This window comes from Pleurodeles waltl, chromosome 5 (assembly GCF_031143425.1).
Source record: "Pleurodeles waltl isolate 20211129_DDA chromosome 5, aPleWal1.hap1.20221129, whole genome shotgun sequence".
Classification (NCBI taxonomy): Eukaryota; Metazoa; Chordata; class Amphibia; order Caudata; family Salamandridae; genus Pleurodeles; species Pleurodeles waltl.
Window position 1 is genome coordinate 467,513,298 of NC_090444.1, and position 72,089 is coordinate 467,585,386.

The following is a 72,089-nucleotide window of genomic DNA, read 5'->3' on the forward strand; positions in this document are numbered from 1 at the left end:
TTTGTTTCACTTTCCCTCCTTTTCTTACTTTGTCACATATAAGAGGATCTCAAAATACATCACTTCAGGATGTGCGCTGTACGAAATGTTCTTTTGGGCTTGATTTATTAAACTATAATGCTGTCCATGTTTAATAGCATTCCAGGTCACCAACAGTGTGCATTTAAGAATTGACTTGCCTCGTTGTTCACTATTGACATTGTCATGGTGAGGAAGCATAAATGTATCTGAAAGCTATCACTTTACAAAAAAATGTTTCTCAATGCACTGACACAATCTGATGTAGTTAGGTGAAACGCTTCAGCATGTTCATGAAATACACTTTTTGAATTTTGAAGAGACTTTATCATAGTTTTACACGTTTATTGCATGACGTCTTGAAAAATGAATGTGTTCCTAAAGTTAAGTGGTGCAGGACATCTTGCTTCCTTTCTTTTACCTTGATTAACCTGTAAATGAAAGTTTGCCCTTTTATTTAACATTTTTCTGAATATCAGTGCTCAGTTAAATAAACAGCAGCCCAGTGCTGTTGTTGACTAGGGGGTTACATGTAATGGTCAAGAGGGCGGCAGACCTCTCCCCGTTCATTCTTTGAGCATCACTGCTTTAATCTAATGTGGAAATCCAGTATCTGTCAACATTCCTTGGGTGTATGCTCATTTTTTAAGTCAACAAGGTTGTTGACTGTGTGACGAGCAATTGCAGCAATTGATTTTCCTTTTACATAGGTTACAATTTACAATTTGAGGGTTAAACAAGTATATGAAATACTTTGAAGTAAGCTCACTCCCAGCGTGGGAGCATTCATAAGTCATCTAACATTCCTTTGCTCTTCACAAGATCCAGATGTTTATCCATTAATAATTGCACAACAAGAAAGCCTTTCATGTATCTCATGTTCCTGGGTGGCGTGGGGCACTGTAGAGAGCCTGGATTGTGGAAAGCAGTGGATGTGGTAGAGCAAGAGTGTGGGAAACAGAGAATGGCAAGAAGGCTTGAATAACACATTGCTTCATCTCAGACATCTTGCGTTCACACTTGGGGCCCACTACAGCTTCCTTAGCTCTCTCAAGAAGACAGTAAAGGTTACATTGCCAATCTCCTGATGGACCCTATGTACTGCAACCCCAGGGCAGCCACCTCTACTTTTATCTTGGCTGAAAACATAGGGAGAAGGTTTACTCAATCACAAATGTGGCGTATATCTAGTCCCCCTTATTACAAGTGTATTATATGCTATAGCACTTGCATATCTATATATGTATATATACACATATTATTATTATTAATATATATATATATATATATATATATATATATATATATATATATATATATAAATATATATATTTCATAAAGTAACTATAAGTCACACCCACACCGCTGATTACCCCACATATTACACCACTTATGAACTGTTCAGTAACATCATTGGTAACATCACTGCAACATGTGAAATGAAAGGTCCCTACTAAGTAGTTAGTAGTTATAGTTAGGGCTTTTTTTTAACCATAGAAGGAGCGTTTTTTGTTTTGCCAATAACTTTGGCACCACTTGATGAATTTTTACGAATTCTCCAAAACGTATATTTTGGTCAGTTCAGCTGCTGCCTTGAAAGTTTCAGGGTGATCCGTGAAGTGGGGGCTGAGAAAAAGCAGGGGGTCCGAATACACTTTTCTCCAATTCTATGTCACTGAGATTTTTCAAAAATTTTAACACGACTACAATTGAACCACTAAACAGAATTACACCAAATTTGTCAGAAAGGTAGATATTGGTCTTGAAAGTACTCTTTTGTGATTTGGTGTAAATCTGTTTAGTAGTGTTGGAGAAATTAGAATTAAAAAAATATAGATACATAGAACCGTGGATCCTCTACAGATCCGACTGTCCCCATGCAGATATCTGATTGGCTGTCAAACCTTCAACCAGGAAGTGTTGGCAGCCATCTTGGAACTCAGCTTCAGCTGAGTCCCAGAAAAAAAAGGAAAAGGGCCAGGGTGGAGACATCCTGACCCCTTAGTTCTGGTGCTAGTCTTAAAAGCATTTTTTTTAAGTCAGAAGAATCAGTGGATCTGGATCTGCTGATTTTTCGAACAATTTGGAAAAAATCTGGACAGTTTCCTGGCCTTTTCGTGAAGTCCCTGGGTGTGCCAAGTCCCGGGGGCATGGAAAAAAAGTTAGGAGTAGGACACATGGGCCCCCCCTCCTGGGCTTGCCAAAGCCCCGGGGCCCCCCACCTCCTTGGGGCTAGTTTAATATTCTATGCTGGTGGATCCATGCTGCTCCTCCTGCAGTCCCGGGGACCACCTCCTCCCCAGGACTTCAATCAAATGTGAGGCGGGGAGCTTCTCAGCCCCAACCACAGTCCCAGGGACCACCACCTCCTTGGGGCTAAAATAAAATAAACAGGGGGTTTATTTCATGACCCCCTGCCCCGGGGACCTCCTCCTCCCAGGGCAATGTAATACTGTAATGGGGAGGGGATGCTCGGCACCCCGCCCCCCAACTCCCACAGCCCAGGGGACCACCACTTCCCTGGGGCTAAATTGAAATAATCTGGGGGGGTCAATTTTGGACTGCCCACCCCAGAGACCGCCACCTCCCTGGGGCAATACCCATTGGAAGGGGGCCGTGCGGCACCCCTGGTGGAGCCAATAATAGCCCTTGGGACCACCAGTCCCCTGGGGCCGACTTGTGCTATGTCCCAGGGTGCCCTCCCCTGGACGTAGCGGCTTACTTTCTGACAGCAGGACTGCTGGCAGAAAGCAGACTTTTCATTTGTTTTCCTGCAAGCAAATATGTGTGCAGGAATACAGATGAAAAGATTGCTCTTGCAAGCAGGGAGCTACTATTTAAAGCAGCTCCCTGCTTGCAGGAACAATGCTGCCTCCTGCAGGAGTCAGGAGCTGGCTAGTACGCTGGGGGCTGTGAGGCTTCCTTTGTGGTCCTGTAATTATAATCAATATAAAAAATGTTTTTAAAAAATGTAGAAAGGCCTACTGGGACAGCTACTAGACTGTAACGCAGTAGGTTTGAAAAAAAATCTGGCACAGTGGTTAAAGTCTCAGACTGTCACATTGAAGGTTGTGGGTTTGAGAGAGCGTAGTTTAAATATTTCATACATTAGATGTGAATTGCTCATACTTAACAATGCTGCATTAATAATATTATTCATTGAAATGTATTTTAAACATGGAGAATTATCGTATGCATATACTAATATCAACTATAAGAAATGATTACTTGTATTGTGATTAATTGAATATGTTAACACATACGAAGATTGCATTTATTAGAATCCATAAGTCTTAAGTTAGCGTAAGCTGAAAAACTTAGCTGTGTAGCTCTCATATTAAAGCATATTTTTTCTGTTTCTCCAGTGTGCTGACTTGCAAAAGGCCATGACCCAGCATTTGTTATTTTTCTCCGTTTTATGTAACAATGATAGTTATATTCCCATCCGCATGCTAGCTGCTTTAGTATAAGTTTATACGCTTTGCAACAAATATGGAAACTTTCAAGGATATTCTACCACGGAAAAGAGAACTTTTGACCCGATGAGTGTGCCAGGGAATGAAGTAACCCCGGATGTGCCACCTACGAAAAACGTCAATTATGAAGACCAATCAAAATGTTATGAATTATCATGAAATGACAAGTGCATTATTTAATGTATAATTTGATAGGTTACAGATAGTGGGGTGTAATGCCTATCCAATAGAATTTTGGGGGAAGGTATCACGAAAAAGGGATAAAAACTCATGACACAGGAGACTCGAGAGATCTAGGTAGGGAATTATATTGATTGCATCCAGAAACTCTGACACTCTGTTTGGTGACTTGAGACTTAATAAACCATCCTCACCCTTAGTCGCCCCATTACACTTTCTTCCTTATGAGGGAAGTGTCCCCTGTCCTTAGACTAGATAGACTGACGACGATCCAACTGATGTCCTGAAGGCGAAGTCTGAACCTGTATGCTGACTCATTCTGAGGAGGGTAATTATGACAGTTGCTCTTGTAATTTGTCCAATTGCTTTTCCTTTCTAGGTACCAACTGCTGTATTTTTGATTAGAGACTTTAGTTAGATGTTTTCCAAATCGGTGTTCTAATTTGTTTTTGCATGAAGTCCAACATGCTGATGCTAATTAGTGGTTAGATTAGATATTCACCTTGACTGACAAACGGACATGACTGACGTTGTACTATGCTGAACTGTGCTTATATGATGTTCTATGCATTCTGACTTGTGTATCTCTTATGTTAGTGTCAAAATCTTATCACAGTTGCCATATCGTGACTATGCTCTTTTGCTTCTTGGTTTTAAGATTAATACATTTGCTGTTAGATTGTAATCAATAGGGAATAAAATTCACAAAACTTCAATAAAGGTGTGGTTATTCATGACTGAAAGGTCATGGTTGCGCCGACAGTTTTAACCAATGTCTAAACTGAAATATATTGTGGTGATATATGTTGATAATATTATTGATGTATTGCTTGACATATTGATCAGTTACCTCGTCTTACGGTGTCTCACCACTGGGTCAAAAGATTCATCGGCCTAAAACGGGTCCTAATGTGTATAAATTGACATAGAAGGACGCGTTATCAGTTCTGGTAGCAGAGCGACGGTTTGACCCTTGGGGGCCCTAAGACTGAGATTCATTGTTTAATTTGTTTTTCTGTGATAATGCAATTCGGAGGTATGATGGGTTTCTAAGCTTGCCATGGCTTTCCTGGGATCTCGGAGCCTGCCTAAATGAGTTGGGAATGTTCTCGGCGCCATAATATGTGTGGTTAGGGTCTTTTGCGCTTGCCTAAAGCTTATGCAATTTGCAGGTGTTTGTGAAAATCTGTGTGAATTAGGCCAAATTAAGTGTTGTTTAGAAGGAGTAGGCGTACTCCACCGTTTGAGAGTAGGGAAGTCGGCGTACTTCATGTGAATGTAGCGCTTGTTGCTCAAAATTATCCACGTGGTTGGTTGTTGTGTACGGACCTGTCGAGGTCTAAGACTCCAGAGTATGAAGATAAATGTGGTCCATGTTGTAATCTGTGCGGTTTAATAGGTCAATCGGGCGTGGTTGACAAATCGAGTTTGAGTTATAATGCATGTATGAAACCTTCGATGGAGATTTGACAAATTCTAAAGTGCACTAGAAGGAGTCATTGACAAGTCGAGAGTAGAATTTGCGGGTCGAATTCTGCTTGCATATGCGGGAACTGATAAGGAGAGAGTAGTGGCTGAGGCTTCAAGTGAAATCTCTGTAAAGTTCTGAAGCGAATGTGTTACCCTTCCTGTAGTAAACCGGCAGATTTGTGTTGTTATTTTAAGGTGCTCGCAATAATTTGCATTAGTTTGTGTGAGTTGTAAGGGTCAGTGAGGAGCGGACAAGCCGCAAGACTTTGTCAGCTGTGTGAGTGTGACGTCAGTGGTACCGCGCTGAGATAGGTCAGATGTCGAGAAGGGTCGCGCACGGATTGGCTGCCATCCGTGAGAGGCAATAGGTTGAGAAAGGGCGGGTGAAGAGTGTCCTGGGAACTAAGCCATTTCTGATCAAATATAAAATAAGAGAATCGCAAAAATGAATTTTGTCAAAGCATTCAAGAGCGCTCTAAAGGGAGATGTATATATTGTAGCAACTGATGGGGAACCTACACCACCTGAGGGAACACCAGCTTATACGGTTATGGAAGAGAAAGGTGTCGCCCCTTGTTTATGGATGAAGCAGTGGCGCAAATTAACAGAGAAAGAAGGGTGTTTAGCGTTCCCAGAACATGGGACGTTCAATCCAAAGGTACTAGAAAATCTGAGGTGGATTTTAAGTACACAAAAGCCACCTCCAAGACTGGCACAATATGAGGCTTTAGCGATTTGGGACTTAATGGCTCTTAAACTTAGACAAGAAAGGTTTCAGAGAAGACTGAGAAGGGCAGAAAAATCCTATGCAGAGGCCAGGTGGGACAACGAGAGCAAAATGTGGAGAAGGGGAATCGTAGATGGGTTGAAGTTATTCCCAGCAATAACTCAGGGGGAAGAAACACAGGGAAAGAAAGCCTCCTGTAAAACTGATAAAGACTCAGGCAAATCTAAAGAAAATAAAAGATCCTGGGAAGAGGACGATGATTCAGACGATGAGGAATTTATGGATAGACTGTTACATGATCGTCCGCCACCGTATGCGGTGAGCGACAGCGCTCCCAGCACTAGCTTAGATCCTGGGAACCAGACGCAGGAAAAGGGAGTTACTGATACGGTACAGACTAGCGATACAGTTTTGACACAGAATGGTGTCAGTGTACCCACTGCACCCGACATGCCGATACAGTTACAACCTCCACCACAGATAAAGAGAATCTATCCTGATGTCCCGGTGCTTGAAACTACCATGAATTTGATTGTGCCGCCAGACCCGATATACACAAAGCCAAAGTTAATACAGATTGAATCGACTCCGAAGTTAATGTCCCAACCCCCACAGCTGATACCAGGGTATAACCCTGTAGCGGGACCACTGTTAGTACCTGTTCCGGGTACATTGGAACAGACCTATGGTGCTGAGGCTCCAAGAGGTCTGGGTCCAGGTCAGACACCTGCCGCTATATCATTACCTATTACTGTTGGTCCCCCCGTACCATTGTATGCACAAGGTAAAGCAGGGGTGTGTGATCAGGGAGTTATGACTCAAGAAGCGAAAAAAGGAGGGCCTATAGGAACTCCACAGATAATGGCCCCTGGAGAGCAAGCAAGTGAGCCACTGAGACCTTTAATGGACCTTAGTCCAGTGGTGGCACCTCGCGAAGCAATGCGTCAAGCAGGTTTGGGAGTTCTAACTCCCCAAACCATGAGTACAAATACTTCGCATTCTCCAATGATACATGCAGGGAACATTTCACTGCAGGGATTTACGGTACAACAGTTAAACAAATGGTTAGAGAAAACCTATACTTTGCAAAAGACTACAGTGACCACAGTTGAACCAGAGAAAGAGAAACAAGACGAATACCTGAACATTGTACGACTAGGGGCGGAAGCTGCCGAGTTAATAGAAGGGACAATGGGAGTAAATAGATTGGAATCATACACAGAAGCAGAATTAAGATACCTATGTCCCAAAATTATGAAGGAGGTAGGCAAAGTACATCAGAGATTGGCAAATTTAGCAGACAAATACAATATCGATATCGGAAACACTAAACATTTGAAAAGAAGTTACAGATTAGATTTCGATTCAAAAGATTTTGAACACATGAGATCTGCAGGCATGAAAGCACATTTGAGAGAATTGTTGCAGAGTGCACACATTTGGGGTGCATTGGAGAAATGGAAAGGCCGATGGGCAAAGAAAAGAGATAAGGGAAAGAGTGATAGTCCAGGGTCTAATCAAGCTAGGACCTCACCTGATTTGGAGTCGGTAAAAATATTACCTATGAGAGAGACAGCTGGTGGTGTTTTAGTACATGTACCATGGACTAGAGGAGACATTCTATCTTTTACTAACGATTACCCTAGACTAAGAGAGAAGCCGATCGAATGGTATCAACAAACGGACAGATTTGTGAAACTTGCAAAGTGTCTTTGGGAAGACTTGAATACTTTGTTTGAGATCATTGTTCCGCCTGATTGTGGCTCGAGTGCAAGAGAGGGGTAGATTGGCCGACGAAGGAGCCGGCGAGAGATAAGGTAACCGGAGCACCCTCAGAAGAGGTGATGAAATATTATCATAAAGTGATTGAGTTTTTGAAACAGAAGGTGTCGCCGAAAGTGACTGATTGGCAGAAAATCGACCGGACCTCTCAAGAGGTTAAAGAGTCAATACATGCTTATTACGAGAGATTGTTGAAAGCGTTCAAGCATTACAGTGGTACTGAGACAATTGAACCAAAGGACATGAACCACCTTGTGTTTAGATTTGTTGAAGGATTGAGACCGGAGGTCAGTCAAATGATTAAGAATCATTTGATTTGTTGGCAAGCTAAACCGATTGATGAGGTATTGCAGTATGCAAAGTACTGTAGTGATGAGATCGAGTTGAAGCAGAAAAAGTTAAAGGAAAAGGTGATGGTGATGCAGATAAGGGCTGAACAGGCTGGAATACAGGGAAATGGAGTTCAGCAGATGATACAACAACAACAACCGCAATGAATGGTGTGTTTCAGGCACAGCCGAGAGGCCGAGGCCGAGGGTTTGTGAACCGCGGTTCGGACATGAATAATGTTGTTATTCAAAATGACGTTCAAGGAGTTAAAAAGATGTCGCCATGTCACGCGTGCGGGGGCGTGGGGCATTGGAAACGGGAATGTCCGAATATGGTGCAGGATGGTGCAGTTCAGCAAAGCACAAATGTTGGTACCTTACAAAATAAACGAGGTCCAAAGATGAGACATCAAAACCCGAATTTTCAGAATAATTTGGCACAAATGCAAGGGGTACAGCCCATGCAGCAGATGCAAATGCCGCGTTTTCAGTCAATACAAATGCAACCAGTGCAACAGCAGATTCCTATGGTGCCTAGACAGCAAATGCAATTACCAATGGCTCCAATGGGACAGCAACAGGTGATGCTTCCTCAGCAGGTCACAGGTCAGGTAACAAATCAAAATAACACTGTACAACAGTTCCCATTACGAGGTGAAAATGGCATGAATGAGGATTGGTCAGATGATAGCTCAGACAGTGAAGAGTGCAGGCTTGCAGCATCCCTAGAGGTGGATCTGAGAGGCCCATATGTAGAGGGAAAAGTAATGGGCTATAAGGTTTCATTTTTGGTCGACACAGGAGCTACACGCTCTACAGTTCGAAGTGCAGAAGTCCCAAGATTACCTCTCTCAGGGCGAACCATACGAGTGGTTGGAGTAGCAAATCAGTACCTGACTAACCCGATTACTGATCCGGTGCAAGTTGAAATTGGTAACTTCTAAGGCTGCATAGATTTGTTGTATGCGATTCAAGTCCAGTATCCTTACTAGGAAGGGACTTACTGTGTAAGACAAAATGTTCGATTACCTGTTCCAATGATGGAATTGAGGTACAGACAAACAGTGACGATGAGGGAGATGAGAGTCAATTTGTAGAGGAAGAAGCAGGAACAAATGAAGACTACCCTTTGATTACTTTATTCCCAATGCATACATTGATTGACTTACCTGTTGAACTGCAGGGAACAGTGACAGAGAAAGTGTGGGATGTGACCGGAAAGGAAGTGGGATTAATAAAAGGAGTAGAACCAGTCAAAGTTCAGATCAAACCAAATGCAGTGTTCCCACAAGTATCACAGTATCACATGACCCAAGATGTCCTCATTGAGGTGTCACAAATAATTGCAGATTTTCTCAGACAAGGAGTTCTGAAAGAAGTCTTGAGCAGTCCATGTAACTCACCCATCATGGGTTTAAAGAAGCCCTGTGGAAAAGTTCGAATTGTGCAAGACTTGCGAAAAATAAATGAAATCGTGATAAAATGTTGTCCTGTGGTACCCAACCCAGCGGTAATAATGTTTCAGGTTCCCTGTGATGCTGAATGGTTTACCGTAGTAGACCTATCGCAAGCTTTCTTTTCGATACTTCTTCATGAGGATAGCCAATTTTTGTTCAGTTTCAAATTCCTGGATAAAGTGTACAGTTGGTGCAGAATTCCTCAGGGGTTCTCAGAGTCACCATCCATCTTCAATCAGATACTGAAAAAGGATTTGGAACCTCTTGTGCTGCCTTTTAATTCAACTCTTGTGCAGTACATCGACGATTTGCTAATTGCATCCAAAACCAGAGACAGTTGTAAATACGACACCATTGCATTACTGAATCATCTGGGAAAGAATGGACACAAGGTGTCGCCCAGAAAGTTACAATATTGTCAGAAAGAAGTAAAATACTTGGGACATTTGATTGAGAAAGGGTCCAGAAGAATATCTGGAAAGAATAACAGCTGTTTTGCAGATGAATCCTCCAACAACAAAAAGAGATGTCAGGATGTTTTTGGGAATGGTGGGCTACTGTCGTCAGTGGATACCCAACTTCTCAATCATCTCAAAACCGTTAATAAAACTGACAGGAAAAGAAGTCAAGGATGAGCCATACACTATAACTTTGTCAAAAGAGGAGCTTGATCATTCGTAGAATTAAAAGAATGCATGTGCAGGGCACCAGCATTGGGAATGCCAGACTACGAAAAAACCTTTTCTGTTGTTTTGTCACGAACGTGATGCTTGTTCTTTGTCTGTCTTAACACAGGTCCACGGAGATGCAAATCGCCCTGTAGCATATTTTTCAGCTACTTTAGACCCTGTCGCAGCAGCCTTACCGGGTTGTTTGCGGGCAGTTGCAGCAGTTGGTCAGAGCCTTTTACAATGTGAAGGCATAGTCATGGGATACCCTCTGACAGTAATGGTTCCACATTCAGTTGAAATTCTCTTGACACGAACTAAGACACAACACATGACAAATGCACGTCTCACTAGATATGAGACGATCATACTGGGGTCGCCGAATGTCACTCTTAAAAGATGCACTGTGCTGAACCCGGCAACTTTACTTCCTAATGAAAATGTTGAAATCAAAGATGGGGAAGAATTTGAACATGATTGTCTTGAGGCGACTGAGTTGTGCACCAAGCCTCGTCCCGATATTCAGGACACTCAACTAAAAGAAAATGACTGCATTATGTTTGTCGATGGGTCCTGTCTAAGAGATTCAGCAGGAACATTGAGAGCCGGTTACGCGGTATGTACCATAACTGGCATTGTCGAAGCCTCCTGGCTCGAGAGAGTGTTCTCTGCACAAGTGGCAGAATTAATTGCCCTTACTAAAGCATGCCACGCAGCTGTAAATTTGAAAGTCACTATCCATACCGATAGCAGATACGGATTCGGAATTTTGCATGACTTTGGCCAACTTTGGTCACAGAGGGGTTTTATGACTTCCTCTGGTTCTCCTGTGAAAAACAGTGAACAAATAAGAGATTTGTTGCATGCGATTCAGTTACCTCAAGAAACTGCCGTGGTGAAGTGCAGTGCTCACATCAGGTCACAAAATTTTGTGTCTATGGGAAACGGCTATGCAGATCAAGTCGCAAGATTTTGTGCATTGAACTGTATATCGTTTAAGGAACAATGGGAATTGTTACCACAATCTGAAAACGACACACATTTAAATATGGCATTACGAGTGGTTGACACCTTAGATGAACTGAAAACATTACAAGGTCGTGCGAGCAAAGAGGAGAAACGCTCTTGGCAAAGAATGCAATGTGTACAAAGAGCTGATGACTTATGGGTTTCAGAAGAGGGAAAATTGGTTTTGCCAAATAGCCTTTTGTCACAGTTTGCCCGGCTATACCATGGGCAGGCACATCTAGGAAGGGATGCCATGATCAGGTCCTTTAAAATTGATTGGTTCAATCCAAAATTCAGACATGCCGCAGAAATTACTTGCCACAGGTGCGTCATCTGTCAACAGATGAATGCTGGAAAAGGAACTGTGGTAACTTTGAGCCACATTGGGAGAGCTGGAGGTCCATTCAACAAAATGCAAATGGATTTTATCGAGATGCCTGTTTGTGGAGGATTGAAGTACGTGTTGGTGATTGTGTGTGTTTTCAGTCATTGGATTGAGGCATATCCCACACGTAGGAATGACAGTCTTACAGTTGCAAAACTACTACTTAGGGAACTGATACCAAGATTCGGGTTTCCGGTTTCTATAGAATCAGATAGGGGGGGACACTTTGACAATGAGGTGATTAAACTCCTGTGTGCTGCACTCAACATTGAACAAAAGCTGCATTGTAGCTATCGCCCTGAAGCATCAGGACTAGTTGAGCAGATGAATGATACTCTGAAATCAAGAATGGCAAAAATGTGTGCAGCAACAAACATGAAATGGCCAGATGCCTTACCTCTAGTACTGATGTCTATGAGAAATACCCCAGACAAGAAAACGGGACTGTCCCCCCATGAAATCCTCATGGGCAGAGCAATGAGATTACCAGCAGTACCTGCAAATGCACTAGTGAATATTACAGATGATATGGTTTTGGATTACTGAAAAAGGTTTGGCTGACGTGATTCGCTCTTTTTCTCACCAGGTGGAAGCTAACACATTGCCACCAATTGGCGATCCAGGCCACTGTCTGCAAGCTGGAGACTGGGTGGTTGTCAAGAAGCACGTGAGAAAATCGTGTTTAGAGCCACGTTGGAAAGGACCGTATCAAGTAATATTGATGACCACCACTGCTGTGAAGTGTGCCAGGGTTCCCAACTGGATACATGCCAGTCACACGAAAAAGGTAACGTGTCCTGTTGAAGAGGAACTTGAAGTATCCGGTGCAGCAACTTCAGGAAGAGAAGTCTCAGAGTCAGAGAACAGTCAAGAAGGAACTGAGACTACCGGAGAGCCCACTGAGAACAGCCTTGTCCCTCAAGCTATCAATGAGTTCGAGAGAGGTGACAGAGTGCCTATTTCAGTAGAGGCAGCAGGAGAACTAAGCCAAGGAGAGGTTCTCCCAGAAGTAGACGAATACGGGTTAGAGTCTGAACCCAACATAGAACCAGAAGAAGAAAGAGAAGAAGAAACTATAGATACAAATCAAAACGTGTCAGAGTCTCCGGAACCGTTTGCAGGTCCGTCAAAAGAAAACACCATATCACAAGAGGAGGGTGCTGTCCAACGTCCTGAAGGGAAACATCGAGAAAAGACAAATAGAGGCGATAATTGGCCAGACAAATCACATCCTAAAATAAGAGAGGTATCGAATGACACCATAATAGAAGAAAGTGATACCTCACAAGCTGATGATCTGAGTGAAGGAGAACAACAAGGAGAACAACGATTAAAGAGAAAAAGAATTGCGAACAGAAGATATACAGGTCCTGAATGGGCATATGCCACAACATCTGAATGGCAACAAGAATTCCTAGCATTCTGTTTAGATCGAGAAGTACCAGGCCAGTATTACGGTACCTGAACAAAACTCAAGGAAGATTGGCTAAGTTTGAAAATTTTGAAAACTAAAAAGAAAGAAACTCTAGAAAACTACTGGAAGTGACACTAAACCGGACTTGACTTTTAAAGAAACCTGATTACGACAAGCTGCTAACCTGAATTGACGAAAAGGGTCCTGGAGTGAGTGAAGACGCTGTAATATAAGCAGAAAAAAAAAAAAGAGTTTATCCTCAAGTTGATTGTTGATCTGCTATACTGATTCTATACAAACATGGCTTACAATAAAAATAGTAGCAAGGGAAGTAAGGTGTGTGGTTGGTTAGGTCTTATAATAGGTGTTGTGTGTGCAGTAATGGTTGTGGGAGTGATTGTGGGAATGCCATGGAGAGAGAAAGAAACTATTAACGCAACTTCAAAACCTGAAACTACTTCTAAACTAACACCGTGGGAGAGATTTGAGCAGGATGCAAGGCATATGCATGAAGGGACTAATGTAAAGGGAGAACTATCTACTAATGTCTTCTATCGCTTACTAAATGAGTATGTGGAAACAATGGATGCAAAAGATTGTTATGTATGTACTAAAATTCCTTCGTCTGTGCAGGAGGGAGTTACCTATCATAGCCTCCCTCTTACTTATGGAATTAGTTGCAGCTTGCTACTAACAAGATTCTATAATCAAGAGCATGTGCAATACTTTTATTCAAATTTGGATGTTGTGTTTTCCTTTGTGCCTGTGATTGAATTCTTGAATAAACTAGCTAAAGAGCATGATATAAAAATAGTTAGAGGATTCTTTGAGCCAACACTTACATTTGGAACTGCTTAGGCACATCGCAACAATTTGACTTGCTTACTGTCGCCTGTAGAAAAGAGCTTCCTAGATCACACAGATGATAGACGCAAAGTACTAAAAGAAAGGTTAGAGAAAGGATTAGAAAAACGTACCTATGCCAATGATTATGCTTATACTGCAATCAAAACGCAAGGCAAGTTAGCTATAGGTGCATTACATGTAGGTAGGCTTTGTGTATATAGGCCAAAATCTAATCAAGACAATTTGTTTGTGGGTACGAGTGAGTGTAGGCATGTGTTTCTGTTTCAGAGCAAATGGACCTTTATGTTGAATGGACAAGATCCAGCGATTCCTGGAATCTATTATATTTGTGGGCTAAATGCTTATTACTGTCTCCCTAAGGGATGGTATGGGGCATGTTATTTGTGGATAGTATTCCCAAAGATATACCAGATTGATGACTTGAAACAAATACCTAAGAAGTCTGAATTGCAACATTCTAGACAAAAACGAGAATCAGTGGCGGCTGTCATTGGTGATATATTTGGAGCCATAATCCCATCAGTAGGGGTTATCTTAAATTCTATGAAAATTCAAAAGTTGTCTACTATAGTGGATAACATGTTGACAAATTTTACAGGAGCCATACTCCTGATGGATACTGAACTTGCTGCAGAAAGAGCTATGACTCTTCAAAATCGGCTTGCTTTAGACATTCTTTTAGCAAAGAGTGGAGGTGTCTGCAAAATGATTAATGAGCGTCATTGTTGCTCATTTATTCCGGATAACAGTAAGAAAATTAGAAGCATGCTTACTAACCTTACTAGAGATAGTACAGATTTGAAGGATCTGAAACAACTTGGTGTTTGGGAGAAATTTGGAAAAGGAATTGCCCGAGTTGGAAGCTGGTTTACCAATATTTGGAATGGGGTACTTGAAAAAATGTTGATGGGTCTATTAATTGTTTTGGTTTGTCTATTAGGATTATGGGGGGCATGTAAAATCAATGACAAAGTAAAAAGAAATTGGACTAAAAGAGCCAGACGAAATGAAGAAAGTGAAAGAGAGAAAATGTTCAATGAAATATGGGAAAGTTCTCATAAAGGGCAAAATGTTGAAATGCGTATTATGCGCAAAGTGAAAAATTAGATCAAAGAAAGATTTGTGTGATGACGAGCGTCATCAGAGGAGGGACTGAGAGAGCGTAGTTTAAATATTTCATACATTAGATGTGAATTGCTCATACTTAACAATGCTGCATTAATAATATTATTCATTGAAACGTATTTTAAACATGGAGAATTATCGTATGCATATACTAATATCAACTATAAGAAATGATTACTTGTATTGTGATTAATTGAATATGTTAACACATACGAAGATTGCATTTATTAGAATCCATACGTCTTAAGTTAGCGTAAGCTGAAAAACCTAGCTGTGTAGCTCTCATATTAAAGCATATTTTTTCTGTTTCTCCAGTGTGCTGACTTGCAAAAGGCCAAGACCCAGCATTTGTTCTTTTTCTCCGTTTTATGTAACAATGATAGTTATATTCCCATCCGCATGCTAGCTGCTTTAGTATAAGTTTATACGCTTTGCAACAAATATGGAAACTTTCAAGGACATTCTACCACGGAAAAGAGAACTTTTGACCCGAAGAGTGTGCCAGGGAATGAAGTAACCCCGGATGTGCCACCTACGAAAAACGTCAATTATGAAGACCAATCAAAATGTTATGAATTATCATGAAATGACAAGTGCATTACTTAATGTATAATTTGATAGGTTACAGATAGTGGGGTGTAATGACTATCCAATAGAATTTTGGGGGAAGGTATCACGAAAAAGGGATAAAAACTCATGACACAGGAGACTCGAGAGATCTAGGTAGGGAATGATATTGATTGCATCCAGAAACTCTGTCACTCTGTTTGGTGACTTGAGACTTAATAAACCATCCTCACCCTTAGTCGCCCCATTACACTTTCTTCCTTATGAGGGAAGTGTCCCCTGTCCTTAGACTAGATAGACTGACGACGATCCAACTGATGTCCTGAAGACGAAGTCTGAACCTGTATGCTGACTCATTCTGAGGAGGGTAATTATGACAGTTGCTCTTGTAATTTGTCCAATTGCTTTTCCTTTCTAGGTACCAACTGCTGTATTTTTGATTAGAGACTTTAGTTAGATGTTTTCCAAATCGGTGTTCTAATTTGTTTTTGCATGAAGTCCAACATGCTGATGCTAATTAGTGGTTAGATTAGATATTCACCTTGACTGACAAACGGACATGACTGACGTTGTACTATGCTGAACTGTGCTTATATGATGTTCTATGCATTCTGACTTGTGTATCTCTTATGTTAGTGTCTTAATGGTTCTGATCTTTACATTGTCAAAATCTTATCACAGTTGCCATATCGTGACTATGCTCTTTTGCTTCTTGGTTTTGAGATTAATACATTTGCTGTTAGATTGTAATCAATAGGGAATAAAAACTTCAATAAAGGTGTGGTTATTCATGACTGAAAGGTCATGGTTGCGCCAACAGTTTTAACCAATGTCTAAACTGAAATATATTGTGGTGATATATGTTGATAATATTATTGATATATTGCTTGACATATTGATCAGTTACCTCATCTTACGGTGTCTCACCACTGGGTCAAAAGATTCATCGGCCTAAAATGAGTCCTAATGTGTATAAATTGACATAGAAAGACGCATTATCAGTTCCAAATATAGATGTGACTATGTTCATTTTTATATTAGATTTTTTTTTAACTTAAAATATTTAAGGTACATAGCGGAAAAAAAGTTATCTCACTGCAATCATCTTGTCTGAAAAGATATCATTCTAAGTATATATTTAATGGAAGCCTGAAAAAGCTCACAGTGTCCCTCTCTCAATTTGTCTCTGGGTAGGCCCTGCAGCCAACCCACACTGTGCACGGTCAAAGGGAATGGGTGGCAGTCAGTTGCGTGCTTATGGTGGTGGGTTAAAACTCTAGCCCTCACTATGCACTGTTAATCATCCCAGATATTACAGCAATCATGACATATTTTATAACATGATTGATAATATCGCTGTAACATTTGTTGTTTGCACCCTGTCCAAGTAGGGACCCTCACTCTAGTCAGGGCAAGGGAGCCACACAGCTAAGAGACCCCCTGCTCACCCCACTTGGTATCTTGGCATGAGCAGTCAGGCTTGTCTCTGAGACAATGTGTAAAGTGTTTATACACACACACACAGACATAAACACAGTGAAAATGCTACAAAATAATTCCACACCAATTTAGCAAAATAACCAATATTTTTCTGAGTAAAACAAGACCAAAACAACAAAGATCCAACATACACAAATATAGAATTTTCAAAGATTAAATGTAGTGTAGCACTTAGAAACCCAATAGCCCCAACTGGGGCGGGGCCACTTCCAACAGTCCAACTCCAACCGCAAGGGAGTGCAGGCTGGCTACGGAGTTGCATAGACCCCGATTACAGTACCTTGGAAAAGGATGAGGAAACAAAGAGGTTGCACGGTGTTGGGGAGGTGAGGCATTGCTAGAGCCGGTTCAGCAAGGGTTCCTTACTGCTACTGTGGAGGTGAGGCGCCAGTTCCTTACTGCTAGGGAGAGAACATGAGGTGTTGGTTCCAGGGGAGGTGATGTGGCATTGGCGGTAAGGCATTGGTCCCTTATGACAAGGCAGGGTCGATGAATATTGAAGGTCAAGACGCGAGGCGTCAACATCGGGGGGTCACCACAAGGCCACACCGGAATCAGAGTCAGGTGTCATGGACATCTGTGACACAGCATTTTGGACTCACGCTGTGGTGGGACTTTGGAGATGGAGCGTCAGGGCCTGTGTTGTAGGTCACTGTTGTTGCACTCAGTGGGGACCACGGCTCTGGTGCAGGCAGCAGCAATGGTTTTGAAGTCGCTCTGGAAGTCAATGCACCATTTCCTTCCTGGTTGCACCAGAACTCACCAGAACTCACTCCCAAAAGCCCAGGAGCTGGATTTGGCACCACTTGGCAAGTCAGGACTCTCAGCAAGAGAGCCCAGGTGCTGGCAGATGAAGTATTTTGTGGTCCTGAGACTTCTTAACAAGAGGCAAGCTCTGTTCAAGCCCTTCGAGAACCTTGGAAAGCAGAATGTAGAAAGCAAAGTACAGTCCTTTCAATCCCAGGACAGAAGCAGCAAGCAGCAGGCTGGCACAGCAAAGCAGCAGGCAGAGTGGAACTCGCTCCTACAGCAGCCAACTCTTATGCCAGACAGAATGTCCTCAATCCAGAAGTGCTCTGTGTGCTGCCAGAAGTCCAGTAATTATACGCATTTCTGTCTTTGAAGTAGGCAAACTTCAAAGAGAAGTCATTGTAATGCACAAGACTCTGCCTTTCCCTGTCCTAGCCCCAGACACACTCCAGGCGGTTGGAGGCTGCTTTGTGTGAGAGTAGGCCAGCTCTATTCAGGTACAAGTGTCAGCTTTTCCCACCACTCTTGTTCAGGAAGAGCCATCAGCCTGGTGATGAGCCTTCAGGATATGCTGGGCACACGTCTGCTCCCTTTGTCTGTCTAGAGTGAATACATAAACAGCCCAACTGTCATCCTGACCCAGATGCATATTCAGCAGACAGGCAGAGGCACAGAATGGGTAAGCAAGAAAATGCCCACTTTCTAAAAGTGGCATTTTCAAACTTACAATTAAAAAAACGTCTTCGCCAAAGATCTATGTTTAAATTGTGAACTCAGAGCCCCTCTGACCCTGCATCCTTGCAGGCAGGTCGCTTCCTTCTCACCATTGCTCCGGTAAGTGCTGCCATTGTTTTGGGCTTGTTTGGGCTTGTCTGGTCTTGTTTGGTCTTGTTTGGGCTTCTTGGCTTCTCCTCTCGTGGAAGGCCCGTCCCCCTCGCTCCTCCTCAGAGCTCTTCCTGCTCCTGACTCCTGCTGCCCCTGCCCCCCGCACTCCCATTGGAGGTTTCCCTCCTTCCTCCCAGCTGCCACTCCCTCCCACCTCCCCTCTTATGCCGGCGCAGCGTGAGGTTAGAAGCGACCTCTGACCCTGCATCCCTGCAGGCAGGTCGCTTCCTCCTCACCACTGCTCCGGTAAGTGCTGCAATTGTTTTGGGCTTGTTTGGGCTTGTCTGGGCTTGACTGGGCTTGTTTGGACTTGTTTGGGCTTCTTGGCTTCTCCTCTCCTGGAAGGCCTCGCCCCCCTCCCTCCTCCTCGGAGCTCTTCCTGCTCCTGACTCCTGCTGCCCCCGCACTCCCATTGGAGGTTTCCCTCCCTCCTCCCAGCTGCCACTCCCTCCCACCTCCCCTCTTATGACAGCCACAGGGCAGGAGCGCGCAGAGGGCACGCCGCTGGCGCACCAAAGGCACGCCAAAGGCAAGCCTGTCTGCGCCCGTTCGCACCAAGACCGCGCCCAGTGCCAGACCCCCTGGCCAACATGCCTCCCGCGCCACCAAACACCTTTACACTGCCAACGAACTCCATGAACTTAATCCAGGACGCCCCTTCATCTGCTTCCAGTCCACACCGACGCGCACCAAAGGACCCTTCTCCTGCAAAGCTTGCAATTTCGCCTGCAACCTAACCTCCAAACTCCAAATCAAAACAGACAACCACCTAAGATGCACCCTACTTAACACCGCTCCATCCACAAACATGCAATTAAACTCTGGGACCGCCTGACCACATACTCGCCCAATGTCGCATTCCTCACTGAAACCTGGATGAATTCGGCCTCAGAACCAGACGTAGCCATAGCCATATCAGAAAACTACAAGATCACCAAAAGAGACCGAATCAACAGACCAGGAGGAGGAATCGCCATAGTCCACAAAAATACCATAAGAGTCTCCACCAACTCCCACGACACCATCAACTCTGCCGAGCACCTCCACTTCAAAATCCACATCAACGCCAACAACACACTCAGAGGAACACTGGTCTACAGACCCCCTGGACCCAGACCACAGTTCTGTGACGACATCGCCGATGCCATCAGCTCCCAAGCCCTCACCTCAACAGACTACATCCTCCTTGGTGCCCTAAACTTCCACATAGAAAATAACAACGATATCAACACCACCAACCTAATCGACAACCTCGCCAACTTCGGCCTCAAGCAACTCGTCACTACACCCACCCACTCCGCAGGCCACACACTCGACCCCATCTTCTCAGCCAGCAACCACGTCTCTTTCAGCCACACCACTGAATTCAGTTGGACAGACCACCGCTGCATCCACTTCTCCTACCAAAAACCAGTCACTCACCACCACCGCACACAACCCCCCCAACGCAACTGGAGCAAGACATCAACAGATCAACTGATCTCCACTTTTGCCTGGGCCCCACCCCCTGGCATCTCAGACCCCAACATAGCCACCACCAACCTGCATCGCTGGATAGAAGATTGCGCCAACACCCTCGCACCGCTCCAAAAAAAAAAAACACCTCCCACAGAATCAAGGCCAGCTGGTTCACCCCAGAACTACAGGAATCCAAATGGCTATGTCGCAGAATGGAAAACACCTGGCACCTTGACCCTACCAACTCCAACCACATCGCTTTCAAGGATGCCCTACGCAAACATCACCAACTGATCCGCACCACCAAAAGGACCCACTTCAAAAACCGCATCAACGCCAACGCTCACAACAGTAAAGAACTCTCTGCATCGTCAATGAGCTCTCCACCCCCAGGACCTGCTCCAACAAACCCCCGCCATCACAGGAGTTCTGCAACTCACTGGCAGCCCACTTCCGTCGAAAGGTAGAAGAAATCCACAATAGCTTCAAACCCCAGACCCACCAGCTGACTACAAACACCCAAGAACCCAACGCTCCAAGCAACACCAACCTCCTCAACACCTGGACCCCCGTCAGCATAGAGGACACCGCCACCACCATGGCCTCCATCCACTCCGGAACACCATTGGACCCCTGCCCACACCATATCTTCAATAAGGCAAACATCTTCATTGCCCCCCACCTCTGCAAAACCATCAACAGCTCCTTCGAGTCAGCCTCCTTCCCAGAAAGATGGAAGCACGCAGAAATCAACGCCCTGCTAAAGAAACCAAAGACAGACCCAGACGACCCCAAGAACTATCGGCCGATCTCCCTCCTCCCCTTCCCAGCCAAGGTAATCAAAAAGATTTTAAACAGCCAACTATCCCGGTTCCTGGAAGACAGCAAGGTACTCAACACCTCCCAATCCGGATTCCGCAGAAACCACAGCACTGAGACTGCACTCATTGCTGCCACAGACGACATTAGGACCATGCTCGACGAAGGAGAAACAGCAGCACTCATCCTCCTGGACCTCTCTGCAGCTTTCGACACAGTATGTCATCACACTCTCCGCACATGCCTCCACACTCGAATGGATCTCGTCATTTCTCTCAGGCAAAAGCCAGCGAGTCCGCCTCCCACCGTTCCTGTCAGAAGCCTCCAGAATCATCTGTGGCATTCCCCAAGGATCGTAGCTCAGCCCCACGCTCTTCAACGTTTACATGGCTCCCCTCGCCAACATCACACAAACCCACCACATCAACATAGTTTCCTATGCAGACGACACTCAGCTCATCCTCTCCCTCATGAAAGACCCTACAACTGCAAAGAACAACCTCCACAACGGACTTCACGCCATCGCCAGCTGGATGGAATCAAGCACCTCAAGTTAAACACAGACAAAACAGAAATCCTCATCTTTGGCACCAACCCCTCAACTTGGAATGACTCCTGGTGGCCCACCTCCCTAGGAACCGCGCATTCACCCACCACCCACGCTCGTAACCTAGGCTCCATCTTGGACTCCACACTCAGCATGACTCAGCAGGTCAATGCCATCTCCTCTTCCTGCTACAACACTCTCCGCATGCTCCGCAAAATCTTCATGTGGATTCCCGTCGAAACCAGGAAAACTGTCACCCACGCCCTGGTCAGCAGCCGATTGGACTACGGAAATGCCCTATATGCAGGAATAACAACCTAACTCCTAACAAAACTGCAAAGAATCCAGCACGCATCTGCCCGCCTCATTCTGGACATCCCACGCCGTGACCCCATTTAACCCCACCTCAGAGACCTTCACTGGCTACCAGTATCAAAGAGGATCACCTTCAAACTCCTCATCCACGCACACAAGGCCCTCCACAACACAGGCCCAGCCTACCTCAACGACAGACTCACCTTCCACACTGCCACCCGCAATCTTCGCTCGCCAGCCTCGTCCTCGCCTCCATCTCCTGCATCTGCCGCACCACCGCTGGAGGAAGATCCTTCTCTCATCTAGCCGACAAGACCTGGAACTCCCTACCGCTCCACCTTCGCCAGACCCAAGACCTCTTGATATTCAGGAAACGCCTCAAGAAATGGCTCTACGAACAGTAGCTCCCCCCCAGTGCCTTGAGACCCTAACAGTTGATTAGTGCGCTCTATAAATCCTTGATTGATTGATTGATTGATTGAGATCCCCCAAACTCCACATCTGTATCTGCTCCCAATGGGAAATTACACTTAAAAGATATTTCTAGGCAATCCCCATGTAACCCTATAGGAGAGATAGGTCCTGCAATAGTGAAAAACAGAATTAGCAGTATTTCACTACAAGGGCATGTAAAACACACCAGTACATGTCCTACCTTTTAAATACATTGCACCCTGCCCATGGTGCCGCCTTGGGCCTACCTAAGGGGTGACTTACAGTAATAAAAGGGAAGGTATGGGCCTGGCAAGTGGATGCACTTGCCAGGTTGACATGGCAGTTTAACATTGCACACACAGGCACTGCAATGGCAGGCCTGAGACATGTTTTTCCCAGGTTACTCATGTAGGTGGCACAATCAGTGTCGCAGGTCCACTAGTAGCCTTTGCTTTACAGGGCTTGGGAACACCTGGTACACTATACTAGGGACCTACTAGTAAATCAAATAGGCCAATCATGGATAAACCAATGACCAATACAATTTAGACAGGGAGAACTTACACTCTAGCACTGGTCAGCAGTGGCAGAGTGCCCAGCGTCTTAAAGCCAGCGAAAACAAAATTCATTATGGACCAAAAACAGGAGGTCTGAAGTGAAAAGAATGGGGAAACCACGCCAAGACCTGCCAGGCCTAACTCGTGCCCCCCTCCAGGTGAAAATGGGGACAACTACCCAACCTCTTAGAAGTTCTCATCATTAAGGTGGAAGAACCTGGAAAGACCATCAGCGTAGGTATGCTCTGTTCCAGTGTGGTGTTCCAATGTGAAGTCCATTCCCTGTAGGGAGATGGACCACCTCAACAGTTTAGGATTCTCACACCTCATCTGCATTAACAATCTGAGGGGCCTGTGGTCTATCCATTCTTCAGTTCCCAAACCACAGCAAAAGCTTCCAGTCTCTTTCTATTGTGCTCCACCTCTGTTCCCTGGGGAGTAACCTCTACTAATGAAGGCTAGAGGTTGATCTAGGCTCTCTTCTAGCTGTGGGAGCGTGGTTCACATACCATGCTCTGAGGCACCTGTCTATACCACTAATTTTTTTAAAAAGTCAGGAGCCTTGAGCACGGGTGCTGTGCACATCTCCTTCTTCAGGGCATCAAAAGTGGTCTGGCATGCCTTTGTCCAGATCACCTGGCTGCTTCTTGGAAGTCGGCTCTGTTAAAGGAAGCAACAATGGTGCCATATCCATTGACAAATCTGTAATACCCGGTGAGACCTAAAAATGCTCTCACCACTGTCTGGATCTTTGGGGATGCCCAAGCCAGAATAATGTCAATCTTGGGCTGTAGGGGTGCCACCTGACCGCTTCCTGCCTGGTGTCTCAAGTACACCACTGACCACTGTCCTAGCTGACACTTACTGGCCTTTATAGTGAGGCCTGCACTCTGTAGGGCCCTCAACATTTCCTGGAGGGGGTGCTAGTGGCCCTCCCAGCTAAAGCTGAAGACAGCATTGTCATCTAGGTAGGCGGCTCTGAAGTTCTTCAACCCAGCCAGGACCTGGTTGACCAGCCTCTGGAATGTGGCAGGGGTGTTCCTCAACCAAAATGGCATAATACGAAACTGATAATGCCCCTCTGGTGTTCAGGATATGCTGGGAACACGTCTGCTCCCTTTGTCTGTCTAGAGTGAATACACAAACAGCCCAACTGTCATCCTAACCCAGACGTGTATTCAGCAAACAGTCAGAGGCACAGAATGGTTAAGCAAGAAAGTGCCCACTTTCTAAAAGTAGCACTTTTTAACTTACAATTCAAAAACCATCTTCATCAAAAGATGTATGTTTAAATTGTGAGTTCAGAGATCCCAAACTCCATATGTCTATCTGGTCCCAATGGGAAATTACACTTAAAAGGTATTTCAAGGCAATCCCCATGTTGCCCTATCAGAGAGATAGGTCTTGAATTAGGTAGTTATAGTTTTATAGTTAGAACCTAGTTTCTATCTATGGGAAAAGGTGTTTTTTACTTGCCTACATCTTTGGCGCTGCTTGACAAATCTTCACAAACATTTCCCCCAAAATTTGATAGTTATAGGAGCTGCTGACTAAAAGGTTTGGGGATGATCCGTGAAGAGGGGGCCGAGATAAAGAGGGGGTGTGTGAAATTTAGAGTGTTTCCAATGTTAATTCCCATAGGAAACATTGAACATCGATAGCGCCAAAACCATTGGAATAAATTACACCAAATTTGGCAGAAAGGCAGTTCTTGGTCCAGAAAGAGCCCTTTTTATTACTTGGTGTAAATATGTTCAGTAGTTTATGACAAATTAAAGGCAATCCAAATTTGTATATATCGGGATGCGCAGGATGCGCAACCCTTCCCGATCTTATGCTGAGATCTGATTGGCTGTCAACACTTCAACAAGGAAGTGTTGGCAGTCATGGTGGGACTCGGTTTGAGGTGAGTCCCAGAGAAAATGTTTATAAAAAAAGAAAAGGAGCCAGGGTACAGACACCCTTTGAATTGTGCAGGTGAGGCCCTTCAGCCTCCCCCACAAGCCCCGGGGATCACCACCTCCCTTGGGCTTCAACTTATTGGGGTGGGGGGGCTGCATGGCCCACTCAGCCCCTGGGACCACCACCTCACTGGGGCTACATTAAAAATAATCATAGGGGGTCTGTTTTGGACCCCATTAGCCCCAGGACCTCCACCTCCCTGGGGCTCTTGTTGATGGAGGGGGCTGTGTAATTCCCCTCGAGGAGCCACTGATGGCCCTGGGGACCGCCACCTCTCCAGAGCCAGCTCCTGCTATCTCCCAGGGTACCCACCCCTGGGACATAGCTGTTTACTGTTGCTTGGCTGCAGCTTTGACAGCTGCTGCCAAGTCACAGCAAACGCTCCTGTTTCAAACAGTGGGACCTGTCAAACAAGTCCCGCTGTCGAAAAGCAAAGTTTTCATCTCGGTTACCTGCATGCAGATATGTCCACAGGGAACAGAGATGAAAGCATTGCTACAGCAACTAGGCAGCTGCTGTTAAAAGCAGCTGCCAGCTTGCTGGAGAAATAGGACAGTGGGGGAGGCCATGAGGCTCCCTTGCTGTCTCACATAGCCCGTAAAGGGCATATAATAAAAGAATAAAATCAGGGACCAACGGGGAGGTCTTGAGGCTTCCCCCCCCTCGTGGTCCCAGGTAGCCCATAATGGGCTAAACAAATGTTTTTTAAAAAGCAATAGCTCAAGTGTGATGGTCACAAGCCTTCACACTGAGTGCTAAGGGTTTTAGTCCAGGTGTATCCCTGGTCATTTCCCTCATTTTTTTTTTTTTTTACTTTAAGGCTCATACTGAAACTGATAAGGGAGGGAATATTGTTATTCTCAATAAAAACGACTACCTACATGAAATTCATTGACAATTCAATGATACAACATGCTATAAAAAACGTTCCTCAAATCCCACATGTGAGAACAAAAAGAAAATGAAGAACCCGTTAGATCATTAGTATTCTAAACCAATCATCTCTTCTGAGGAATTAAATTTTCCTTTCATACAAAATCCGACTATCCCTACTCTATATGTACTACCGAAAATACATAAAGGAGGTAATCCCCCTAAAGGCAGATTATCTCAGGAATCAATTCTATCTGCTATAACCTAGGCACTCTCATCGACTCTGAGCTACAACCCTTCATGCAAAATGTACCCTCTTTCATAAAAGATACTAAGGATATACTACAAAACTGGAGAAAATTGATTGGCAATCAGACTACATCCTTGCCACAATAGATGTGGTTAGTCTATATACCTCTATCAGACATCAAGAAGTATTGAAGCAGTTAGCAGCTGTCTCTCCACAAGATCGGCTCACCATACTGAACGTAATAAGATGATAATAGAAATGTTATCGTTCTGTCTTCAAAACAACTTTTTCCTTTTTGAAGGACGATTTTATCTCCAACTTCAAGGGACGGTGATGGGAGCCAAATTTGCACCGCCATATGCATGCATCCTCATGGGAGCCATAGAAAGATTTTGGCTCTGGAATGACAATTCTGAACACTTTTCCCAGTATATAATCTTTTGGGGCCGGTATATAGATGACATTTTGTTAATTTGGCAGGGCCAGGAATCCTTACTTCAACTTTTTCTTGAGTCACTCACACCCAATAGATGGAACATTGAAATCATGTACCAATTTTCGAGAACCACAGTAGAATACCTAGAACTCACTTTGTATATAAATTACATACTCGTCTTCATAGAAGGAGCACTGCAGCAAATTCCATCTTACATGCTTCTAGTTGTCATCCGCCTAGCATAATCCGCAACATCCCAGCAGGAGAATTTAGGAGAGCTAGATTGAATTGTAGCGATATGTCTGACTATGAGGCAGCTTCTTCTGAAATTATTCAACATTTGTCTACCAGAGGTTACAACACCCCAAGCCTAAAAAAGACTATGGAACATTTTGCCAAACTAGACCGCAATATGATGATCAATAAATCTAAAACTACAAATAAGAACCCTGTTATTCGTTTTATCAAAGATTTCCATAATGGTCATCACTTGATCCGTAAACTACTCCGCAAGCACTGGTACCTACTTCAGAACAATTCATCTATTAATCAATACCTTTCATCTTATCCTCAAATAGGTTTCAGAAGAGCTCCAAACCTTAAAGATAAACTCTGTTCCTCGTTCTACTCTGACCAACCTTCCAACCAAAGTGTCATCCAATGACCCAAAGGTTATTACACCTGCACAAAGTGCTCAGTTTGCAAACTCAGTCTCTCAAAATCTAAATCTATTTTGATCAATGATCAATCTTTTATGATACGAGATTTCATCAATTGTGACAGTATCAACACAGTCTATCTGATTATTTGTTCCTGCAAAAAATCTTATATTGGAAGCACAAAAAAATCTACCATATAATTTATGGACTACACGATTCACGATACACAATTCACGATACACGATTATTGAAAAATCGGGATCAAGAACTATTCTCTTCGTAGCATTACTCAAGTGGGTTCTCATTCTCAATCAGTTGTGGACTCTTTTAATTTTGCAGGTGAGGCCCTTCGGCCTCCCCCACAAGCCCCGGGGATCACCACCTCCCTCGGGCTTCAACTTATTGGGATGGGGGGCTGCATGGCCCCCTGCAGCCCCTGTGACCACCACCTCCCTGGGACTATATTAAAAATAATCATAGAGGGTCCGTTTTGGACCCCATTATCCCCAGGACCTTCACCTCCCTGGGGCTCTTGTTGTTGGAGGGGGGCTGCGTGATCCCCCTCGAGGAGCCACTGATGGCCCTGGGGACCGCCACCTTTCCAGGGCCAGCTCCTGCTATCTCCCAGGGTACCCACCCCCTGGGACATAGCTGTTTGCTGTTGCTTGGCTGCAGTTTTGACAGCTGCTGCCAAGTCACAGCAAACGCTCCTGTTTCTGACAGTGGGAACTGTCAAACAGGTCCCGCTGTCGAAAAGCGAAGTTTTCATCTCAGTTACCTGCATGCAGATATGTCCACAGGGAACAGAGATGAAAGCATTGCTACAGCAACTAGGCAGCTTCTGTTAAAAGCAGCTGCCTGCTTGCTGGAGAAATGGGACAGTGAGGGAGGCCATGAGGATCCCTTGCTGTCTCACATAGCCCGTAAAGGGCATATAATAAAGAAAAATAATCAGGGACCACCGGGGAGGTCTTGAGGCTTCCCCTCCCCTCGTGGTCCCAGGTAGCCCATAATGGGCTACAAAATGTTTTTTAAAAAGCAATAGCTCAAGTGAGACGGTCCCAAACCTTCACACTGAGTGCTAAGGGTTTTAGTCCAGGTGTATCTTTGGTCATTTCCCTCCTTTATTTTTGTTTACTTTAAGGCTCATACTGAAAGGTGATCTTACTGTTTTTAATTGGCAATTTATTTTTTTCTTTTCAATTTGTGCAGAAATATCTCATTCTAAATATATCATCCATCAAAGCCTAAAAACACTCTATCTCTATCTCTCTCCCTCTCCTTCTCCCTCTCTCTCTCTCTCTCCTTCAATCTCTTTTACCCACTCACACACCCACCACTCAGACCCTTACACACCCACTCACACTCATGCACCCACTCACAGACCCACTCAGACCTAGTGCATCCACTCACAGTCCTACTCAGACCTGTACGTACCCACTGACAGAGCCACTCAGACACTCACCCACTCACAGATGCACTCAGACCCTCAGCACCCATTAAGACACTGATGCAACCACTCTCACACCCAGACAGAAACTCTCACACCCACTCTAACCCTCAGATACACCCTCTCACAGCTATTCTCACACCCAGAGAGACGGGCCTCGGCCAACTCCTGCCACACACGGTCTAAGGGCTGTGTTCAGCTTGGGGTTGGGTAGTTAGAGGGGTTTGCCACAGGCCAGGCCCTGCGGACAACCACAGCCGTGCACGGCTGGAGACTGTGTGCGGCGGTGGTTGGATTAACATATAGTACTAAAAAAAACTTTTAAAAACCAAAGAAATTCGCTGTAAAAACCAAAGGTTACATGGAATTTATAATTAGGAAATAGAATTTAAAAAGAACACAGAACTTCACTTAAAAAAAACAAAAGTGAAGATATAGTTCAGCTCACATTTTAAACTTTAGATAACTCTAACTATAAGAGGTGAATTTCTATGGTTTGGTACACTTACTATGTGAGCCTAACTATAACATCCGTGTAACCTTCGGTTTTGTAAGTGAATTTCTATGTTTTATTTCAATATATATATATATATATATATATATATATATATATATATATAGAGAGAGAGAGAGAGAGAGAGAGATCTGGAAATAGATATAGATATAGAGATAGATATAGATATAGGTTTTCTGGTCAAGCAACGGGAATGAAAGGAGTTCTGTACACCAAAGTGGCCCTCACCATTTTTTTTTACTGACTATTGTATCAGTTTTGCTTCAACAACTGAGAGTTGGCTTGCCAGTGATGAACACATTTCCCCCATTGCTTTCTGTCCTAGAATACAACCCCTGCACATTCTTCTTTCATTGTAATACCTAAACATGTGTAATCTTCTTCAGTGCACAAGTCGGGGTACATGCGGGTAGATGGGCACCCACTACTTATACAGGTGGATGCTGTCCACCCTGCCAAGAAGTTGGGCCTCACTAAATTATGCAGAATTTTGTTCTGGTGTGGGTTTCAGTCACTGGGACACTTTTAGCAGCACTAGCATGTTATCTGCTTTCTTTCCAAGCAGCAACATAAAGGCGCAGGGGGGGCTTCCGTATTTTAAATTCCAGCTTGCCCAAAACAAAGGCCAAGCTATCAGGCATCCTTTTGTTTGGGAATCCTGGTGGAATCTCGCACCTAAATGCAACAGACAAGAAACAAAGGAACACAGCTAATCACTTGATGGATACTTAATAGATGCATGTTTTTTACTTTATTTAGTCTCTGTATATAGGAGATAAGCATGCACTGTAAGAATGTCAGATGTGTTGATCTGTCCCAGTATTTACACAAATAACAATTTAAATGCCGCCATTTTGCTTTCTTTTATAGCACTACTCATCCCAATGCAGATTGCTTTACATCACATGTAAACATTGTACATTGACAATAAATCATGTGTGTGTAAATCAATGTACAGGATGTGTTACATAAGATAGTGAAGGTTGCAAGGTGTAGGGAGTCACATGCCCCTCATAGCTCACAGTGCTATAAAAGAGGGATTACACTTTATGAACTGCAAGTAACAAAAGGATCTTTGTCTTAAAAGCAGGTGCCCACTTACCTAGCTACATAAAATAAAAACCTGTCATCTGCATGTTACATGATGTGATTTGCACGAGACATATTAAACCTCAATGCTACTTTGACTAAAAACTGGGATTATATAAAACACAGATCTCTCTAGCAAATGCGTTAACCTCTAGAGCTATTTTACCATTATTGTTATTTACTGGGAACACAAAGATCTCTGCTGCAAGTGCCTTAATCCCATAAGATATTTTAAAATGCAGACTTTTCAACAAATTAAGCAGAACAGATTTACTGCCACATTTCTCCTTGCTGCCAATTTCTTTGTGGCAGAGGTTTTTTTTTAAATAAAAGTATAATTTGAGGCCCAGTTTTTGAGTCAGGGTTTTGTCACTTTTTTGGCACAAACCCTGATGCAAATGTCACTTGTTAAATCGTGTAATGAGTTTAAAAATACTCATGCTAGAACTGCCTGACATGTGGTTAAGATCTTAAGTCACTTCTTATGGTGTCACTTACTGTGAGGTTATGGGTTGTGATACCACTTCTTGTGATGCTACTTCCTGTGATGCCATGTAAGATGACGTCATACGCCATGATGTCACTTGCAAACTGCCTAATTAGATTAGTCCTCCTGCTTCTGTTTTTTAGGGTCGAGCCTGCGTTGCATGCACTCGCGCATGCGTATCGCAGCGAGACGCTTTTATATTTAGAAAAGGGCTCGGAGCCCTGTCAACTTCACGTCAGTGTTTTTTATTGGTTCGTGGGCTTGCCTAATAAAATCTGCTTGCTTTCATTAGTCGAAGGCAAGCATACGTCATGCCTTTTCCGGTGGCTAGCCCTCCTCGAGCACAGCGACCAAGTTCAGAAAACATGCGAGGCTCGCTGTTTTCCATTGGGCTCGTAGACTTCTTTTTCTCTAATTTAAGAGCGCGATCTCGCTTGGCAGAAGTTGAGCGCTTTACATAGTTAATTTCACTTTTTCGGGTTGTGTACACAAATGCACTTTTGCCCGATAGGTGAAAAGTCGGGTTAGGAGTTTACAGCGCGATCAGCTCTAACATGAGCAAACGCGAGACCCGTTGCATTGTAAATGCTTGTTAGGACTTGTGCCCTCATATTCTTCCATAATTTATTTGGCAGTGTTCTCCTGTATTCATAAACACTTAACTTAAACAGCTTCATGTGTTTATGCTTTCTTTTGTTAGTGTGCCTGCAAAGAGATATTAGTTACTACTTTCACAGTAATATTAATATGTAAACCTATAGTACATTTTGACTTGAAGAGTCTGAGTCTGAGCTAAATGCATCAAACCATCGTTTTTTTCAGATTTGTGTACATGTCCTAAGATTACTAGACTAACTTTTGCTCACCAAGGTACATGTTGGTTTTACCCAAAAAGAGAAAAACGTCCACAAATATTTAACTGAACATATAAGGTATTAAACCTGAGAGTTTAAAACAATCCTGCACTAGTCAGAATGTGTAATAACGGCAAAACAGTTAAAACACCTATATTATTTTACAAGGTTTCTTGTCTGTTTGCTTAATCATAAGCGAATAATAAAATAATTAGAAAAGAGAATTAAAACAGGTCACAGGATGAACAACAATATCATTTGTCATGTTCTTTCCTTTCAAATAATAATTATTGTATAGTTAGGGCAATTGTTGTGCATTTTGGTGCGTCCTAACACAAACAAAAGGAGACTCTATAGATCTATGAAAGGGATTCATACTATCAACCGCTTTGGAATTTGGACTTAACATCATTAAAATAGCTTTAAATTGCCGGGACGGCGAATACACAAAAATAGGGACAGCAGCGTATTTTCTTGAATACTCACGCCCCATTCAATAACAGAATCCAAGCAGCGAATCTGGAAGGATTTTGAAACCATTTGTTCAATCACAGGCGAGCGCTCGTTTCCGAAAGGAAGAAACAAGGCCCGTTCTGCGTCCGAGACGCAAAATCCTTGTTTTGCTACTAATACGATTTCATAGATTTTTGTTGCACGGTAGGCTGAGCAGCATTCCCGCGTTGTTGTCCCGGCTGGGAATTGTTCGGCATCATGTCACACACCGCTGTGCGCTGAGTCGCCATGCTGAGCCGTGAACCTAGCTCATGGCCAGGGCTTGACATTTTCCAGCGGGGAACAGGAGGCTGCCAGAAAGAGGGGCCACGACGATTCATTGGCTTTCGCCTCTTCCACCTTCGCCGCGGCCCCCACCACGGGTCCTTTCAGACGTATTCATGAGCTGAGTTGCGGGAGAAAAAAATCATTTGCATGATAGTATTATATTTAAAGGCCATAATTTATGTGCCACTATAAATATTGGTACACGCTAAATGCTGCTGCTCATAAAGCGGTTTTTTTTATTTAAAAAAAAAATCAACAACATTTTAATGCACTCTTGGCTTTTTCTTTGCAATCAAGAGGAACCAGCCACGCTAAATTACCCGGGATTTCAAAGTTAACAGCTAAATCACGGCTCCTCTAGCACTGTTCCCTGGGCAAAATTTTTTATTATTTTATCTTCTACAAAGTAGACGCAAACAGTGAATGAGGTGCATGGATATTAGCTCCAGCTGAGGGCTCTCTGAAGGATACCTTGCCGTATTTATACTTTTTTTAGCGCCGCATTTGCGCCGATTTTTGGCGCAAAACGGCGCAAACCTACAAAATAAAATGGCATTTTGCAAGTTTGCGCCGTTTTTGCGTCAAAAAACGACGCAAATGCGGCGCAAAAAAAGTATAAATACGTTTTTGTGTCGACCACAGGCTCCGGGTGGCAGCGTGATATCTCGCGTCTGCAGTAGTTCATAGCCTGTCGGGGTCAGAATTCTAGATGACCACTAACAAATAGTTGCTACTCGGTAGATTTGTTGCGTTCTGATTCTTGGACTCTAGTGAACCACCGTAGAGAAAATTCTAAGTGATTTCAGATGATTCTAGTTGAGTTGCGGGACAGGTTACTGGAATTTGGAGCATACACTGGTTGCAGTCTGTGTTTTCATTCAACCAGTCGACAATCTGCGGAAGTCTTGACCCAATGTCTAAAAACCCAAATGCCACAATTTAATTAAGTGAAACCTATTTGTAATTGGCGGCTGGAATTCCCAATCGGGTATTTGTGCATTTTGCTATAAAGAACAGTTACATACTAACAGTCAATTTAACAATGACGTAGGAGCTACCTGGCTCTATTTAGTCCTCCTATCAGGCCCAGTCCCTGTGGAGCCCGCTCTGGTGCGGTCTGAGGATTCTAGCCTTGTCCTCCTGCCATCTCGCTATGCTGTCACTCGCTCTCTTTGCACCCTTTGTCTCATGCTGGACCATTTCTCTTACTTCCACACCCCTCTCACACTTGTTTGCCTTCGTTTTATTTTGCTTTCACTTATGCTGTTTACTGCTCTTTCGCCATTGTTTTTTTCTGCTAATCGCTCTCTTTCTTACTCTGTTTGTTTTCTTTTGACTTCGTTTTGCCGTTTTTTGCTCTTTGGCCACTTTTTTTCTGCTGATCGCTCTCTTTTGCTCCTGTTTCGCACTCTTATACTCTTTCTTTTGTTTAATTCGATCTCTGTGCTTCTGTTTCTTGCCTTTTTGCATTGTGTCTACTTTTGCCCTGTTTTTGCCTCCTCCCGCTCTCTCCCTACCTCTTCTGGTGAATAGCCACTGTGACCTTCCTGTCTTTTCTTGCCACACTCTCTCACCTTTCACCATCACACCATCTCCAAGACCGAACACACTGCCCTCATCTCTTCTCCACTCCGCCTGACTCTACTTAAGGACAGCTGCAGTGCAAACATGCAGCCGGCGAAACCCTGGCTTGCTGAAAGAAAGCCTGTCCGTGCCCGATTGCACCCAGTCCACACACAGTGCCAGAACCCTTGATACTCATCCCACCCACCCCTTCCCTGTCATTACCCTTCATGTCCTGGGTCCTGGATGCCTTTCCCAGTGCTTCTGCAACACCACATGAAAGGCATACACCTGCCCGTTCATTTGCAGCAAATTCAACAAATGTGTCAAGTTCTGCAAACCAACCAGACACCTCCATTCACCTCTATTCCTGCAGCACAAATCCTGCGCATACACAGAACCAGAACTAGCGGTCATGTCATGCTTTCACTTATCTAACTGATAAAGCCTGGGATGGCCTGCCCTTGTGCATAAGACTACCTCCTCAGTTCCTGAATTCCGCAACACACAGAAGACATGTCTTTCCACTTAGGCCAGCACGTCTCAGCCCAGACTGCTCCTGCTTTTTCAGCACCCAAAAAGCAGTTTTTTCAGCCTCCTGGGGAAATTGCACGCTTTACTAGTAAACATAACAAAATAAAACAAAAAACAAAACATAAAAAATAACAAAACAAAATATTACAAAACATAAACATCACAAAACATAACAAAGCATAAACATAACAGTTTTTAGTGTTCAGATCAGGCGACTGCATGATCTCTAGATCTGTGGTACCTTCCCTGTTTCTTAGAGAACAGTTGGGGGGGGACAAGTGTTAAGAATGAGGGCCTCTCTTTTGATTCATAACAAAGTTGGATCTGCCACTGATACAAAGCACAGTATTTGTTCCTCAGAAAGCCTTAAAGTACGACAGTCTAATGTAGGTCAAGGAGGACAACATTCTATGTGACTTTTATGTTGCTATCCTGAAAATCTAGTATGCAACTAGCCCTTTTCGACCTGTGCTGCTAGAATACATTTTCATTTTAAACTGGATGTGACATCAGAAAGTATTTGATTTCCATGAATGGAGTCAATTAGAGAATATGTGCATCAGTGAAATCTCTGGAGTATCTGTGCATGCTTGTGCAATAATGGCTGTCTTTTGAGAAATCCAAATGTGAAGTGCATGTGAAAATGAACTGTTAACTTCCATAAAAACACACGTGTACATCCACTCCAGCATGTTGTGAAACTTGAAGGAGCAAAAGCCTTTGTCAAAATAAAAGATCTATAATCCATTCTAAGTTAGAAAAATACTATACTGATCTTTCCTTTTTTGGTGTATTAATCAAAATTAAGTAATGTATACATTATATTCTAAAACACTATCAACACAAACAAATAGGTGACCAGATGAAACTTCAATAAACTTTTGTGATTCCTGTTCTAATCACAGATTAAATACTTCCTTGGAGTGATAGCTAATATTTTTAAATTAAAGGCACATTGGAAAAGTAATCTTCCTGAAACTGCACAAATGTGATGGATGGGAATGCTTTGAGTTAAGCTCAACACATGGATTCATTCTATTCCAAACTTTGCTGATTGTAACCTTCCATCAATTGTATATAAAATGCACATTCAAATTAGGAGACTCATTATCTCAAGCGAATTTCATTTTTGTTACATATTCTTTTATGAAAATGTGAATATGAAGAAAGCTCTAATTACAGATAACAATGTAGTGAGTACTACAAATTAGTGCAATAAACTATCTACCAAACCTCAAATTAAATTTATAGATCATCTAAAGATACATGATAAATACATATTAACAGCAAATACAGCAGGACATTTATCACAATGGTTATATTAAGGTAATTTCTTTGAGTGTAACGTCATGTAGTTTTTAAGATGAAAGAGGGGGAATAATATGTAACTTTTCATTCAATAATAAATGCTGCCCACATTAAAGAAAACACAGTCACTAGTACTACTATCAATCCTGATGCTATAACAACTACCACTATGATTAATAACACTACTACTGCATCTATTGGTGCCCCCCTCACCACCGCCTCAAGGAGCACTAATATTATTTCAACAAGTGCTAACAAGTCCTGGCACTATTAGCACTGGTACATGCATTATTGATTTTGTAATTTTGTAAGGCAACATGTGCTAGAATTGAAATTACTAGTATTGCTATATCACCTACTACAATTGCTACTAATGGTCTCATTACTCTAGGGACTACTGCTTGCATAAGAACATCTTATACTACTGCTACTACAAGTAGTTCTAACAGAACTACTAGTATAGACACTTCTGCTATTATTACTACTACTGGTGCCATTGCTATAGGCACTACTACTGGTACCATTATTACATATTGCACTGCTAATTAGACTGCCACATCAACCAGCAACAATACTAATACTGTTATGACCATGCTAATACCATTGGCTTACTACAATTTGACATAGTAGTACCAGTACTGCTGCTACCTTTTCAGAAGGTGTGCACATCAGTTGTTTCAGCATCATACTTTATTCGTTGCTCGCTTTTTTCACAAAGTCTAGAAAACTCTAAGTGTATGAAAGTCCCTTGAAGCACAAGTGACTCTATGAAACTGATGCAAAATAAAGTCCACCTAATGAGTATGAACGCAGTAAGTTGACCTATACGGATTAATCTGCATTCACTCAACCTATTAGTTTATAATGGCAAACCTTACAATTATCAACAAAGCAATAAAGGTTAAAATGACATTTCTCAGCATGGCACACTATGGGGAGGATCTTTAGAGCATCATTATAATTTGGGTCTTCCCCGCCTGCCAGCTCCAATCCCACCAGATTTACCCATACCATGTGAATCAATCACTGCCTGATCCACTGCTACATATCAATCATTTTCTTTCTAGTAACAATGCAAAGTATCAACTGGATAATGGATGGCACTTTTAGGTTGTGCCTTCCAACATTCAGTCACATATAAAAAATACACTGTCAATATCAAAATACAAGCATCCCATTAGTGCAGTCACTGTTACCTAACAAGCAAAGTGCAACTTAAAATGAAATGCTAACACTTACACAACAACAAACTAACAACTATGCGCCTGATTACGAGTTTGGCGGTCCAACCGTTGGGCAGCCAATAAGGCAGTCCATATTATGATGTGCCAGCGGGGCTGACGGGACTGTCAATGCCGTGGCATTGGCTTCGGCTATAAAAAAGAGCCAAGGCCAATGCCAGCTGCACTGACTGTGCTGCTAGCACAGTCGAAATGCACACAGTCTGCTACACCAGACAGTGCGCATTTGTCTCTGCTGACAGGGGGCCTCTGCATTGCCCATGAGATGGGCATGGGCACTGAAAGGCCCCCTCATGGCCCTTCCTTTGAATTTCCGCTGGCCTTTTTATGGCTGGGTTCCCGTCTTGAAAAAGGAGGTGGAAAGGCAAGTTGTGATCTGCATGGTGGTGGCGACATCGGCACTGCTGTGCTGGAACACGGCCTTAACCACCACCAGTGTGTCGAGATCCACGATCCTGCAGGTAGCGGTGTTGTTGTGGTGGTTTGACCGCTAGCATTGTAATCTGAGGGTGAGACTGAAAAGGTTGTGGCAATGGGACCACCACCGTGGGTACGGCGGTATTCGGACCGCCGTACTTGTAATCAGGCCCTATGGCCCCCCATAAAATCACCATAGATTTTGAACAAGCAATTATTTGGATCACATTTAAAATCTACACAGACCCTGCGGTTTAGGGGGACTAGATTCACTGCAACCAGAGCATGTGACTGCACCTACAAAACTTCACACTGAGCACGGAATATTGAAACTATCCCGGTATGTCACAGGAAATAAAAAAGCTAACAGCTTTAGCATTCATCCCCGAAGTCACTAAACACTATGGTACATTAATTAAATCTCCCTATTAATAACAACATGAAGCAAACCTTGCCCTACTAATATACTATTTTTAGGGTAGTTGGGTTTGTAACCTGCACTGATCATGCCACAGATGCCAAATCAAGTATTGCATTCCATGGGTGAATGTCTATCATAGCACAATGTCCCAATAAGCAAAGGCAAATAATGCAGTGGAAGGGTGGCACAATTCCTTCCAAGAAACACTTGGAATAATCCATTCTGCACTCTACCAATTTCTAGACTTACTTAAAAAAGAGCAAACTACAAGGGGCTAAAAATGGCACAATTCCTAACCGAATTCAAACCAAAACTCTCCAAATAAACTAAAAAAATGCATGAACTCCTAGCATTCCAAGGTAAACACCTTATTAACAATCAAGACCTACCATATTTAGAATCAATAGCAGTAACCCTACTTAACAAAACACATACACACTAAACATTTCACCTCCCTAAAACAAAACTTCTACTATTCTACTAATATTCCTTTCTAAATAACATTAAAGCTAATATAAAACACCACGCTAAATAAAAAAATAAGATTGATAATTAAAATTTACTATAATACTTACAAATGTATACATACAATGCAAAATTACCAACATTATTTTAAATAACCAAACAGTATTCTTCAGCCTATAGAGATGTGCTAGCACTATTAAAATCATACATAGAGAAGATGAATAAACTAAAGTAAGATCCAATAAATTAAAATTGCTGATCCAATATTATAAAAGAATAAAATAGGATAACACTTATGATTTCATACTGGAAGCTGTGGTCAGTGGAATGACAATCCAAAAAATACATTCCCAAAGCAAATTGATTAAAAAAAAGAGCCCAAAAATGAAAACATAAAAAAAAATAAACATCTAATATTAGAACAATAATCTAAGGAATCCACCCCCAAAAAAAAAAAAAATAGAAAAATAAAACAACACTCTTGGAAAAATGAAAAATGAAGAAAAAAAAAAAGAATTTAGTTAAAATAACCAATTTGTTTTCTTTGACGGAATAACCCTTAGGAAATAAGTTTTGAAAAGGCCTAACTGAACTTGAAAGAAAACAACAACCACAAACAGGCCAAATTAAAAAACTACAAAAAAATTAAAGAAACAGGGAATAATGGCAAAATAATGAAAAGTAAAAAAGACTTCCATTGTAATGAAATTAATGTTAAAATAATATATTTTATTTATGAATGTGTATAAAATACACAAAGAATGTCTTTAAAATGTTAATAAATTGTGTCTAATATGTACGGTATATATAAATATATACTGAAATAATGATAAAATATAAAGCAAAGTTTTCAGCATTTTTTAGTACTTTTTAATTTATGATTTAAAAATGGAAAAAAACAGTGTTGTTTATTAACAAATACTGTATGTTTAATAAAATGTATAATTACAAACAAAAATGTTTGTCCACTACATCTGTATCACGTGTGTAATTGTAACTATTCTTAAGGAAAAAAATGTTTGTTTTCTCAGAAATATAAAAACAATTCCCCCAAAACGAGCAAATATTGAAATGTAAAGCACAGCAAAAATGGTATTGATTAAAAAAGATGGTTAGGAAATGTATATAACAATAAAATGTAACAAATTGGTATGTTATAAAAACTAGATAAAAAACAAGCATTTTACTCTATAAATGACTATAACCTTTTAATGTGCAAAATAAACAGTACAAACAAATGCTAGCAGTTTATGAATATTATATTTACCATTCACAGTAAAAACATAGCCACACTAGAGAAAGTGTTATTATTTAGGGAATGTGTCATTTACTCCTTCTAGTCCAAATGTCACCATATTGAGGAAAATTAACTTTTGGGAGAGGGGGTCAGATTTACTATTCTCATTGAAAACATAACCACATTTGGAAAAGTATTGGGCATTTGGAGTTCAGATGTACTATTCCAATCCCAGACTTCACCACATTTGAGAAACTGTTGGACTTTGGAGGGAGGGGGGCATTTACTATTTCCACACCAATCCTAACAACACCGCTAAAAGTGTTTGACTTTTTTGGGGGGAGGTCAGTTTACTATTCCATCTCAAAATCTAACCAAGATGGGGAACGTGCAGGGCTATGGGTAGTCAAATGTACTATTCCTACTTGAAATGTAACCACCATGGGGGAAAGTTTTGGACTTTGGGGCAGAGGGACAGATCTACTATTCCAACTCCAAACATCACCATGTAGGGAAAAGTGTTGGACTTTGGGTGGGGGAGACAATTTTCTATTCCTACTTCAACACTAACCACTCTGTAAAAATTGTTGGACTCTGGGAGAGGTGCATATTTACCATTCCATCTCCAAACTTAACCACATTGCGGTATGTTGAACCTTGGGGGTCAAATTTAGTAATCCCACTCCACATGTAACTACACTGGGAAAAGTGTTGAGGTTGGGGGGAAGTTTACTATTCTAGCTTCAAATGTTCTGCAGTCTCAACTTTGTTCACGTCTCCCTTCCGCTCTGTAATAAATAGGAGGCGTTGAGGGGCTTAGGGTTTCATGTCATCATGAAAAACAGCTGTGTAATGTCACTTCCACTACAGCTAGTACTTTGTTGAAACAGCACTGACGTATAATATCCGAAATATATCAGTGGCAACTTTACAAATGATTAGATCTTTATGCTGCTACAACCTTTAGGTCAGTACCTAAAGTTGCACATGGTGGAATTTATTTCAACTAGAAATAATAAAAGTAAGAATCCAATCAATTGTGATTGGGAAATCATTTTCTAAATTTGCTTTAAACTAAACAAAATCATACAGCTATATTATAAACAATGTACTGGAGCAATTTCAGTTCTGCATAACATTTTCACAGTAAATAGGGGCTCATTTACAAGCACATTGCGCCAGTGTAGCATAATTTTTTTTAAGCTATGGCAGTGCAGAACAGTCACCCACCCTGCGCATATTTACAAACTGGCATAATGTGACCATTGCATCACTTTGTAAACCCTTGCGCCACATTATACCTGTGCCAGGTATAAGGTATGCAAGGGAGGGGTTCTCCTGCCGGGAGGCCCAACAAAATGGCTCAGTGAAATCTCACTGCACCATTCAAGCGTCATTTTTTAATGCCTACCCATGGCAGGCTTTAAACTGACACTAGGCTCTTTTTAATGGGCCTCCGTGAGCTTTGCTAGACTAACATCATTTTTTTTTACATTAGTCAAGCAAAGTGCCACAACTGCGTCAAAAATGTTAAATCCAGTGCTACCATGGTGTCGTTAGGGGGGCGCAGGGTGACGCAAGGAAAGTGGCGCCAGTTCCTTGTAAATGAGGCCTATAGTTTGCACTGCTGCTGCTGTAACAAAATGACCATTTACTGGCCAGTGCCAAGAACTGCACTTTGTACAGGTCAGTCTGATCACATTTCTTTGTAAAATGTGCAAAAACAATCTGTAGTATACTGCCTCTTACTTGAATAAAAGGGGATAATAAGAGCCAAATGTTTTAGGCACTGCATGTCTTACAATATATTACAAAATCATTCAGTCATTTTCCTTTTATTAATGCCAGTTCTGTCATTTTTTATCTGAATTTACCAGCTGAAAGTTAACACTTCACAACTGTTGTTTTGTTGGTTTTTACTAAGCCATTTCCAGTGGAAGAGAAGAACAAGATATTTTGTTATTTTAACTGGATGTATCAGAATGAACACCCCATATAAAGAATCTTTAGGAATGGACATTCAGTTATTTTCAGACTTTTGGCCTCTCTGGTGATTTGTGAAGATTTCTACCACAAGTGCATGACAAACAGGTATTGGTAAAGCCAATACGTTTCAGCAATTAAAGGCCCAGGTGTTGGATTTGCCACTGCTTGAATCAATTCACAGTTCTAACCTCCCTGCTGATATTTGTAGATTTCTATCACAACTGCAGGACAAATAAGCATCGGCAAAGCCAATATGTCTCAGTTTTGAAAGGCTCAGATATTGGATTTGTCAATGTGTTTTGCAATGCAGAGGCAAACGTATGAATGATCAGCAATCTTGCAATTGGCTTTCCATTAATGAAAATCCATTCCAAGTTGACCGTTGAGAAGTACGCATGGGTTGTGATGCTGCACATTTGTGTATTTTAGAGCATGTGGACACGAGTGTCTGAATTGTGATGCATGCACGTCTGCATCATGCTGCATGTGCATGCATGCTTCATGGTGCACATGCCACCACACACCATGGTAATTTTTATATACTGTTCTAAAATTATAGGCACTCAAGTTAGACCAAAAAAATTGAAAGTAAAAAACAAAAATACAAAGGGCCATATTCACAAAGTTAACTTACACTTTTGACTGTGTGTACTACTTTTCAGTATTCACAAAATCCGAGTGTAAGTTAGTGCTAAAAAAACAGTAGTAAGACTAGCACTACACATGGCCAATCACTGGTACTATGACACCCGCCCATAGAAGACGGAGGGATGTTAAACAATGTTAAGTTAAAATAAAACTGTTTAAAATAGATAAAACTCTAAATAAATGAATAAAAATTAATGCACAAACTATATGAAAATGCTACCTTATTAATATTTAATTTTAAAATATTTTAGTGACACATTTTGGATTTAAAAAATAATAAAATAATGTAACAATGAATTAATAAAAATTATTAAATTATTTGTGGTGAATTCTGTGAACAACGTTTACTCATTATTAATATATTTTTTTCTTTAGATTACACCTGCCCATAGAAGACGTACCTGCCCATAGAAGACGTAGGGATGTTAAACAATGTTAAGTTAAAATAAAATTGTTTAAAATAGATAAAACTCTAAATTAATATAAATTAATGCACAAAATATAAGAAAATACTACCTTATTAATAATTAATTTTAAAATATTTTAGTGACACCTTTTGGATTTAATAAATAATAAAATAATGTAACAATGAATTGATAAAAATAATTAAATTATTTGTGGTTAATTCTGTGAATAACGTTTACGCATTATTAATATTTTTTTTCTTTAGATGAGAATTTAATTTTAATTTAAACTTCAGTAATTTAATATATTACCCTAATTAACGTTTTAGGTCAAAATTAATTTAATAGTGCTGTAGCATTTTTCTTTTTTTTTCTACATTTAAAGCGAATATAAAGTCAATTCACATTAATATTAAATATAAAAATATTTGTAATATTTATTTTCAAGTAAAATGCGATTTAAAAAAAATATTCCTATACTTTGCCATAGGGAAACTTAACAGATGGGAAGAGATCTCTGCATGGTAAAGTATAGGAAAAAAATAAAAAAGTTTATTTAACTTGAAACTAAATATAAAAAAATAGGTTATGTTATGTAAATTAAATCTATACATTTACTTTAAATGAAGAGCAAATTCGAGTCTCACAAAAAGGCATTAAACTTACTGCTGTTGTGTTTACTTCAAGCGTCGCTGATCTGACTTTTCCATATACAGCAACTGAGAAGTATGGCCAAAACCTCAGAGGCTAACCTGAGAGTATTTGATTTATATTCAAATATCAGAAATATTCCCTAGACCCTAACCATCCAGACAGTGTTTGCATATTCAAAATGAACTCAATTTGTGCCACATAAATACTAGAATCATAGACCACCTGCTACCTCCAACACTAATGCACACCTCCCCATCACTAATAAAAATTCAAATATGACTGACCAACTCCGACCACCTCCCAAGACTCAGTCAGAACCACTGGCAAAGACAATCTTGTTATGTAACCCATTTTTCATTTCACTGGATGTCTCCAACAGGTTACCACCATCACGCATCCATAATGTCTAGTTATACGTTCCAAGCCTCTTTTTGAACTAGCTGACAGAATGTTCTGTCACTGGACGTTACTCAAATTGACTGATCTCAAGAAACTTGAAGGAAACTGGAATCTCAGTTGCCCTCCAAATGCAAATTGATGCGATATCCCTTGAGTAGTCTTAAAAAATATGCTACTAGCTGTTACATCAGGCAGCAATCCTTGCACACTTGGAAATAGTTCCACAGAACAATTAAACCCTTTGCACTCCAACAACGACATTGATGCTTTCAAATGAAGATGACCTTGATTTGCTAAAAGAACATAATCTGTCAATCCATGAGAAAAAACCATACCTGAGCTCTCGTCGATCCCTGTCTAACATATATGAGAAACCTGAACTCATCTTACCCTGAAAATGAAAGAATTTTAGAGTAATTTACTGAAGCTTCCTTGACTTTGACTTGGTCCATGATGGTCATTCCCTTGTTTTTAAACTACATTCTCCTTAACCGCATATCTGCAGCTAAACATTAGATGGAGCTCGCAGATTCAACATTAACAGAAGATCTTGACTTGCTCTTATTAACAAATATGGCTCAATGAAACCTCTCTGCCAGTCTTGGATCGCCTCAACCCACAGGTTCCTCAAACCTGTGAGAGTACCAGGAGGTTAAAATAGGAAGGGGAAGTGGCAATCTTACCCAGAAACTTTATTTAAGTTAAAAGACTGGGCGTGACCCTTCCCAAGCTTTTTAGTGTGTGTCCATGTACTTTTAGAGTTACTAGTCACTGCCCTTTCGAAGAGTAGGGTTAGGTGTGGGATGTTTGAAAATCCCTTTGTGATTAACTGAAGTTCTAGATTTGCACAGGATTTTCTAAAATGGGGAACAATTATGGCACACTTCAATGAACTGAATACACTGCCTTTGTGAGTGAAGGCATTATTTATCTCTGAAGTACGGACAGCAGTTGGAAGGAACTCTTCAATGTATGCTGCAAGATTGTATTAGTGGTTAGACGATGGCTTGATTTCATGACAAATCTGGGTACTGCTGACTCCTCCTGGTGCTACAGATCTGTTAGCGATGACGTTTTGTTCAGGGATAGAAAGGCATGTAGAAGATTCCGTATTTTTGGAAATCCTCTTTTATTGCTCTGAGGAAATGAGGGGCAAATTGACAAAATGCTAAATGTACTATAAAACTATTATTCGTGTGGCACTGGTTTATCTGGATTTCTAAATGTTTGAATGATAAACAATTATAAATTATATAACAACGAACATTTTGGATAGTTACAAACATTCCGACATAATACTGACAACGAGGCTTTATCTACAGGGTTCACATTTATATGGTGTTTTGCATACTAACACAATACAGGAGTGAGTGAAAGTTTGCTTTGCCTACTAATGAACATAGTCATGTTGCTGTGTGTATTGGTAGCATACTGGTATAGTGTCTTGTACAGTGCGGGTATACCTGCATGATGCAAAATGACTTGGATATACTGAGGCATACTATAATGTCAGCAATATCACTTAACATACTATGCCATAAAAACCTGATGGGAGGGCCATGTCCCATTCTTGGGTATGCTAACATGAAGGCAATGACAGTTTTTAGCTCTTGCCAACTGATAGCTTTAGAAGTTTGTTGCAAGATATCTATTATTTCCAATACAGACTTAAAGTGTGCTCTCTGTTTGACCCTCACTCTTGATTTGATGCCTTTCTTGTCTGTCTCAGTTTCCTGCTCCTAATTCGATGACTTTCTTCCTGTTCTTTTGTTTATCGCACCCAAGGAGCCTTTCATACTCACTGTACATTGACAGGACGAGTAGTATCCTTCCACTGCTGACATCAGGACCTTGTATTGCAGTGCAGGAATAGCTGTTTTCTCTCCCGCTCTCATATCTCTTCTTGCTTTGCTTGTTCCCTCTTTCTCACCCCTTTCTATTTAAAAATCACCACCCACAGGGCCCTTTTTCCCAACACGTTCCCTAAGCCCTGTCCACTGCCTGCCGCTTATACTGCAGTGAGTTGTCATTTTTAAATGGTTTTAAAACTATTGCAAGATGGCCATCCACGCACGTGCAAACACATATGTGCACCACAGCCATCTTGCAATGTTTTTACCAGTGCTTTATGGAAAGCAGTTACAAAATCGCCACTGACCATTTAATTGCATAACCAGTGGCTATCTAACAATAGTTTTCCCTAAAGCTTAGAAAAATATTCCAAGATGGCCTCTGGCTGTGTGTGCACAGGCATGGCTACCATCTTGTAATGAATTTTATTACAATGGAAAAACCACATCACAAAATGGCTGCAGAGCATACATGCAGATGCACACTGGTCATATTGTAATGTTTCATTAAGCTTAAAATTAATTACAAAATTACTGCAGAGTTTACTCGTGCATGTACAGTGTTTGTCTTGTAATGCTTTTTCTTATGCTTTATGAAAAAGCATTAAAAGATGCCCCCAATTAATGCACGTTTATGCATAACGGCCATCTTCCAGTGTTTTTTCCTAAAATCAAATAAAACCTATTCCAAAAAGGCCCCTGTCCAAGCATGTATGTGCGCACTCGGCTGCCATCTCGAAAAATGTAACTAGCAAAGCCAATGAGTTGGCAACCAAACCATTAGCAAAGGTAAGCGCTATTGGCTTTGCCAATGCTTGTCATAATAACAACTACATTGATGCTGTGGCATGGCAATGGAGCATTTCAGAAACTGTCACATCAGTGGATAGTGTACATAAAATGGGAATGTGAACACTGGAATTATGGCATTGTCTGTAATATCAGGGATCGCTCTTCTGTCTAAAAGCAGACTCTGTAAAATGAGTTACCTAAGGGTATTAAGGAAGCTGTGTCAGTCTTAGCTCCTATGGCAACAACAAAATGCCCTGACAGCTCCAAGACATAGTAAGCATTCTACACCTATTCGAACAGCTGTAATCACCCCTGACAGTCTAGTATGTTATGCATCACAGGTGTATCTGAGCAGTGATCTTCGCAAACTAGCATGTTAAGAGTATCATACTGTCAGAAGGACCCAGTAAAACATGAGCATCAACCAAATGTAACTTGCAATAATCGAGCATTACTATGCAACAAACATATATAGATTGGTAGTACCAGGGCTATATGAAGACCGCACCACTGCACATCATTTTAAATTTTAAACATATTTTTTTTTCTGGAACCGAAACATTGATGACCTATGCATTGGCAGTCATACTCCGTATGCCCTAGCACAATATTCCCTTATTATTTTTCCTGACATGGGATTGTCAATGGGTATTTTGTCCACTGCGGCACTTTGCATCAGACAGGCATCTTGCCTTCTAGCATACTTTCCTGCCTAACTGTGCATTCCGTGTTTTGCATTAGGCACGCATCTTTCTTTTTGGCGCATGCATGATTTGATGATATACAGAAATCACTGCACGACGGAGTTGTGACTGTCTCTTAGACTCCTTCAGCAGTGCCTGTGAACGTATCTTCAGTCCTATTACTCTGATAAATATGTTGTAAAATACATCATATATATTCGATATTCTCTAGAATATCGTTGTGAGGAAGCCTCTTAGACCCCCAGCAGAGGGTAGTGCTCAGTCGACACGGTCGCGGAAGTCGCTCGGTGGAAGAAATCGTGATTCTCAGAAAAGCTGTGGTAAAGTGGAGGGAGGAGGTGGCGTGACGCCCAGAGCTTCTGACTTTGGAACTGAGGAACAAGGGTCGTGTACCGGCGTTGGCTCAAAATGTTGTGCCTCAAAAGCCCCAAAAATATGAACGTCGCCTATATGAAGCGTCCCAAATCTTTTGAGTCGAATTCGCGCTTTTAGATATTAATAAAAGTATTGAATGACGAAAACCAGTCAGGGGAGAGCATGTAAGTGTGGTCGTCGGGTTAGGAACTAGCTGGTAATACTTGTCCGGGGCGGACAGAACAACGCGCAGGTTACTGGGGAGCACAGGCCACGGCTTGAGTGAACATGTATGTGCTGCGCTTCAGTAGGTCCTGGGTTGGCTAAAGGGCGTGGATCAGGGCGGCACATGATCACGATATTACTCGTTCACACACGTGACAAACCCCAAGCGGCGTTTTCCTGGCTCGGGCCGAGTGGAGTTGGGGAGGGGCAGAGGGAGCCCAGGCTCTATATTTCATCCTGAGAAGCGCCCCTCGCTCGGCAGGGAGAGTGAAACGGCAGGGCCCATGATTCACTCTTCTTTGTCTATGGCATCCAGCCCCTAGCCTTGGGAACTGACTGGCGGCAGTTTGCAAATGTATGTGCTTGGCTGGGAGCCTGCAGTTGCCTTTGTACTGACTACTCAGGGGGCCTGATAGGGGAGCCTGAGCGTGTCATTCCGGGCTGCCAGGACTTCCAAGCAGTAACACGATGGGCAACTTTTCAAACAATATCCAACATGAACATTCATGGCTCAGCCTATTCTTGTGAGAGACAGTAGTACGGATGCCACGGGACGATTTCTAGATTCCGTCGCCGTGGTAACAACGAGTGTAGGGTGCAAGCGTTCAAGCATTTACACCTGCTGAGACCTACTGTACCGAAAAACGTATGTGCTCGCAGAAGTTTACCGGCAATACTACGCACGGATATTCTAAAATCACATGGACAGCTTTTTGAAATTCTCCTAATAATTAAAATCTTCGGTATTCCCTCTAAAACACAGAATACAAAGTGATGCATTCTAATTTTCTTATTACAGTTGAGTTATGACGTCTCCAGTCACTTGTTAAGAAAACTACGTAGCTATTCAACTGAAGTTAAGTTATGACGTAATATGACCAGAGGCAGCAGCTAAGGTGAAAGGTAGGACACAGGAAATTATTTCAGCTGTTATTTAAACAAAGAAAACAAGAACTGATATCTTTCTTTTGATATATATATATTTTTTAAATGAACGGTGATTAGTAAAATGGCTAGTTGTATGGCAACATGTTTATTTTTGGCACATTGTTCATTATTCATTCTGACCTTCAGCCATTTTTAAATCTGATTTACACGAAATTAATTCGAATATGTTTTTGTCACTAGGGAAGAAGTACTGTTTTCGGAAAAATCAATTTATGCTTGCATTGATTGATTATTAATTTAAATGATAGCAACATTCGTAAGCTTGCATCATCCTATGGTGTTCAAGACTCCATCAACATGCCACAGAAGAACATTCAGTAGGAAAATGTAGCAGTCAAAAAGTTAACTAAACAGTTACTAGTTGTTTGTAGGAGATTCCAGCTCAAAACATCACCCTCAGGGACGGTATATGATGCAAAGTGGGCCAAACTACTGTTGAATGAATTTTGTGCGCACAAGGATTTTGGTATCAAAAGTTACTATTAGCCCAGAGTTGAACAGCATTGCATCATGTAGCGCCGACTCCTGCTAGTCTATGTCTAGTGGGCATAACTGGGCAGGAGCAGAGCTAATATCCATATGATTTCGAGCTAATGCATACTTACTAAAGTCAAACAAAGTAGGACAACCGAGTCCTAGGGAAAATCAAATCAAATCAAATCATTAACATTTATAAAGCGCGCTACTCACCCGTGCGGGTCTCAAGGGGCTAGGGGAAAAAGGGGGGGGGGGTTATCGCTGTTCGAACAGCCAGGTCTTTAGGAGTCTCAGGAAAGCGGAGTGGTCCTGGGTGGTCCTGAGGCTGGTGGGGAGGGAGTTCCAGGTCTTGGCCGCCAGGAAGGACTAATTGTGAGGTGGGTCTCAGAAACTCAGGAACTCAGGAACCTGGAGGAGCTGCAGCGGCAGGGGGAGCGACCTACCCTTGGGTCAAGGAAAAAATAAGGTAAATTAAAAACAGGCATAAGCAATGGGTAGGAGGCAGGATTGGTGTTATGACATAATTTTTCCGCACATAATATATGCTGCTTTCACAAACATTTTACATATTATGCGGGATACCCTTGGGATGTGGTTTGAGGGATGACTTTTCTTGAGGGATCTCTGCAATTCTTGATCAGGATCTGTGGACATTGTGCAAGAGGTGTGCGATTTGCAATTGTATTGCCATTGACATGAACAGCTCACAATGCTTTAAAAAGATGACGCTGTGCTATTTTTCCCATTCTGGTAACCCACACTGTAGATTTTCACACAGCATAGTGTTATGTGAAATTTAATGAATCTCCCCTCTAGTATTCTTTTCCTGCCCGTTATTTTGACATGGTCCCCTTCTATTAGCTCACTCACACCTCTTGCTTAATTTTAATTGGTATTGATTAATTACACCAGTCAGAATTCTTTTCGGTCAAACTGCTCTTGCCTTACAAAATTGCAAGAGACACCAACTTCTCATGACACCTAATTCTTCACGACTCGGACGACATACTAATGCACTGTGTGAACAATCTCAAACATGTGGAGTACAGTGAGAAACAACTCTTACCATTGTCATTGCTCACGCGCTGAGATGCGGCAGAGCAAACACTCTGGAATGCATCTTGACTTGGCAACTTCCTGGTCCGGCTGTTGGTGTGGTGCTTATGCTGAGGTGAGTACTCAGGTTGTTTTTCCAGAGCTTGTTATTTCCTGCCTCAGGTCTGTGTTTGGTTCAGGGCAATCTGCCTGGCCTGGTGAAGTAGAGATCACCCTGAACATATCACAAGCTTGTCACCTCTTGCCTCTGCCAACTAGAACTTGGGCTGAGGAAGTTAAGGAAAAGTTTTGATGACCACATATTTTTCGCTCTGCTGGAGCAAAATTTGTTTAATTGGACTCATTTTCCTCAATTGCATTTCCCCTCATCTCCTATTCCCCATGCATCTGAAGGACTTTCACTACGCCTCCTATGACCCATCATTTATTTATCCAGTAACTCTTCAATACCAAGGACTGTAGTCTCGGTTGATTCAGTTTGATTCTGACTCTCTGTTACCTGTGATCAATTCTGATAGAATCAGAAGGCTTTCAGCCTCTAAACAAGGGAGTTGTGCCAACATTTCCATGGTTGTTTCTGCAGTGGTTCTGGACAGCGTGGCTTGTAACTAAGCACTAGTAGGTGGTTCCTTTTTAAAATCTTCCACACCAACAGTTTAGAGCCTAAGCAACTAGACATTCAACTTGCATCTACGTTACGGCGACAGCAGCTTTAGAAGAATCTTTTTCCCACCCTCCTTCTCCAAACAAGTGATGGTCGCTTTAGAATTATCACTGTTTTCCTCTGTTTACATTTGCTGCCGATAGATCATTAGACAAAGGGCCAGATTAGATGTGTGGAGCAAAATTAATATAGGGGCTGAAATTACCATTTATAGCCAATAGTTTTGCCCCTGCACCAGAGCAGTTCATGTTTTGGGCCCATAATTGAGACTAACAGACAGGTCTCAGAATTACCAGGCCATTTCTTGCATGTTTTGTCCTGATTCCAGGCAAGTTTCCACAGAGAAATTCATCCTCGATTTACTGGGTGCAACCCACACTTGGTCATCTCGGAATCTTCCCAGGTGGTATCTCCCATGTAAGGTAGCCCTTTACCCGACACATACTCCACTTTCAAAACAATCAACACAGCCAATCTGCAGACCTCAAAACAAAAAAATTGACTCCCCACTAGTGGCAGCAAGATGTAGAACATCAAAACCAATAAGAGGAACAAAAAATACAATCCCATTAGATATTACTCAACCACTTTACTCAATTTCTCATTATACAATTGCAAATCCGCCAGTGGATACAAACTATTCAGTGCACAACCATCTCTTGACTGAAACATGGTTTAACTTCCACTATTCACCATCATAGTGGAGCAGAGCTATCAATGGTGCAGCATGTCAGGGGCAACAAGGGGGGTGGGGGGGAGTGGGACCCATTTTCCCTGCTTGCATTACAGACTGTCACACCCTAACTACACCACTGCCATTATACACATTTTACTCACCCAGGATATTCTATCACCAGAATTGAGCAAAGTGACTGATGGGGACTGAAGCTTGTTAATTTAAATCATCACAAATACAACAAGCATTTGCAATTCAATGGGTCTCGTGGTTGCTCAAGTTAAAGCTATTAGCGTTGTAAACTCCTTACCGGACTTTTCTTGCCACATAAACTGAAAATGAAAAGTAAAACATTTCACATAAGCGAGCGGACGGGCGCCACAAGTGCAAAGCAGACACACAAAAGGAAACAGAAGTTCGCTCGCAGTGAACCATATTGGCAAAAGTGCAATTATCCATGTAACCGGCAAAAGTGTAATTATACATGTAACCGGCAAAAGTGCAAATATCCATGTAACAGGGTCGATGTCATGCAAAGCGCTCGGCTACTGCTCAGGGAGATTGCGCTGCCTATGAAATAAAGAGAAAAAGTAGTCCAGAAACTATACGGAAAACATGGAGCCTCGTATGTTTTCAATAGTTGGTAGATGCGCTCTAGGCGGGCTAACACCAGAAAAGGCATGATGTATGCATGCCTATCAATAATTAAATTAAATCAAGAGAATTTAAAAAGGCAAGCCCACAAACCAACCAAACTTATGGCGTGATATGGGGGTGGTGAAAAACCCACTGAGAGATTACAGCAGGGACAGAGTGCGTTGCGATCGACCCTAAAAAATGTTTACACGTATTTACTACATCATTTGAATCTCTAAAGGTTGTCAGGACTCCAACACTGTACTCATAAGCATCACCTAGCATCCAGCTGGAAAAAACAAAAACTCAGTTGCTGAAATCACTGGCTTCCAAGAAAGCAATGAACCCTGTCTGACAAAAACTCATGGCAACTCCTGTCTTTCAAAATCTACTTGCTATTTATGGTCTAAATCAATTATTCTAAAGAGCTGTTCCAGATAGTAAAAAACAAAGTCTGCTTCCTACTCAACCCAATCTAGCTCAAAATACAAGTCTATGCAGGCCTAATTAGGAGTTTGGCGGACGGGAAGACCCATCTGTCAAACTTCCGATGGGGAGGTTGCCGCCACACTGGCTACCTTCCTGCTGGACCCATTAAGACTTTCCTTCTAAGCTGACTGGTGGAAACTGAGGTTTCCGCCAGTCAGCCTAGTGTGAAAGTGGTGCAGCATTATCTCCGGCTTGTAATTGAGCCAGCGGCAATGCTGTTGCCTGCAGAGTACACCAGCACCCTCACAACGTTCACTGTCTGCACAGCAGACAGTGAACACTGCCAGGGTGCTAGACAGGGGGAGCCCTGCACTGCCCATGCAAAATTGTCTGGGCAGTGCAGGGGCCCCCCTGTGGCCCCATGCACCTGTTCTCCAGCAGCCTTTTCATGGCAGGTATACCGCCATTAAGAGGCTGGTGGAGAACCAGTCGTAATCAGAAGTGCAGCACTGCATGCAGCACCACCCTGGCTGATTCCGACCTCTGCCATCATCACCCCGTCAGGATCACTGATCCCGGCAGAGGTGGCCGTACCCTGCTGGTCTGCCCACCAGGGTCTTAATTTGAGGGTTGGACAGCCACAGCAGCGGCAGTCCCCTCTCTCCACTAGCTTCTGGTACAAAGTCCAACAGTTGTCAGATATTTACACAAGTTTACCAAAAAAAAATCTCCAAAAAACTTTCTGTAACCATAATACCACCCCAGGAAGAATAATAAAGAAAACTTTCCAATAAGCGACAGCCTTATGTTGAGCCTAACTTTCCTCTGGTGGAATTTAGAGGAATAGGTTCAGCATGACCCTACACTTGGCATCTAGATAAGTATCAAGGACCAGAAAATAAAACCACATCAGAGAACTAGAAAAAGCTGCAATGATTCCCACTAGAATCTAAAATTAAGTTTATGCAGATCTGTCTGTATAATCTTTAGTGTCATTCACCTTTCACTTAAGCTCCTCCTTGAAAATACCTGTAGGGCAAAAGACCAAAGAAGCCAAGAACTGGAATAAAAGCAAATAAAGCCCATTCAGCTATCTCACAATCTTTCACAGGAACAGTCCCCACATTGTGGAACGTCCTTTCCAAAGAGATGTGATATCAAGTAAATGTTCTTCTTAATCACAGAAAAAAACAAAACACATATTTAAAATGTATTTCGAATCAGTCTTTTCAGACGTCCTAAAACTTAGATGCTCTACACCTTCCTCAGTCGATCAGCCGCGCCTTCAAATCTCCACTTCCTTCACATTTCTCATCCACGACGCTGGTAATGTTCTTCCTTTGATTCTTTTACATCTCTTTACCTGGGATAGAAAAAAATAAACTCTATGCTCTTTCAACCTGTAGCTCTTCTGTTTATGCTCTTTCAATACGTTGTTATGTTTTTTTTTCTGTCTGTGCGTGGCCTTCCTCTCATCTCCTCTTCTCTTTTCCTTCTATATCTCTTTCCATCCTGCTCTCTTACCGAGTCACTCTAACCATTCATCAGTTAAACGTGCAACAGCTTATATGTTCCCCTCTGACCTCTTCCTCGACAGAGTTTATAGAAATCATGCCCTGGTTCGTGTTCTCTGGATATCTGTAGGGAACTTAAAAAGATGTAGAGAACTTTGGGGGGGATGTAGAAATATTTTGCATTGGGTTAGCGCCGCAAAAGTGATGCTACCAGCACAAAGTGGGGCATATTTACAAGCCCCTTGCGCCTCCTTGCGCCACACTAGCGTCATTTTTTTGTTCTGATGTGGCGTTAAGAAGGCTATTTCCCTCTACCATATTTACAAAGTAGCGCAATGGATGCATTGCATCACTTTGTAACTCCTTGCGTCACATTATGTGTGCGCCAGGCATAATGTATGCAAGGGGACGTTCCCATGCAGGGAGGCCCACAAAAATGACGCAGTGAAATTTACATTTTAATGCACCATTTTTAGCGCCATTATTAATGCCTGCTCAGAGCAGGCGGTAAAATGATGCACACATTATATTCACTGGGCCTCCCTGTGCTTTGCTGCACTAGCGTCAAAATGCTAGTGTAGCAAAGTACAATATTAGCATCAAAAGTTTTGATGCTATTGTACTAATGACCGCCATGGTGCACCGTATTGTAAATTCAGTGCCACCATGGTGTCGATAGGTGCCACTAGGCGGTGCAATAAAAATGGCGCATCATCTATGACACGCTACTTTCTTGTAAATATGGTCCAAAGTTTTTTTTCTAATTTACTTTCCACTGCAAATCTTGCTTTGCCCTGGAAAGTACCCTAAAAGTAACACAAGGCAGCGTGAACCTCTGCTTTGCCTTACTTAGCTCCGAGGGGGCGTTACATGGGTGGTACATGGGCATTCCTGTGTAACCACCCATGCCTTTTGTCACAAAACCGTATCTACAAACAATAGTAGCCAGTTAACGCCATTTGAAAGCAGGTGTTAAATGGAGAAATGTTTTCATTTCTCCTTTCTTTTCTGACTTTGCGTGCGTGCTGCACTGTGCAGCACGCAAACAAAGTAGAAAAAGTTTTAAAGTGTGTCTAAGCATAGTATTTTGTACTGTAAGGGAACACTTCAAGTACAAAACCTATACTAGAGTCACGCACACACCCTTGCAGTATGGCGCAAAGGTGTGTGCGTGCCGCACAGCAGCTGAAATCAGCGCCGTGCTAGAGAAAGAGGATGAGAGTCTCATATTTTTGTAGATATTGCGCTCTCCTGCTCCCTGCCTGTCATGCAGGGCAGCACAGCATTTTTCATTGCTGCTCTGTGCTGGGTGACAGTTTTGTAAATTTGCCCCTTTGTCTCAAGTGTTTGGAATATGAATGATGCTAACAGCTAATTTGTAGCAATTCGCTACATTAGAAATTAAATAGATAAATAACTGTTTTTTTTTTTGCAGAAGAGAAGTTGCAGAGAATAATGTGTAGATTTATCAGCATGACTGTGATTGATTAGAGCGAAAATGGCCTCGCTACATGGTAAAAATTATCACTTCGTATGGAGAAAAACTTCACAATAGCAGAGGCAAAGGCACGCAGGGAACATTTATAAATTATGCCAAAGGCTAAAATCAAGAACTTCACTAATTTCGCAAGCAAAAGAAAAAAAAAAGTCTGCAAGCTTAGATTTTGAATTGTTTGCGTATTTTTGCTGAGACGAAACAACGCCTACAGGTATGTATTTAACTTGAGCTCAGCTTAGCCCATATATTTTCAGAGCTGTAGTTGCACTCACATGGAGTTACTTGGGTTTTATTTAAGACCCATCTGCTTTAATGTCAAATTATTATGATTAATTATAGACATCTTCCAATTACATTTCATGGTCGCATCAAGTCCTTTGATAGATAGGTCAACTCGTTTGCCAAATATATAACAGATATTAAATTGAAATTGCGTAAATTATATATTCTAAAAAGTTACGTAAAAATGGGCATGTGTGGAAGGGCAACCAACGTAAAGGCAGACTCTGCAGCTGTCTAAGCAATAACAAGTTTGGAGCTCGCGCACTCGGGCCAGTGCATGGGAAGGTTTAGTTGCCCTCCACTCATGGTACAATGTATAATGTTCAGGAAAAAACATACAGGAACGGCAGATGGCTCATATGTGGCAACGTTTCTCAAAAAGCTGCATTTCTTAGTGTCTGTGTTTTCCTTCTTAAAGCAGATTGTCGCGATGTGTTAAAGACATTGGACACACTGGCACTCAACCCAAGGTTTTAGCAACTCTGAGGTTTCTGCCAAGTTGAAGTGCGCAACACGTTCTGGTATCTGTGCTAAACTCCTTGAAATCCTTTTTCAGGTCCTGGATTTCAAAGTAATAACGTTCATTCAACCGCAAGCGCATTCGAATGTAATTGCTTGACAATTGTAAGTATATTTTAAACAATTCCGCTTGCATGACACCTTCAATTTAAAAACAATAATTTGAATGTTTTGCGTATTTATCCTATAGAAAATCGGACCCAAACATATTTAGTCGAAGCATATTTTATAGCTCGTGTTTTCCTTACATCAAATATTTGTAATGCCCAGCAGATGGCAGCATCACCTTTTTGCTCTACATTGATATTCTCCTACTATTTAAGAAAATTACTTATGTGTTAATTTAACTCGCTAACTATTTAATAAACATCCATTTCAGAAATCTCAAATATAAAGTTCATATAAGGAGAGAAACCCTTAAGTGGTGCATTTCAAATTTGAATTAATTAAATGACACCTTTGTATTTCTTTCAACGCCTCAGCAGGGGTAGTAAGCGCTATATACATGCAATTTCAATGTTATAAGAAGTCATTCAAGTTATATTGAATAGTATTGCTTTTTAATTTATAAAGAAGCACACAAACGCAGTCCTATTTCAGTGTACAATGGTGTTTCATCCTAAACATTTCTAGATATGGCATAGTGTGTATGGTAGAATATGGGGAAATATTACTCCCAACAGCACTTGCCACAGAGCTATACCAAATGCAAACATTCATTAGAGTACAGTGGCAGTGGGCAGCGCATTTCACATACACCAACACTGCGCAAGGATGCAATACAAGCATCAATGACATGACCATACTGTCTCTAATCACTGTGCATAGTGTATCTCACAAGCCTACGACTTTTGTAATCAATTGGTAAGACTCTCAAATAGATATATCTGAAACCAAAATTACAAACCTGTAACTCATCGCCAATTATAATGCCACCTAAACAGAGATGAACCAAGGCACAATTCTCTAAACATATCACCTCTACATACGACTTAATGTTGCAGCAGAGCCTCTTGTATTGTGGTACAAAAGCATACAATGGCAGATTTACACCACACAAATGCCAATAAAATACCACTCTCATCATCAAGAACTGAGCTGGTGATAGTGTGTTTCCACTCCAATAAGGAGGTTAGTTTATCTCAGTCATTAATTGTGAAGACACACACACGGAAAACTGCCGTGAACAATGCTAAATGTGATGTGATTGCTAAATCTCAGACTTTCAATGTGTTTCTCCAAATCTTCCACAGAACCACCCAAGACGCCGGTTGGACTTTTTTTCCTTTGCAGGGTCATCTCCAATCTTTTTGCCTCCTGCCTCCTAGTTAGTTATTCTGACCTGTTTGTGTTGGCTTTAGGACTCTGGGCACTTTACCACTGCTAACCAGAGCTGAAGTGCATATGCTGTCTGTGTAAATTGTATGGTCAATTGGTTTATCCATGATTGGCATAATTGATTTACTAGTAAGTGCCTAGCAAAGTGCACTAGAGGTGCCCTGGGCCTGTAAATCAAATGCTACTTGTGGGCCTGCAGCACTGGTTGTGCCACCCACATTAGTAGCCCTGTAATCATGTCTCAGACCTGCCACTGCAGTGTCTGTGTGTGCAGTTTTAAGCTGCCAATTCGACTTGGCAAGTGTACCCACTGGCCAGGCCTTAGCCTTCCCTTTTCTCACATGTAAGACACCTCTCAGGTAGGCCCTAGGTAGCCCCATGGGCATGGTGCAGTGTATGTTTAAGGTAGGACATATAGTAATGCGTTCTATATGTCCTGACAGTGAAATACTTCCAAATTCGTTTTTCACTGTTGCAAGGCCTATCTCTCTCACAGGTTAACATGGGGGCTACCTTTAAATATGATTACAGTGTAGATTCCCTTTGGGAGCAGGTGGACATATGGAGTTTGGGGTCTCTGAACTCAAAATATGTAAAATACATATTTTAGTAAAGTTGTTTTTGAGATTGTGTGTTTGAAAATGCCACTTTTAGAAAGTAGGCATTTTCTTGCTTTAACCATTCTGTGACCCGGCTTGTTTGTGAATTCCCTGTCCGGGTTAGTTTGACAGTTGGCCTGTTTGCACCTCTCTCTAGACAGTGACAAAAAGGGAGCTGGGATGTAACCTGCATATCCTGATGAGCCATCTGTGCTAGGAGGGAGGGCAGGAGTGGTCACTTACACCTGAAAGGGCTGTGCCTGCCCTCACACAATGTAGTCTCCAGCTCCCTGGTGTGTGTCTGGGGCCTGGCCTGGGCAAGGCAGGATTTCACAAACAAGATAGACTTTCCTTTGAAGTAGGCCTACTTCAAAGGCCAAAATGGGTATAAGAAGAGCACACAAACCCCTGAAAAATTACATCACTTCTGAACATCAAGAGGAACCTCTGCCTGGAGAAGAGCTGAAGAGCTGAGGAGAAGTGCTGCCCTGCCTGTGACTGTGCTTTGTGGAGCTATTCTGCAGCTGCTGCTTCTACCTGGTGAAAGGGGACAAAGACTGGACTTTGTTGTGTATTCCTGCTTGTGAAGAAATCTCCAAGGGCTTGTCCTGAGCTTGCCTCCTGTTGTTGAAGTCTCAGGGCAATCAAAGACATCTTCTGCCAGCACCTGGACTCTCTGCTGAGACTCCTGCCCTGCCAAGTGGTGCCCTATCCTGTTCCTTGGGTCTTGGGAAGTGAAGCTGGCAGACCAAGACTGAAAATCCACGCACAGAACGCTGTGCGGGGAAAATTTCGACTGACCTTCGGAAGGGCTGAGAAACAACTCGCCGTCAGCTTTGTGGCTGAAATGTACACTCCACCTGCATCACAGATGGAAGATTGACGCACACGGCTGGAGAAACGATGCGCAACACCCACTGACAGAGGCTGTTAACGTCACAACCCACATAGTGTGGTTCTTCTGATACCGTGCAGCAGGGCGCTGAAAAATGATGCAAACCCTTCTCGGACATGAGGTGCCTGTCCGGATCGATGCATCGCCCTCCTGTGGAGAGGAAAAACAACACAGGCTGACCCGACCGGAGGAGGAGCGATGCACAGTCTCACTTGCGAGTAAGAAATCAACACATCACTGGCCTTTTCTGACTCACACTCGTCCGTGCGATGTTATTTTGACGCAACCCAGGTACTTTTTCACGCTAACAGCCTTAGCACTGTTTTCTAAAGATTTAAGACTCTTTTTGCTCTTTAATTCATAACTTGGCTTGTGTATGGTGGATTTTTGTCGTTTTGGTCTTGTTTTGTTTGGATAAATATTTCCTATTTCTCTAAACCTGTGTTGTGTCATTTTGTAGTGTATTCACTGAGTTACTGTGTGTGTTGGTACAAATACTTTACACCTAGACTCTGAAGTTAAGCCTGCCTGCTCATGGCAAGCTACCAAGGGGGTGAGCGGGGGTTAGCTGAGAATGATTCTCCTTCACCCTGACTAGAGTGAGGGTCCTTGCTTGGACAGGGGGTAACTTGACTGCCAACCAAAGACCCAATTTCTAAGTTTCTCCAAATCTTCCACAGAACCACCCAAGACGCCCATTACACTGTCGGTAGATAAGCCAGATCAAAATCTGATTCTTGGTATTTATGCAATCCAATTGTCTTTTCGTAATATCTTTGCCATAGGTTGAATTACAAAGGTGCAAGATAGGATCCCATAGTTGTTCCTTGTACCTGGCAGTAGTACTCTTCACCAAACATTAATGTAAGGGGAGCTCCATTCTGTACACAAACATCTATTTTTTCCTACAGTCAAATGGTACTCTGATGCTGAAGATGTATAAATGCTGAGTGTGTGGAGAGAAATAACTCTCTTCCCACAAGTGTGCCAAACCAGCTTATGTGGGAAGATCCAAAGTAAATTACCATACAACCGATGGTCCATAATTCCTGCTCATAATGTGCCCTCCTAATTGTCATGTTATACATTGGGTTGCATTCAGAACACTGCTCTGTTTGATGTTTGTAGTGGTTAGTTTAAGTACCTAAGATGATACAGTTCTAAATTGTCATTGATTATAGGGAGAAACTGAGAAAAGCAAACCTATTTGCCACAGCTTTTAATCAGCAGATAAGCTCAGCAAATTTATAGTGAAGTATATTTCATACTTTCTTTGTATCCATTTTAAATGTATTGTGGATCAGTTAATGGGCCTTGAAAATAGGCATGAACGTGGGAGCTGATTCTTCACAATCAATGTTATCCAGTATATTTCTGTGATTACTATACACGTGGGATACACTAGTGTTAAAATGTGCATTGCAATATTATAATAAAATTAAACCATGAAAAACACCTCCCAACTTTCACAGTTCTGCTGCCCCTAACAAAACAAATAGAGTAAACAAATATATATTGTGTGTTTTATCTGTATAGCTCATATCAACCCATTGAGCCTTTTTCTTGTAGAAAATTAACCAGTGCACTAGTGCATGTGGGGTTGATAATGTAATGTATTTAATATTACAGAACAAGGCTAAGAAACACTAATTGGGCAAATTTGGGTTTGTAAGTGCTTAGGTGATACAGAGGGTGTGACATAAGCTTTCCATATTTCCAAAAGCCTCATCAGATTGATTACTCAGACATCAGGGAAAACCTCTATTATGTTGGTGTGAGCCAAAAAACGTTTCAGGCAACAATGAGTGTTATTAACAAAAGCGAATATGGGTATGAAACAGATCAAAACAACAGTTGTATGTAAACCTGGGCAAAAATGAACAACCTGCAAATTCAGCTGCTTAATGCACATGCTAGAAAATATTTTTAAAGTATTACAGCATTTTAATTACAGACCACACCTGTCCTAGTTTGGTGAAAACTTGACTCCAGCTCTGTTAGAAGACCAAAATATGTTACACTAATTGGAAGAATATATATATATATATATATATATATATATATATATATATATATATATATATATATATATATATACAGAGAGAGAGAGAGAGGAGAAGAAAAACTACAAGAATGCCTCTTGTTTACAAAAAAGCAATGGCAAGATGAAATTCCAGCACTACTCGTGACACAAAATCACTTTGAACACCACCAACATTGTAAGAGCTGCACTATTGTTTTTACTTTTGTGTCTATAGATAAAGCTTGAGAAATGAGAAATGGGAACCATAGGTCAGTTTATGCTTTTACCATCACAAAAAAAAAAAAAATTGCCAGCAATTACTCATAAGTGGTCTAGGAGCATCACATAAATTACCAGTACATTTAAGAGTTACCTTTGTGGGTGCCTCTAATTGAGACCACCTGGATTGCTTTTGCCTTGACAAGATGATTAATGATTAACTGGATTTACCTTAATTTCCGTCTCCATTGAGATTGTATCAACTAATGTTCAACTGTGATTCTACACCAATTTGCTTTGCAATTTGACTGAATTCTGCAATCTTATTAGCACGTTTGATGATTTTTTCATTGAAAATCAAAGAATGAGGATGCTTAAAAAAGAGAGAGAGAAAGAAGAGGAAGGGTTCTACCCCAGCTGAGAAGAAATAACCAAAACAATCTTACCAACCCCATTTACAGGCTGAAATGAGTTGCCTGACCATGCTATTTCCAAACACATGATCAGATATTTCTACTTGAATGTTGTGCGATGCTGAGCTGCAAATACAAAAAAGTACATTAGATGTAGCATTATAGTGACATTATGTACTGTCGGGAATCCCCAGGTGCCTCCTGCGTTATATGTCAACATCCCTGGGGATTAGGGTTAAATCATATCTCTGTTCTTGGTTAAGCCTTCATGTTTCTAAGTAAACATAATGTGCTGTGTTACACAATTGGTTTTAGCAATGCTTGTTTTACCAATGCTTGTTTGCTAATGTGAGCAGGTGTAGACATGTACTTCTAATTGGGTGTGGTGACTCATCTACACGTGGAAACTCAACTGCTTTCCTGATTGGCTATAAATAGCAGAGTGAAGCATGCCTCCCTGCTTGGCTTTGTTTTGCTTCCTGATCTCTGCATCTGACTTGGCAGTCCAGCCCCTGCTGTCATCCTCGTATTCAGGACTTTTTAGGCAATTCTTTTCTTCGTTCCTGTACCAGCTGACACCAGGCATTCCTCCAGCACTCCGGAAAAGACTGCAGCTAAGTGACTAGTATTATCCAGGGAGTTTGTTCTTCGAGCGGTGTGCCTTCCTAGAACAGCTGGTGTATTTCAGACCTCGTATTTTGGCAGAGTGCTTATCTTGAAGAGACAAATGCATTTCTGAACATTCTACATTATTATTGTAGTTACTTGCCTAAATGTGCTTCAGGAAATCGTCTTGAGCTCAAGTACTACAAAAAGTGACAGGGCAATTTTAAAAGAGCATTTAAGTGACTTTTCTTTCTCTAATAGCATAAATCTTGGATTTAAATTGTGTCATTCATGCCTGTGTTTCAGGGTTGAGGAATTTGCTTTTTGAAGGGTTTTTCACACACACAGTGAAACCAAACCAAACTGTGCCACCCTAACTGTTTGAACCCAGAGTGGACATTTGTATTTCTTGGATTGTTTTTGTTCCTTTTAGTTTAACCCTATAAATGAAGGAAAGTTATATGTGATATAATTAATGCCCTCGTTTGTCTTTCTTGTGCATGGTAACTGGAACCACAGTTCTAATTGTAGCGTGCAACAGCGAATCTCTGTGAAGCCAGCCCTAGTGTCACAGTACTTATTGTTATGGTACTCAGTTTGGGTTTTTGGTAAAGCAGTGTTAGTATTTGTGCCAACAGTTATTATTATCCAAGAAAAGTGCTGGAGCATCCCAGTGTTCTTCTACTGCTCCCGTGCCCATATCAGAAAGAGAGATTCAGTTTCAAGGAAGTTGAGTGCATTAACTCTACTATCACTCTGTCAACAATGACCTGCCCCCGAAGATACAGGGTGCCTGGCTGGACCGGTAAGACGTGGCAGTGTTTTGTCTCTTTCTCTTCCACTCCCCCTTTCCTTTTGGGACACTTGCTGGGGTTTCTGTCCACCAGCAAGTGCCGAGAGGTGTTCCAGGAGGTGAGGGGGGCATACCATCGCCCCTGCAAAAATCCTGCTTTTCAGGTGAGTGGCCCCGTCTCGACATGTACCCAGTCCTTCACAAGAGCACTCATGCAGAAGGGAAGGAAGAAGTTGTAGCTATGGGACAAACAGATAATATGTGGATGGGACCAGAAAGCACACGCTACACTCATCTAGAGAAATTGGTTGTTGGTGAAGATCGGTTGAAGCAAGTGATGGGTTACAAGGTATGCTTGGGGCTTCTGGAGAGAAAGTGGAGCCATAGGAAGCACCATGCTGTACTGAAGCTATGAGGGCGAGGCAGTGAGGATTCAAAGTAAGGCACTGGCAGCACAGGACCACAAGATGGGTGGTGCTGTCAAGGAAAGCACTGTACTAGATCAGGGAAAGGCAGAACGGATGGCTATAGACCGGGGGAGAGCCCAGAGACTTATGATTGGCCGCAGGGGCGCTCGCGGAATGAGCACTTTCGGTATGTTCCCTACCATTCCTCCAGCAAGTGATAAAGGAGGTCCTCACATTTGACATTGTCAGAGCTTTCGAAAGTGGTCTGGTGAGGGGTGGACACAGATGAATACCTCTTCCTGACCCTGATGACCACAAGGAGGTTTGGGTACCAGCGACCTGTCGTTTATGAGCTGATACCTTTGCTATTTTCTATGTTTGATTACTGTTTGTTGTCCCTTTTACACGTGGATGAACAGAATGGGGGGCCACGAGACGTCGGGATCCTGGGACGGAGGGAGAGATCTCAGGACCCCGAGTGACAACTTAGGACAGATGTACCCACAGGCGAGGTGCTCTTGGTCACATTGACAAGATGCAAAATATTCTAACATGGGAATGTTAAAGGGCTCAATAAGCGGTCACAGCTGTGGAAGTTCTTTGACGACCACCAATATGATATTGTGGCACTGCAGGAAACATATCTCAAGAAGGGAGAGGGACACAGACTACATCCCAAACAATGCCCCCATATACATACTGCTTCCGCGACAACAAAGCATTGCGGGGTAGCCCTGCTGCTCCCTAGGTCCATACACTTTCAGATCTCGGGGTCGAAACAGGATAAGGAGGGTAGATTTCTAATGGTCAAGGGCACCCTGGGGGGGGGTGGTCTTGTACAGTGGCCACAGGTGTTGAGGGTTTTGCAGAGGGTAAGATAGTGCTGCTGGGAGACTTTAACCTGATTTGGAATGCCGCTCAAGACACAACACACCCCCAGAGACCGCTTACAAGTGTCTTTGCAAATCAGTTAAGACGGCCCTTAACAGACTGGGGCTCTTTGACTCTTGGTGCACGTTTCACCCCATGGTGAAGGATTATACCTTCTTCTCCCTCTCTCATAGATCCTACTCCAGGATCGACTACATATTTCTAAGTCAGCCACTTCGGCAATCTCTCCATTCGGCAACTATCTACCCGATTATTATATCTGATCATGCCCCGGTGGAGGTGGGTTTGGAGTGGACCCTCCTGTGTTCAAGGGGCAGGTGGTGGTACTTTCCAAACATCTTAACCCATGACCCAACGACTCAAGACGAGTTGTGGAGAACTATCAGAGAATTTATCCAGAATAATAAAACAGGGGACACTCCCCTCCCCACTACCTGGGACGCATTTAAAGCTGTCCTCAGGGGTACATGCATTTCATTAGTGTCTTCACTTTACTGGTTGAAAGCCGCAGAAAGACTGGGTCGGGAGAGGGCACCCAAGGTAGCTGAACAGGCCCATAAGCTTTCCCCTTCCTGGCAGACGCAGAAGAAAGTAACTTCCATCAAAGGCAAATTGCAATCTATATACACGAACAGGGCAGAAGTCGCATTGTTGAGGCTCCAGAAATCGCATTATGAAAGTGGGAACAAAATAGGCACAATCCTTGCCAGGCAATTACGCGCTAAGCTAACTAAGGACTACATAGCACAGTGCGTGATGAGTCAGGGGAACATTATTCAGATGAGGAGAAAGCACGAGCTTTTAGGAAATTCTATTCCCGACTATATAAATCAGATAATCCGAGCGCCCACGCCCAGGAGGATTACGCAACACACTCGTCTCCCGCAGGTTTCTCTGGATTCTAACGATTTCTTGGTAGCCCCATTCATCACAGACGAAGTGCGGGAGGCCATTGACTCCCTTCCACTTCACAAAGCGCTGGGTCCCAATGGATACACTGCGCATTTCTACAACACATCACCCAGTTGACCTGTTCAATTTCATAAGAATCGAGCATACTCTATCCCCCACTATGGGAAAAGCCCTAATCACACTTATTCCTAAGAAGGGGAAGGACCCTCAGCTCTGTGCCTCTTATAGGCCCATCGCCCTGCTTAACCTCAATGCAAAATTATATTCCAAAATCTTAGCCTGGAGACTTGAGGGGATGTTACCAGATCTAATTCATCCTGATCAATCGGGCTTTATCAAAGGTCGTGAAGCACTCGATAATTTGAGAAGAGTCGTTCACCTGATGGAAAAGGTAACAAAGACGCAAGTGCCGCAGGTGCCGGCATTGCTTTTGGCACTGGACGCCGAAAAAGCTTTCGACCGGGTGCAATGGTCCTCCTCGGTAGGGACCATGCAGCGATTTGGGTTCGGGGAACAGTTCATAGCAATGGTAATGAGCGACTACTCGTGTCCCCGGTCACGAAACGAGTAAACGGGGTGACTTCCGACTTCTTTGACCTGTCCAGGGGAACAAGACAGGGCTGTCCCCTTTCCCCATAGCTCTTTGCATTTACCGTGGAACCTCTGGCAGCCCGGATGAGGGCAGATCTGAATTTTCAAGGTATACAATTTGGCCCCGACCAACACAAGATATCACTGTTTGCCGACAACATCTTGCTTTTTGTTACTAAACCACGTATGACCCTTCTGACCCTCCAGGAGGAGTTGGGTCTTTTCGAGCAGGTAGCAGGCTTCAAAGTAAATAAGGGGAAATCATATATCCTTAACTTAACAGTTCCTATAGCTGAGATGGGAGTACTGTTCTCCACTTCACCATTTGTATGGGCCAAGACAGAAATGCTGTACCTGGGAGTCAGGCTCACCCGCAGAGTTGGCGACCTGTTTAAGGCCAACTTCCTGCCCCTACGTAGGACGTTATGAGCGGACTTTAATAGATGGTCGACGCTCTGGCATTCATGGCTAGGTCGTATAAACCTCATTAAGATGACAATACTTCCACGGTTTTTATATCTGTTCCAAAGCCTGCCCATCGACATTCCCAATTATTTTTACAGAGCCCCGTACGATGTTCACCCGGTTCATTTGGCAAGGCACTAGAGCGCAGCTTTCCAATAAATTGCTTATGTGCCCCAGAGACAAGGGCGGTTTGGCCCTCCCGGATCCTCTCATATATTACAGAGCGGCACAGCTCCACATCATCGCTGAGTGGTGACTCCGAGAGTCCGACAAGCTGTGGCTGCATATGAACAGGGCAGTGACGGGGTGGACACTATGGGATGTGCTATGGAAACCCAAAGGAGACCGACCGAAGAAAGCTTATCCCAGCACCCCCACCGCTACCACCCTTAAGGTATGGGACACGGTGACAAGAGTCTACAAGCTCACAACTTTTCCCTCACCGCATACCCAAATCCACTATAACACGGCCTTTCCTCCGGGAACTACCCCAGTACCTTTTGACAGGTGGAGCGAGGGAGCCTGCTTGACGATCGCTAATCTATACCATGGGGAACATGCACGTACATTTGGAAATTGCTGTAGAGACTTTCATCTACCCCTCTCTGAGTGCTTTCATTACAATCAATTAATCCACTGGGTTACTCATATGCGAGCGGTGGCCACCAGGGATCTTCTTCCCATTGAGAGGTTTGTCCAGCAGGGAGGGGTAGCGAGGGGTAGTATTTCCACACTATATAGGTTGTTGGCGTCGGCGCAGCGTGCTTATAACCTCCGGTATCTTTCTTTCTGGGAGAAGGTTCTGGATTCCCAGGTTGGGGAGGGTCTCTGGCACCACCTGTTTCAGGACCTAGTCAAATATAATCGCTCCATTGGGGCCAGAGAAGCACATTATAAAATTCTCTACAATTGGTACATCTACCCAGAGAAACTTTAAAAAAATCTATCACCAAGTGTCCGACAGGTGTTGGCGGGGCTGTGGGATGTTGGGAGATTTTAGACACATCTGGTGGGACTGTCCCGTTATTCGTCCATACTGGAACAAGATCCTGTCACATTTAAAAGAGATTTTGGGTTACCCCGTCACGTCCTCACCTTTACTTGGCCTGGGCGCTCCGGAACTGCAGCACCAAACAGAGGGCGATTGTTTTATTATGTGGCTGGCATTAGATGCAGCAAAGACGGCATTAGCGTCATATTGGAAAAAAACAGAGTCACCTCCAATAGCATTCTGGTATACTAGACTGTGGCGCGACATCGCCATGGAGCGATTATCTGGTAAGCTGGACGACTCCAGGAGAAGCTTTGACTATATTTGGGACCCACTGGTGAGGTTCCTCTCCAGGGGCATACCGCTCACAGCCTGTAGCCCACGTCTTAAGGCTCTGCAGCTTTTCCATATGTAAGAACCAGCCCACTGGGAGGGACATTGGGAGGGATTGGGTGTGTAGCTACATGGGTGAGTGTGAAATTTTTGCTTAAATGCTATATTCTCAGACTTTGTACAACGCGCAGAGAGGGACAGGACACATGTTTTGGTTGTTAGTATTGTTTTTTTTCTTTTTCTGCATAAGGTATCACAATTCAGTACGCTACTGCAACTATTCCAGGTGGGACTAATGAGTTTTACGTTGCGTGCAGCTCTCCCTACTGTTGAGCATTGATATGATCAGAGATGGGGTGGGGGGGGGAGCTGACACACCTGGTGTATTACTCGATGCTGTTTGTGATAGTGCTGCTTGTATCATTGTTTTATTAAAAGAAAAATGTCAATAAAAACAGTTTAACAAGAAAATAATAATAACATCTCGACTTCTACTAATTGGATTTTTGTCTTTTGGTCTTTTTTTACTCAGATAAATATTCTCTATTTTTCTAAACCTGTGTGGAGTCTTTTTGTGGTGTTTTCATTGAGTTGCTGTATTTTAACTGTTGCACAAATACTTTACACATTGCCTCTTAAGTTAAGCCTGACTGTTCTGTGCCAAGCTACCAGAGGGTGAACACAGGTTTTTTGGGGGAGTGTAACTGACTTACCCTGTGTAGGACCGCAGTCCTTACTTGAGCAGGGTGTATACCTCTGCTAACTATAGACCCAATTTCTAGCACCAATGTTAAAGGCTAGGTAAACAAGCGGGTGTGTAACAATACAAAGAATGTTATGGGGACTTTTAAAGATGCAACAGCCACAACTAACACTAAGGTTACAAAATGTAAACATCAAGTGCTGAAAAAACCCAAAGAATACAAATGAAATACAGGGAGTAATTGAAAGACACTATAAATCCAGACCACCAATCAATATGTTACAAAAGGTGCATATAACAGTTGGGAGTCACGGATCTCTAAACAAAAAAGGGAAATTGTATTTATGCTTGGAGATAAGAGAAAAATGAAGAATGCCTGGGGTGTACAAAATCCTGGGTTTCAAGACAGCTCCAAAGACCATGAATCCAATCGACTTGTATGTATATATATATATATATATATATATATATATATATATATATATATATATATATATATATCCAGTGGAGTGCTCAAGTTGGCTTTAAGGAAACATTATGATACAAGCTCACTTACCAATGAAGTGATACATTGGCTCCATAACATCAACCATTGTCATTCTAAATCTAGATCAGATTTAGGGCCTGATTTATATCTCAGAAGTATTAGTGCCAATCAGATGCAGCAGCGGACTCAAAAACACCGCCAAGTCGACGGTGTTCTGCCCGCCGTATTTAGATGTATTGCAGCTAAGCCGCAGACCGTCACAACAGAGTGCTCTTCTTAGCCGTCAGGCTGGCGGGTTATTTCTGATCCCATTTAGATGTTACAGTCAGGCATGCAGTGAACTGGTGATGGATTTCTGACGGAGGGAGACCATAGCTGAGCCATTGGGCATTATACAATGCCAGCGGCTATCGCATAAAGGTAAGTCACACAGACACACTGTACCTTGTCTCCACCTGCACAGCACTCAACATACAGAATATTATCATTTGTCAGCCCACCATAACACGACATCTACATGCAGAAAACACACACTGTCAGACATCCATGACCCAACATATGCACATTATTGATACTATACGCACATACAACAAAACCATAAGAACCAACACAAAGAAACATCCATCCACACAAACACACACAAAAACAAAATTGCACACATTGCAACAACGGCCACCAAAGAACAACTCACACCTGAAAGTTGCATACAGCAATACAACAGACAACCCAAAACACACAACACACATCAGACCCACATGCATGTGGCACACAGACAGACACAACCACATCATCCTCTTCAGCTCCCTCCACCTCAACCAGCCAATCCAAACCCACAAACACATACACCTACTGACTCGCATACACAACCGGACTCACAATATCACAGGTGCAGATTCACTTGCAATGTGCACACATAGACATGGTGACAAGCTTGATGCCATTATTATTGTGATGCCAGCATTAGTTTGGCAATGAATACTGACACCACAATAACAAATGTGAATGGGTCTTGTACAAGTGTGTCCCCATCAATCACTGACACAAATGTGTTCCTGATATATGTTTGTAAAAGGCATTTAAAAAAACATACCAGTGGCATGTATTTTCTGCAGAGGTCTGAAGCTCATGTACTGTGCCCACAGAGCATACACAGTGCATGGACTATCCTTACCTTCAAGTCTGGCGACGGTGGGGTCGTGTATCCTCTGTGGTACAGTGATAGCAGGTGATATTGAGTCGGGTCCAGTCCAAAACAGAAGCAGAAGCATTGAAAAAGGTACGTTTTGTGCCCCTTCCCCCTCCAATCCGCCAACTCAGGTATGGAGGATGGACCACCACAGTTGGCATGGTGGTAAGGCACATCCAAATCTGCTCAGCGGTGAAGGTGGCTGGAATCCCGCCATCAGCCCCTATTACCAATGCCTCTGTTGCAGCAGCTGGAGATTCTTGGTGGAGTCGGCAAGCCTCAGGTGGTGTTTTGCATATGGTCCTGCCGAAATCTAAATAGGGCAGACTGACTGCCAAGGCGGTGGACGGGTTTTCCAATGAAAAACTGGCAGTAGGAGCTTTACCACCAAGATCTAAATCAGGCCCTCAGTTTCTGTAAAACAAGCTTCTTGTGATTCAAATCCATTTGATCACATAAATATGACCCTCATTGAAAAGGCTGAGCAATGGATTGCTGTCAATAGATGTTTGGACTATGGCACCCAAAAATACCCACATTCATTTGAAATCTACCTTTCCATTACAAAAGCAGATCCCATCTTTTGTACAGTCTGCTGCATCTCTTAACCTTGCTGTCTATAAAATTGTTTCACATACAGTACTTGTTCCTCCTTTAAGGGCTGAATGTGGTTGTTATCTGGCAGACATTGATTGCCAATATGACTTAAGTATAGCTTCTACCAGCGTGCTAAATGTGACCCATGTAGCTAACACAATCCCAACGCTAAACATAATGTACTGGAATATAGATGATCTTCTATCAAAGCTTAATCATCCAGATTGGTTGGAGTTTCTAGACAAATATGAATGATATATGAAAATTCAAGGAGGCCTGGACTCTTTCACCTATATTCCGAGATGATTTGTGAATTATAGTATTAAAGCCCATGGCGCTAAAGTAGGTTGTCTGCCTGATGGACAGAAATGATTAAGTTGTGATATTAAACACATTCTTGCTGATTGTCTTGACCTATAGTATTTGATTATGAGGGGCCAAATGTACAAAGCTATTTTCTGTGCACAAACAGCCCAATTTGCAGAATCGGGCTGTTTGCAAACAAAAAAAGGCATTTTGGTATGTGCAAATGCTATTTTTCGATTCGGTAATCTATTTATTAAATCACAAAATAGGTTTGTGAGTCTCAATTAGGAAGGGGCGTGCAGAGGGCGTCCCTTCCTAATTGCAAGTCATAGTGGTATGTATGATAGTTTTGTGACTGTGAATGCGGTCACAATACAATCTCATTTAACACCAATTTCAAATTGGTGTTTACCCATTTGCAAATGAGAATTATTGTCCTGTTGGGCTAAATTATACTGTCAGCTTAATAATTGTGTACCAAAATGTTTTCTGATAAATGGTTTTGTTGAAACTGAAATTGTGGTGCACTGAGTTTACTGTAATTTCTCCCTGGCTTTTGAAAAAAAGTTACAACTATTGATCACGTTTACCAACTTAGGCCCATATTTATACTTTTTTAGCGCCGCTTTTTGACGCAAAAGCTGCACAAACTTGTAAAATACAACATGGGCCTTAATTTTTTACTGTTGAAATATGTAATATTGAATAAGACTGCTATTGATGTAGCATTGATAAATTTTAAATCTGCTTTTGAAACAGTGCTGTGTAATGCTCTTGGGAGGGTTCTATTTGAGTATGGTCTACCAGCCCCCTACCTGAAATTGACCATTTGATTACATTCATGATTTTTTGCTAGCATAAGGCGAGGACCCAATGGTGAACCAACACAACCTATGACATTGTTGGTCTATGGTGTACATTGCCATCATCAGCAAGCTGACTCTTCTAATACATCTTTCTTTGACTCTCTCACATCCCCAAAGGGTGACTTCATGACAGTGCTGGCCACCAGAGGAGTCTTTTTTTTCCTGCAGGTGGATGGCCCCCTAAACTCAGAATTGTACTTAGTAGCACAGGGCATGCCAGTGTTTCTTTTAATTGTCCCAAATAATGTAGATACTTCGATGCCAACCTGTTTTAAAATTGTGTTCTTCTTAGAGGTGGCATCTGCCTTAGCAGGTGCCATGTTTAGTTAAGAACATGTTGATTCTCTAAGAGGCAGCTCTTTCTTCAATCCTGGTCTATCTACAGGCATGAGGAAATAACCAGAATTTGCAATGCAATGGGTCTCGCGTTTGCTTGAGTTAGAGCTATTAGCATTGTAAATTCCTAACTGTACT